General features: G+C 37.7%; 1 protein-coding gene across 2 annotated transcripts; it reads right to left on the reverse strand.

Annotated features, from left to right (window-relative positions):
* Positions 1–3,383: 3,383 nt before the first annotated feature.
* LOC115230505 lies at positions 3,384–46,769 on the reverse strand. 2 transcript variants are annotated; one of them, XM_036499677.1, is made up of 10 exons: positions 46,445–46,769; positions 44,779–44,853; positions 41,536–41,578; positions 39,618–39,808; positions 33,413–33,542; positions 19,368–19,627; positions 11,283–11,448; positions 9,080–9,315; positions 6,709–6,847; positions 3,384–3,755 (listed from the first exon to the last, which is right to left on the reverse strand). In XM_036499677.1, the coding sequence occupies exons 1-10, from the start codon at positions 46,448–46,450 to the stop codon at positions 3,751–3,753; spliced, it is 1,251 nt and encodes a 416-aa protein (XP_036355570.1). In that variant the 5' UTR covers positions 46,451–46,769; the 3' UTR covers positions 3,384–3,750. The 2 variants fall into 2 exon arrangements, with proteins under 2 accessions (XP_036355570.1, XP_029656525.2); XM_029800665.2 differs by having other exon boundaries at positions 39,618–39,811; positions 46,445–46,764.
* Between the last annotated feature and the right edge of the window lie 7,237 nt (positions 46,770–54,006).

The raw sequence follows: 54,006 nt of genomic DNA on the forward strand, positions 1-54,006 counted from the left end.
TGTTAGCTTAAGAGTCAATTAAGTAACGAAGTTTGTTACAGTCTACTGTAAGGTCTCTGTGGGGTTTCCCCTGTCAGTAGTTATTTTCGCACTGTTGGAGATCTAACGCCAAATGCAGTATATATTCACACACACACACACACACACACACACACACACATACACCAGCATATAAACACAGTTTACGCACACACACATATATATATATATGTAGATATTTATCTATGTGTAGATATAGTGTATCTATATGTAATCTTATATATAATGTTTGTATACTTGTGTATAACATATACATACTATTAGAGACATATATATATAACGTATATATATCTATATATATCTGCCTACCAATCTATTCTTCTATTCACCTCTCTCTCTCTCTCTCTATATATATATATATATATATATATGTGTGTGTGCGTGTGTGTGCGTGTGTGTGTATGTGTGTGTGTGTATGTGTGTGCTTGTATGTACGGAAGAACGCTAAACTTACACACACACACACGTGCACATACATACAAGCACATGCACGTAGGCACACACATACACACACATACACACACATACACACACACACACATATATATATATAGAGAGAGAGAGAGTGAAAGAGAGAGAGAGAGAGAGAGAGAGAGAGATTGAAAGAGAGGAGTAAGCGTGAAAGACTGTGTAAGAAATGTGATACGTAACGTTTGAGTGCGTGTATGTGTGTGTGTGTGTGTGTGTGTGTGTATGTGTGTGTATGTGTAACGCATTGTAATCTGTTCTATAGCTCTGTAACCAAAATATATAGCTGTGAACTTTAAGAACTGTTGATGGAAACCAATCGCTGTATTGGTGTTGGCTCCCTTACATATCACACGAGCTCTTTGCTTACTTCTCCAAATCGGTCTCTCTCTGGTTCCTCGCTATGTTCTTTCACTATTTTCTATATAAAGTCTATCAGTATAAACACACACACACACACACCACACACACACACACACGCATACACGCCACATACATAAATACCATACATGTGTGTTAGTGGGTCTGCGTGTAGGTAGAAAAATAAAGACACCATTTAATATTGTGTGCGTGCATTTACACACACACACACACACACATGCATATACATACATACACACATACATACATGCATGCACACACACATACGCACACACCACACAAACACACATATATGTATACAGACACACACACACATCCTCCCATGGTGGTGTGTGAGACGCTTTATTCAAGTGTCGTTGTGTACTTGTTTGTAACTATCTATCTATCTATCTATCTATCTATCTATCTATCTATCTATATATTTATATATATCTATAATATATATATATATATATATATATATATATATATAAATATATATATATATATATATATATATATATAGATAGATATAGATAGATAGATAGATAGATAGATACGCATTCGTGCGTCGTGCACGTTTGTTCCAGAAATTCACATGTTTATGGTGTCTAGTGTTAACTATTTAAAGCTAAGATATTTTCTGGTCGTACAAAAGATGGATGGCTGCCATGTAATATAAAAGATTCTGAAAAGCTATGCTCGTCATTGTTATATTTGTTTAGCCCTGAGTGTATAGACCTCGGATCAAATGCCTCCAGACCATAATAATATTTTTTTGTCTTTTTTTTTTATATCAGGTATTCTTTCATCCAAGGTATCCTTTTTAAGACTTGTAACTTGAAGGCGATTTTAGCAACGTAATAGCGTAGCAAATTCTTCATTCGCTTGGCGTTGTGTTGTTGGGAGATTTTCGATATTTTTCGATCAAATATTAGTGACTTAGTTGTCGAAAACAGGTGATCGAAAAAGATAGTCGAAAAAAGTTCCTCGGAAAGCAAACAAAATAGATAAATATATTAGATATAATAAAACAGTTAATAGAAGTGACAATTCCCCGAATTAACAAATCATCGAATATTTTTTCTATTATAATTTCAAATTTTATTTCAGATTTGGACAAACCAGTAATTTTTAGGGGTGGGATAACTCGATTACTTCGACAACAGTACTCAATTGATATATATTTTATCGGACCCCAAAGGACGAAAGGCAAAGTCAACCTCGGCGGAATTTGAACTCAGTTCGTAAAGACGGGACGAAATATGCTGTTTTGCCCGGCGTGCTAACGATTTTTTTCTACTCTAGGTACAAGGCCTGAAATTTTGAGGGTAGGGGGCCCAGTCGATTAGATCGACTCCACGCAAAAGGTACTTAATTTATCGACCCCGAAAGGATGAAAGGCAATGCCGATCTCGACGGAATTTCAACTCAGAAAATAAAGACAGACGAAATACCGCTAAGCATTTCACCCAGTGTGCTAACGGTTCCGTCAGCTTGCTGCCTTAATTACAAATTCTGTTAACAACATATTTTTACAGGAATAAAAGAAAAACATTAAAGATGAAATTAGCGAGAAAAGGAAAGACAATCATAACTTCTTCACTCAGGAAACAAAAACAAAGGCGGCTCCTCCTCCTCCTTCTTCTTCTTCTTCCAATCAGGACTCACGCCATTAGCCACAAAGTATAATCTCTAATTCGAGCCTACTGTAAGCTACTAAGAATGCGTGTAGCAACTTGAAGATCCACCCACCACATGCAATAGTCTGGTGGTTGCACGGGCGCTAAAAGCTACGTTGTTATCCTCATTCCGTAAACGTTAGCTTTTAACGGGTGGAGAGCTGAACCATCCTGGGGTACAGAGGATTCGCAATCTAGACTAGGGTCTGAAAGTTTACCACACGATAGTGGGTTACACCATGGTACATCTGCTTTTTTGTAGAAGTAGGAAGAAAGTGTGAGAGAAAGTTGTGGTGAAAGAGTTACAGCGGGGTTCACCACCATTCCCCGCCGGAGCCTCGTGGAGCTTTGGGTGTTTTTGCTCAATAAACACACACAATGCCCGGTCTGGGAATCGAAACCTCGTTCTTACGACCGCGAGTCCGCTGCCCTAACCACTGGGCCATTTCGCCTCCACGCGTCTGCTGCTGCAGCGAGTGTCGGTGGCCATTCTCCGCGGCAACGGCTTTGCAATCGTGTCCGCGCCATTTGGGCTGCGGTGTACAACCCGTTACTCCCCACCCCACCACCTTCTGCTCCTTAATTCCCATTACTCTTTCTTTTTTTTCTTTTTTTTCTCGTTGTTTTCTTGATGAGGTAGTTATGTGTTTCGTTTTTTCCTCTCTCGATAATTTAACCTTTTATACTTTAATTTTTTTTTTCCTGTAAAAACACGTTGTTAATTATCGAATTATCAGCAAATATTCAAAATACGGGAAACAGGTTAAAGGTAGAAAAGAAAATAACATTTATCGTTGTGTTTTATTAAAATATTTATTTGATTGAAACGTTATACAACATATCATCTTACGTTATTGCCAACTGCATACACACAGACATACGTGTGTGAGTGTACGTACTTGTGTGTGTGTGATGTTCATGCCTACAAGTCAACAACATTGGTTTTTAGACTGTAAACATATGACAGACAGACACACGCACACATGTAAACTTCAACTGGTTATATATTCCAAAAGAAAGAAATTATTTTAATGAAACGAGAGACAATATAGCTTTATTAAAACATTTTAATATTTTCTATAATTCTGTTAATTGTTGATTCGAGCAACTGTTACTTCCGTCTATTGTTATGCTGGTCAACTGCTTTCGATAAATTGCTTTCGATCAACTGTCTGCTTATCCCTAAGTCTACAAATGAAAGTCATCCTGGAAATAGGAAAAGTGACATAATATTGTGAGGCATATTATCTTCTGCTCAGCACATCCAAATTCTATAGCAGAGGTTCTCAAACTTTTTGCTTCCCCCTCATGGTCACATAATACCCCCAGCGCCCCACTCCTATTTTTATGTATAAATAAATATTTTATATTTTACTAATTTATATATACTATGAATCATTTGATATTTAATATTATATTATATAATTTGTATACAATACTATAATGATATAAATTCATAGCGTCCCCCAATTCACTGCCTTCCTCCCAACGCCTCCTTTTTCTCTAAGGCCCTCCACCATACAACACAGAACTTAGACACCAGTGCCCACCTGGACCTTCTCAACGCCCACCGGGGAGCGGCAGCGCCCACTTTGAGAACCTATGTTCTATTGTAATGGTTTTAGTGCCAAGACATTCAGAAGAGATGGAAGGGTAACTCCTGTGTTAAAGATCGTTGCACTAAGTTACAATATAGGGCTATCCACCTTGACCACCAAATGAATGCTATCGCAAACCACTGAGATCAAACTTCGACCGAACTCTAATCGAAACAGATCAGAATTCGATGGAAGAGAGACCAACTCACGAAACATGTACTCAGGAAGGCATCTGACATCTTCGGTGTTGGACTGGGAAATAAAAAAAAAGGTACGTCTTCTAGCGCATTTTCACCGGTAGTTTGTTTATACCTCCATCGTTGCACATCATCTGCTCCCATCTTCTCCTTAGTCAGTACACTGTTCCCTCTTTCTACCTGCAGGATATTCTGTATACCTATTAGCTATTCGCTTGCAATTCGAAAGATCGTGTATTTCACGTCATCCTCAGGAGTAAATAGGTTCCTACTTGGACATCTTGTTCATTTTTGATAAGGGTTCGCTTTTCTATTCAGGGTTTGCTATTTCCAGTTGCCTCTGCTGTTGTCTTCCGTTATCTTTTTCTCTCTCCTCCCAACCTTTTCTTATTTTATTTTATTCAAGTTTTCCATTCTAAGTTGTTAATTAAACTTTCACTGGTCCGTACTTCTACTCATGGAGGCACTTGGGCCTTCTGCTGTGCACCTCCTATCTGATCGACTTCTACTTTGCTTTCACAGTGGTGATTCACTGATTGTAGTTCCATCCACTTTGCATTTCTTAGATGTTGGTAATTCTGATTCCAAATGTCACTGGATGATTTTTGTTTTCTTTTCGTTCATCAGTATGTCACTGCTCGCTTGTATATTTAATAACCCTAATAAGTTGAGAGGGGCATAACGTATCGCATAACTTTACAGATGTTGTTCATATTACATACCTGACAGTCCACGTTTACTTCACAATAAAGACTCACTGAAACAATTGCTGTGGTACCATATACCTCACGCAGGTATTTTTATCATGCTTTTACGCCACACTTAAGTTTCCATTCATATCTGGATACAATCGGAGTTGCATATTACCATACAACACAGAACTTCCCTTGATCGAGATACTCTGAGCTATGGTAAGGGATTATTTAACTGTCTGATTTGCATCATTCTGTCTAACCATTAATCCTTTAACCCATTAAGTCCCAGAGTACTTAAATTTTTGAATATTACTTTTAAATTTTTACAGATGATTGAAAATAGGTTAAAAAAAAAAAAATAATTATTAAAACTCCTCTACTTCAAGTAGAAATGGAAATACTCGGTGTCCTATAAATAGGACACTGAGACAATGTGATATAGCTTATTTAATGTTCTCATTTAGTGTCCTATTTATAGGACAGTGGGACTTAATGGGTTATGGTCGAGTGTGGTTTATTGGCACAAGATGCTTTTTTCCACAGAGGATGGGTGTAGATTATTGACACGCTGCTAAATATTGAAGAAGACGTGTGCATATAAGCAACATTTGCGGTATAAGCTATTTGATTGATTATCATGTATTTTTTTTGTGTCCCGCACGAAAAGACTTGCTATTTATACCCGGTTAATAAAGGATTAATTGTGGCGTGCTTCACGTTAATATTCCTAGATCTTTAATGGACCCCCTTTAATCACATATATGCATTTAATAGCAACGAAAGCAGTATTATACCAAAGTGCAATCTTTATCGCCAACTTAACTTGGAGGTTGTGCTAGAGCACAGAACACTGCACTATTTGCCGTGAGAGAACTTCTAATATGAACACGTGGTGCATAAAATCACTTGTATTTATATCGCTGACAGACGAGAACCGACTGCAACGACCGCCAGAACTGCCAGGTCATGTGATTTCACCGTTTTAGGCTCCTCAGAAACAGACAACCAGTAGAAACATGACAACCAGCCGAATCTTGTCAACGATCTTCAGAACATCAGAGTCTGTTCAGGTATTGATTTGTCAAATAAACACGAGTGTCTTATATACCATGAGTTCTTGTGAAAAGTCCTCTCAAGATAAATAACTCAGCATTGTGTGTTCTAAGATAACATCAAAGTTAAGTTGGAGATAGACATTGCCTTTTGATATATATATATATTCGACTTGATTCAGCCCTGTATGAGACCGAAAGTTAAAAAGGAGAAAGTAACTATATATTTCTTTAATGGTTATCGATATTGGATGCATAACCAAAAATGTAATACAAAAAAAGACCCAAAAGCAAACAACTAAAGTATGTTATGAAGCCTACAGAGCGGGAAAATGCAAGACACATAGCCATAAAAACTATAGCAATAACAAAAACAACAGCAACTAAAAAAACCAACAACAGCAACAACAATAATGATAATTATTAGTTCACATTTTTGTCACGAGGGCAGCTTGGGGGAGGTGGGGATGAGCTGATTATATCGGCCCCAATGTTCAACTGGTACTTATTTTATCGACCCCCGAAAGGATGAAAGGCAAAGTCGACCTCGGCGGAACATGAACTCAAAACGTAGAACAACAACAATGATAATTATAATAGAAAAAATGTTAACGTACTTTCTATGCTATCATCCGGTGATTTAACCCCATTCAATTCTTCTTCGGATGCGTAGGTACCTCGTGTAAGGTTGAGATACATAAATTCACTGTCCAGTGTTTCATTGCTGCTTTGATCTGTGCAACAGATGGCTTTTACCTGTGTGGTAGATATAACTATATACAAATATGCACACATCCAAATGAACACGCTTACATACGGACAAAGATATATACATATATGATACATGATATACAGATAATGAACCAAATAAACACGCTTGGGCCAGATGTAAATATATATATATATATATATATATATATATATTATATATATATATATATATATATATATTATATATATATATATATATATATAATATATATATATATATGTAAAGAGAGAGAGAGAGAGAGAGAGGAGTGAGGGAAAGAGAAAGAAACAAAAACTGAAAATATTCAGAAGATAAACGTTCATATATGAGCGTATAATATTTATATATTTAGAGAACAGATTTACATGGAGTATAGAGATATTTCAGGTCCGACAGCTGTTTCTGGGGACTCAGGACTATGTAATAGTTGTAACGTTACGAAAAGGTCAAGAAAGTGCAATCAGAAGTGTATTTATATATATATATATATATATATATATATATATATATATATATATATATATTATATAAGAGACAAAAAAGAGTGAAAAAACTACAGAAGGCTTGTGTTATATGGTTAAAGAATATATTTAAATCGTTATGCTTGAAAAATGTTATAGAATTTTGCGTATAGTAACATAGTGGTGGTCGACAAGATGTACCACATGTGCTATATAGTTGCTGTTGCATAGCCCTTTGACCCAAGAATAGTCAAGGAGGAAGGTAAAGAAACTGATAAATACAACCCTCTTAAGTACGAAATAGCCCGGCTATGGAAAATGAAGAATGTAAAGATAGTGCCAATTATTGTTGGGTCTTTGGGAAAAGTATCATCAAGAAGAATATCAATGAAATTGGAATAGAGTGCCCAGTAGAACTGTTACAGTTTGCTTTCTTGGCACGGCCAGAATAACCAGGGAAGTATTAAATAACTGTAAAAAATGGATAGCATGGTACTTTTTGAGCGGGATGGGCCACTCGACCTGAAAAGAATCCTAACTGGGCCCCAACTACAAGGTCATGCGCTGTTTATCTTGATATGGGATCACCATATCGCGCACATATTTTTTTTCTGTAGTTTCAGCTCAGAGCTGCGGCCATGCTGATGCACCGCCGTTATGATTGTGATACATGTGCCTGGTGTACTCTTATCAGACGGGCAGTTATGATGAGTATACTGGGCTTTGTATATTTTACCCCAGTGTCACTTTGATGGCATGCACTGCTCACTCACTCAAAAATAATAATAATAATAATAATGCCCTGATGCTGTACCAGGCAGTGGCTCTCGTCTCTTCTGATCTTAACTGGCTGGAAGTGTTATCATGTACATTGTTTTGTCTTGGTATAAAAGATGGGCTACAGCAAATATTCTGCTCAATACCACAGATTTGCTTGTCAGTTGTTTGATCTTAACCAGTTGAGCATGTCCCTTAATGGCTGACGATATGTGCATCTCTGATCATGAGCAGAAGTATTGGGGGAGCATCATAGCCGTGTATTGAGAGGGATTCTTTGGGGTTTGAATAATTCACCTCTGGAAACATGGGTGTTTCGTTCAACATCCTTAAACAACCCTTATTCTGGGACCTTTTGAGTGGGATGGGTTACTCGGCCAGAAGAAAATTCTAACTGGGCCCCACCTGCAAGGTCATGTGCTGTTTATCTTGATATGAGATCACCATGTCGCGCACATATGGCTGTGATGCATGTACCTGGTGTACCATTATCAGTCTGGTAGTCATGATGGGTATAATGGGCTTCGTATATTTTACCCCAGTGTCACTTTGATGGCATGCACTGCTCTCTCACTCAATAATAATAATAATAATATATAATAATAATAATAATAATAATAATAATAATAATAATGATAATAATAATAGTAGTAATAATAATAATGATAATAATAATAATAGTAATAATAATAATGATAATAATAATAATAGTAATAATAATAATGACAATGATGGTAATAATAATAATAATAATAATAATAATAATAATAACAATAATAATAACAACAATAATAATAATAATAATAATAATAATAATAATAACAATAATAATAACAACAATAATAATAATAATAATAATAATAATATAATAATAATAATAATAATAATAATAATAATAATGATGATGATGATAATAATAATAATAATAATTATAATGATAATAACAACAACAACAAAAACAAAGCTTAATAATAATAGTGGTGTGTCGAAACGACTTACCCGTATTTTATAGACGAGGCCAATATCCAGTTTTAGAACGACATAATTTAGTGAGGTAACAAGTTTGCCTACAACAATCCGATCGATTGTCTCACTCACTTCAGGTCCCTGCCAAGAAACGCTGTATTTCACATTAAGCTTATTAAACGGTGCTACCCAGGAGATGTTCGCCATTACTTTTTCTATGCTAATGTTATAAGTTAGCGAAGCATTGTTCAGAAACCACTGGATCTCACCTGTGTAAGTAGAAAAAAAAAGATAGAAAATAAAATGGCGACATTGAGATTTATACTGACGGGCGAAGAAGAAAATCCAGATGTGGTTCAGAAATCTGGACATCACAGTTCTACAATCAAGTCTATTCGTATATAAAGAGGACTTTGGATTTCGTTGCACGTAAGTATGCACGTTAAACATGGATGTGTTTGTATGATTTACATGAAAATATACCGTATTTTAACGTGTATAAGGAACCCCCTAATTTTGAGGGCTTAAAATTTGGAAAAAAGTTTTTGTAAAGAATCATAATACTATCCATGTATAAGAAACCTAATTTTTGACAAAAAAGGGTTCCTTATATACGTAGAAATACTGTAAATAATGACATATATTTTCTATGTTATATTGAAGGGCAAAGACCTCCTTGGGTTATGAATGACATTAGATTGCGCCTAGAAAGTTACCCTTCAAGGCACAATACCGGGTGAGGCTGTTTATGGAAGACTAGTAGTTGCCCATGCATACCGGCCTCCTTTCTCTACGCCACCGATAATACCCAAGGGAAAAGCAAAGGCCGATACAGATTGGCACCAATGACGTCGCAACTCATTTCTACAGGTGAGTGAACAGAAGCAACGTGAAATAAAGTGTCTTGTTCAAGAACACAACACGCAGCCGGGTTCAGGAATCAAACTCATTACCTCATATATAATCGCTTTGACGTCTACTTTCATGCTGGCATCGATCAGACGGAATTCGCTGATGCAGATTTTCTACGGCCGGACGCTCTTCTTTTTATTGATTATTACAGTCTTCTGGGTGCTTTTAACATTATATATCATATATGTTATATATGTACTATATCAATATATATGTAATTTATATGTATTATATATAAGTAATAATTAAATACTCTACAATGCACTTTGTCTTATTTTGTTATGCACTTGATCCCCTGTTCCGTAGAAAAAGGCGTGGCTGTATGGTAAGTAGCTTGCTTACCAACCACATGGTTCCGGGTTCAGTCCCACCGCATGGCATCTTAGGCAAGCATTTTCTACTATAGCCTCGGGCCGACCAAAGCCTTGTGAGTGGATTTGGTAGACGGAAACTGGAAGAATCCCGTCGTATGTAAGTATATATATATATATATATATGTATATATATATATATATTGTGTGTGTGTATATGTTTGTATTTATTCCCCCACGATCGCTTGACAACCGATGTTGGTGTGTTTACGTCCCCGTAACTTAACGGCTAGGCAAAAATAGACCGATAGAATAAACACTAAGCTTACGAAGAATAAACCCTGGGGGTCGACTTATTCGACTAAAGGTGGTGCTCCAGCATGGCCGCAGTCAAATGACTGAAACAAGTGAAAGAGTAAAAGAGTATACATGTATACTTAAATCAAAAAAGTGGCACCCCGTCGGTTGCGATGGCGAGGATTCCAGTTGATCCGATCAACGGAAAAGCCTGCTCGTGCGATTAACGTGCAAGTAGCTGAGTACTCCACAGACACGTAGGTCTTAGGACAAGATAGACCCTTTGAATTACAACTACTACTCATTTCTAACAGCTGAGTGGGCTGGAGTAACGTGAAATAAAGTGTCTTGCTGAAGGAGACATCGCACCAATGAGTATTGAACCGACGACCCTATGACCGTGAGCTGAATACCGTAACCACTAAGCCATCACATACATTACATGCATACATAGATATATACATACATACTCACACATGTACATATACGTGTGTTTGAGGAGAGATCGCGGGGAGAAAGCAATCCAGAAGATAAGAAAGTACCTCCGTGTCCATTAGATATCATACCTAAACAAAGAAAACGACGAGCACTACACTCGCACGCGCACACACATAGACACAGCAAACGAAACGAGAAGCAAACACCAGTTAAAACATTACGTATACTCAAACACAAACCGGTTAAACATATTACAGCAGATTTACACAGGGACATACCTATTGGTGGCAGTGGCAAGATTCGATGCTCGCAGTACGTAATGGTCTCGTCAGGTGTCAGGCATTTTGGTGTGGTAATGTCAATGTCTCTGGCCGGTTTCGCATTCCACTCAACTCGGATGGTATAATGGGAGTTATACTTGATATTGGTCAAATTAAGTTCCGGCTGTGAAAAAAGTATATTTAATTGAAAGAATAAAATACATAAATTGATAAGTCAGAATTATATTTAATATTGATAGGAGAGTATGGTAGTTCGCTTGAAGCATTGTGTATTGTTTTTAAAATATAATGTGTCTTGAATGACACAACAATGCACTGTTGTAATTTAATTATCCATAATCTGATATAATAATATTTCGGAATACAAAATTTCCTTCTTCAGATATCACTAGGAATTGTTCGAGTCACTGCTACAATCTGCACGTGTACTGTAAAACTTAGAAGAAGCGATGCGGATGTGCCAACACATACGAGCTTGAGACATCGCCATTCATATATATATTTATGTATATATATATATATATATATATATAATATATATATATATATATATATATAATATATATATATATATATATATATATATATATAATATATATATATATATGTATGTATATGTATGTATGTATGTATATATATACGAGGGGTGTATGAAAATTTTGAGCCTAATCTAGAACCGGGGCTGCTAGGGACCTGAAACAATTTTTTCTGGTAAATACAGTCTTTTCAGAGTATTCTTGCTCATTTTCATGATTCTGATATTTTAATTTTTTTTTGTTACAGATTTCTGAATAAACAAATGTCGAGGTTACAAGGAAAATGGAGAAAACTGAGTATCGTGCTGTCATAAAGTACCTTCATTTGAAAGGCATGACTCCATGAGAAATCCATGAAGATATAGTGAGAACCTTAACAGACAATGCTCCTTCATATGCAACAGTCAAACGCTGGGTAAATGAATTCCAGCGTGGCAGGGAGAGTGTGGAAGATGATCCCACACCAGGGAGGTCTCCAACTGCAACCACCGAGGACAGCATTGACCTTGCTTTTGGTATGATAATGCAAGATCGTCGAATATCATGTCACCAGATAGCTGAGAGACGGGGAATCTCAAAGGAAAGAGCAGACAACATTGTGACAAAAGAAATTGGGTTCTCAAAGGTTTCTGCAAGGTAGGTACCTCGCCTTTTGACTCCTGAACAGAAACGCACCAGGTGCACTTTGTCCATGAGCAATCTGGAACTGTTTGAAGCCGATGAAGAGAATTTTCTTGCTCGTTTTATTACTATGGACGAAAGTTGGGTTCATCACTACCAGCCTGAAACCAAAGAACAATCAAAGCAGTGGAAGCACACATCTTCTCCTACACCAAAGAAGGCCAGGTCATTCCTTCAGCTGGCAAGGTCATGGCATCAGTTTTTTTGGGATTCTCAAGGTGTCTTGCTGATAGATTACCTTGAAAGGGGTCACATCGTGACAGGGATGTATTATTCTCAGCTACTGTAATGCCTCCAGGAAGCAATCAAAGAAAAAAGGCCAGGAATGCTCACAAGAGGTGTTCTTTTTCATCACGACAATGCTCCAACCCACACCTCAGTGGTTGCCATGGCAACAATTCGTGATTGTGGATACGAGCTTGTTCCCCATCTGCCTTATTTGCCAGACTTAGCCTACTCTGACTTTCATCAATTCCCCAAAATGAAAAAAGCCCTGGCTGATTGCTATTTTGCCACTGACAATGACGTCATAGACACTGTAGGAAGTTTCTTAGAGTCTCAAACAAAAGAGTTCCTCTACGCCGGGATAATGGCACTTCAACACCGCTGGAGAAAGTGTTCAGCCATCAAAGGGGACTATGTTGGAAAATAAATCATCAGAAGTCTTGTACTGCGTTTTGCTTTTTTGAGGTTCAAGACTTTTCAGACACCCCTCGTATATATATATAAGTACATGCGTATGCACATACATATTTAGTCGCGTGACCTGAGTATGTACTCTGGGTAGGCAGTAGGTATTAGCAATACAATGCATTGTCAAGGCCTTATCTCGATGGGACATGAAAAATCTGTTTTGATAACAGAAAATATTTACTTAAAGTAGATATATATATTTCAGAGTTGTACATGTGGCGCATCAAATTTGATCTGGGACGGTGTGTTGAAGCAGAAGCAATTAGCTCGGGGAGCGGGTGAGTTATCTAAGTTGTATAAAATATACAAAAAATTATTAAATTATTTATTTCTTGAGGTGCCAAGATTTTCGCCATTCAACATACACAGAGTATCGTGAAAGTGATACGCATAACATACACACATACACACACACACAGACATAGCACACCACACACACACACACACGCACACATATGCCACAACATAGCCGCAGTCCAATCATTAAAACATGTAAAAGATGTAACAGACAGACAGACAGACACACACACACACACACGCACAAACACGTGTGGGTGTGGCGTGTGTGTGTGTCTGTGGTGTGTGTGGTGTGTGTGGTCTGTGTGTGATGTGTGTGTGTGTGGTGTGTGTGTGGTGTATGTGTGTGTGCGGTGTGCGTATGTATGGTGTGTGCGTGTGTGTAGTGTGTATGTGGGTGTGTGTGCGTGGTGTGTGTACGTGTGTGGCGTGGTGTGTGTGTGCTGTATGTGTGTGTGGTATGTGTGTGCAGTGTGTGCGCGGTGTGTGTGCTGTGTGTGCTGTGTGTGTATGTGTGGTGTGTGTGGTATGTGTTGTGTGTGTGTGGTGTGTGTATGTATGTGGTGTGTGTGCGTGTGCATAACTTTCATCTTCTACTTGTTTTAGCTATTGAAAGAATTTTGTCGAATGCATCGACCTCAGTATCTACTTTTTAAGCCCAGTACTTACTCTAGCGCAGAGGCGCGTGGTGTAGTGATCGTAAGATTGCGGTTTCGATTCGTGCACCGGTCAACGCGTTGTTTTCTTGAGCAAAACACTTCATTTCACGCTGCTCCCGTCCACTCAGCTAGCAAAAATGAGTAAGCCTGAGACTGACCGGGGTGCCGTCCAGGTGGGGAATTTATACGCCATGTAGCCCCTATTTGTTCCACGTACTTCTCGAGGGTTCACTGTTCCCAAGGCTACGACAAATATTGGTACTACTGCTACCTTTTTCACCGACCACAACTGCTTAACTTACCAAGCTAACCTCTCATATCTCTCGACTCTTCTTCTTCTTATTATTATTATTCTCCTTCTTATTATTCAGGTCACTACCTGGAATTGAACTCGGAATCTTGGGGTTAGTAGCCCGCGCTCTTAACCATTACGCCATATGCTCGTGGGCACATGGTTTATGTTTTGTTCTCTTTTAAAATTTTGGTGACCCAAGTAGACTGAAGCAGTACCCATGGCTAGTGAAACTGATTTTTGTCAGTGAAGAAATCGCGGTCTTAAAGCGACGAAAATATTTTGACAAATTAAACTTAAATGTTGAAGTAAATCGAACGGCTTTTGTGTGTTTCTTAAATGGGTTACAAACACCTTCCACGCTGCAATTGTTAAATTAATATATATATATATATGTACATACAGAGAGAGAGGGAGAGAGAGAGAGAGAGGGGGGAAGAGAGAGAGAAAGAGAGTGAGAGAGAGAGAGAGAGAGAGAAAGAGAGAGAGATGAATCAGTGCAGTCTATGAGCTGTAGCGTGTTTGTGAGTAACTATTTTAATTAGTCTACTGATCTTACCCATGATGTGGTCTAAGGGTTGATAGAAAAAAAAAAACTGCGTCAAGTTATGTCGTTTTTATGCTTGCTTTACAAGATGTGAACTGGTGTGTTGAAACAGATTTTGTTGTATCTTGAGAGGGTCGTTTAAAAAGTAAAAGGTAAAGACCCTCACCCCCCCCCCCCCTTCGATCATGAATGACCATCGGATTGCACTTAGAAAATTCCCCCTCCCAGGCACAAATCCGAGCAAGATTGTTTATAGAAGACCAGTAGCCACATATGCATGCCAATTTCCCCCTTCCACGCCGCCGATGTTATCCAAGGGAAAAGCAAAGGTTGATACAGCTTGGCACCAGTAACATCGCAACTCATTTCTACAGCTGAATGAACAGGAACAGCGTGAAATAAAGAAGGCAACACACAGTCCGGTCTGGGAGGGTCATTATGCTAATAATAAACACACACTGATTCATTTTCACTTCTTTATTATTAGTTAATTGGTTATGTATTTAACTAAGTTGCATTATATCAAAATATGACAAAGATGCCAGTAAGTTAAAATAGGACAGGAACACTAGTGGATTAAGAGATAACGTAACAGCAGCTGGGTTAGAGGGGCTTATAAACGGTTTCAAATTTTGACACTGGGCCAGCAATTTTAAAGGAGTAGCTAACTCTATGACATCGATCTACGTAGTGTACAACTAGTTCTTGCTTTATCGACCCCGGAAGCATGAAAGGCAAATTCGACTTCTGCATCATTTGAATACAGAATTAAAGAGCCGGAGGAAATGCCGCCAGCAAACGTCTCTGCTAGCTCAACGCCTTAGAGATTTCTTAAAATTTCGTTCTAATTTTGGTGCAACGCCTGCAATTTTCAAGGTAGAAAGCAAGTCGATTACTTCGATCTCAGTATTCAAGCAGTACTTTTTTTATTGACCTTAAAAGGGTGAAAAGCAAAGTCGACCTCGGCGCGTTTTGAACACAGAACGTGAACAGCAAAAAGAAATGCCACTAAGCACTCAATCTGACTCGCTAACGACTCTGCCAGCTCACCGCTTTACAGAGTCTCGTAAGTAAGATCTATTTTGTTTTATATTAAAAGCATCAACCAGTTTGCAGTAGGATTCAATACTAAAAACATAGAGCTACAGCACGATGTTTGTGAGATACAAGTAGATATACAAAATGAAGCAAGAACAACTTATTAATGCCATCGAATACCATCACAATACAGTGTACACATATTGCTGAAACAAGTAGCACTCAGCTACAATGGCCGCCATATTACTACATAATGCAAATAGCATATGTTTACAACCAGAATGACAGAAATGACCTAAAAAAAGAAAATGATACATGCAAGCCAGAAACTTAGCATGTTACAACATGTTTCAACTCGGCAACCGGTTTGATGAGCTTCATATCATGTGGATTTATCAAATATTCTTTGTTTATATGTATGTGTATGTGTGTGTGTGTGTATCTATACATATATGTGTGTGTGCGTGTGTGTATGTGTATATAAACATGTATGTATGTATATATGTTTATAAATATATATGCACATATATATATGTATATATATGTAGTGTGTATATATATATGCATGATATATATATATACATATGCATATATATATATATATATATATATATATATATATATATATATACATACATATGCATATATATATATACATAAATATGCATATATATATATACATAATATGCATATATATATATATATATATATATATATATATATATATATATACATACATAAATATGCAATATAATATAACATAAAGAACATATTTATATATATATGTTTGTATGTATATGTATGCATGTAGTATGTATTATATGTATGCATGTATGTATGTATATGTATGCATGCATGTATGTATGTATATGTATGCATGTATGTATGTATTATATGTATGCATGTATGTATGTATATGTATGCATGCATGTATGTATGTATATGTATGCATGCATGTATGTATGTATGTATGTATGTATATGTATGCATGCATGCATGTATGTATGTATGTATGTATGTATGTATGTATGTATGTATGTATGTATGTATGTAAAGTTATATATGTGTGTATATATACGTTGCTAATGGACCTGGATGTCTGCTATTTTTCAGTTATTTTTATAACCGGAGCAGCAGTAAAAATAATAGGACCTTTTGTAGTAAAACATTTATCTACCTCATTGATCATTATTATTATTATCATTATCATCATCATAATCATCATCATCATCATCATCATCATTATTATTATTATTATTATTATTCACTAGACTTTCTTGTCTATCCAGTCGCATTTAAAACGATCTCCCGCCCCAGAAATAACAACAACAGTAGCAGCAGCAACAGCAGCAGCAGCAGCAACAACAACAACAACAACAATCATACAAGAATCAATAACCCGTAGTATGTACATCTAGAACATGGAATACTCTATGCATTTTGTCTTTATGACGCTTCATCGCATATAATATATATATGCATGCATGAATGTATGTATATATATATACATTATATATATATATACGTATCTATATGTATATATATATATATATATATATATCTATATATATATATATATATATATATATGGTGTGTGTGTGTGTGTGTATGTATGTATGTATGTATGGATAGATGTCTATATATCTATATGCATACATACATACGTGCACATATATGTGTGTATATATATAAAGACACACACACATATATATCTATATCCTTGCAGGCATAAACCATGGTTACACATGTGCGCATATACACTCACAGACACGTATAGACATAAATGACCACTATGTGGAACATTTGCTAAACAGCTTCTTCGTATATACACTAATTTTCAATGCATAGTTCAATGCATAATACTATTTCTGCCTAGCATATGATTAGCAACAATTATTCTTTAAAACTAATACGCAACTAGTGTATAGCAACATTTGCTCAGTAACAATTGCTTAGCATCAATTGTTTGCCAGCTGTTGCTTAGCAACATATGCTTAGCAACATGTGCTTAGCAGCACTAGTGTTGTTTTAAAAGGGACATAAGAACGGTTGCTAAAATCTAGTGGACGGTTAGCGCTGACAAAGTATTTAGTCGAACAAACAGACCCCTGTACTTGTTTTTCTAAGGGATACATATTCTAACTGCTAATCTACTGGGACGTACACAAACCAACACCGGATGTCAAACGGTGGTGGAGGACAAACACAAGCATACACATGTGTATGTATACGTATATGTATGCATACACACACATATATATATGTACATACATACATACATACATGCATATATATATTATATAAAATAAATAAATGCGCCCTTTTACAGCCTGGCCAGGCTCATGGGCCCGGTTTCCCGGTTTCTATGGCGTATGTGTTCCCAGCTGCACAGGGCACCAGTCCATCGCAGCGTTACTCATTTTTGCCAGCTGAGTGGACTGTAGCAACGTGAAATGAAGTGTTTTGCTCAAGAACACAACGCGTCGCCCGGTCCAGGAATCGAAACCACAATCTTACGACCATGCTGCTGACACCCTAACCACTTAGTGATTAGGGTGATTAGGGATTATTATTATTATTATTATTATTATTAATAATAATATAATAATAATAATAATAATAATAATAATAATAATAATAATAATAATTATGATAATGATAATGATAATAATAATAATAATAATAATAATAATAATAATAATAATAATAATAATAATAATAATAATAATAACAACAACAACAACATCGAAAAATACGTTAGGAATGAGAACCCAGGTTCGAAATTTCCCCAAGACACCTAATGAAGCTGGAGGGTATATCAGCCGAAACGTTGTGTTAACAACAAACAAGATGAGGACAAATATCCGTCAAATGTAAATAATGTAAATAATGTAGGTAATTCCTCATTTCTTAAATACATAGAACTGTATCAAAGTTGCAGTTGAATGAGTGGTTATGACGTGAAGATGTTTGAACGAAAAGTCAACAATTTGCGTTCTGTCACCAATACTATGTTTTATTCTTCTAAAAAGAAAAATAACACTTGACCCTAAGAGGGCTCAGATCACTTAGATGTAAATAGGACGTACGAAAAGAAAGAAAATTGAAATGAAAGGGAAGAAAGGGAGGGTGATAGAAGATAAGTAAAGAGGTGGGGACGGGTGAGAAAGGTGGAAGAAAAGAGACAACGAGAGAGCGAGAAAGAAGACAAAATACGATGATAAAACAAAATAGAAAAGGAAAAAAAAAAGAATCAGATAAAAAGAAAGGCGCAGAAATATATAAAAGTAGAAGGAGTATGAAGGAATGAATGATAGACAAAATACAGAAATTACATACCGTTTTCGCATTGGTCAGGAACGGTTTTGGTCCATAGTGATCCGGTGGAATATCACATAACTCAAGGTCTGGATAGGCATCACAGCTATTAAGGAACCAGTGGACACAGTATTCGGACGCTTTGCTGGTCGATGTGTTTGAAATATAAAGTTGCAGCTGAATGGTTAAAACTTGGTCGTGTTGTATGATTTTGTGTTTCACTTGTATGTTTGCAAAATCAGGGGAATATCCCTGTTGGACTGGTCCCATCACCAATTCACCTGTCAAAGACAAATTGAAAGCTTTACGTTTCTTCATCTTACATACCAACATACAAACGTACTCTCTCTTTCTCTCTTTTACTTGTTTCAGTCATTTGACTGCGGCCATACTGGAGCACCGCTTTTAGTCGAGCAGATCGACCCCGGGACTTATTCTTTGTAAGCCCAGTACTTATTCTATCGGTCTCCTTTGTCGAACCGCTAAGTGACGGGGACATAAACACACCGGCATCGGTTGTCAAGCAATGCTAGGGGGACAAACACAGACACACAAACATATACACACGCATACATATATATATATATATACATATATACGTCAGGCTTCTTTCAGTTTCCGTCTACCAAATCCACTCACAAGGCATTGGTCGGCCCGGGGCTATAGCAGAAGACACTTGCCCAAGATGCCACGCAGTGGGACTGAACCCGGAACCATGTGGTTGGTAAGCAAGCTACTTACCACACAGCCACTCCTGCGCCTGGAGATTTATTATTTTTTTTACTCGTGGCCGTGTGGTAAGTAACTTGTTTACGAACCACATGGTTCCGGGTTCAGTCCCACTGTGTGGCATCTTGGGCAAGTGTCTTCTACTATAGCCTCGGGCCAACCAAAGCCTTGTGGGTGGATTTGGCAGACGGAAACTGAAAGAAGCCCGTCGTATATATTTATTTTTTTATTTTATTTTATCTAGTTTCAGCTCACGAGCTGTGGCCATGCTGGGGCATCGCCATTATATGTGTATATATATATATATATATATATATATATATATATATATGTATGAGTGTGTATATACTTCTGTGTCTGTGTTTGCCCCCCCCCCCAACATCGCTTGACAGTCGTAACTTAGCGGCTCGGCAAAACGACCGATAGAATAAGTACTAGGCTTACAAAGAATAAACCCTGGTGTCGATTTGCTCGACTAAAGGCGGTGCTCCAGCATGGCCACAGTCAAATGACTGAAAAATTAAAGGACAAAAGAGAAAAAGAGAGAAATCAATGTATGCCAGTGCACCCCATCTTGCGTGTCTGCTCTTCTCTATTACTCTAATGATCTGACTGTTTCAAAACTAATATTTTTCATTTCATTAACATTCGACGGATATTTGTCCTCATCTTGTTTGTTTTAACACAATGTTTCGGCTGATACACCCTCCAGCCTTCTTCAGGTGTCTTGGGGAAATTTCGAACCTGGGTTCTCATTCCTAAGGTATTTTTCGATGTTATTATTATTATTATTATTATTATTATTATTATTATTATTATTATTATTATTATTATTTAAACCCAAGATTTCGATTTCGATTTCAAGCAGTAACCTGAATAATAATAATAATAATAATAATAATAATAATAATAATAATAATAATAATAATAATAATAATAATAATAATAATAATAAAACAACAACATCGAAAAATACATTAGGAATGAGAACCCAGGTTCGAAATTTTCCCAAGACACCTGAAGAAGGCTGGAGGGTATAACAGCCGAAACGTTCCGTTAATAACAAACAAGATGGGGACAAATATCTGTCGAATGTAAATAATGTAAATATTGTATACAGTTTCTGTGTTTGCAAAGTTCACATCGTTTATTTATATATGTATTTTCTTCGTGAATTTAGGAAGAAGGGGAAGTGTTGCTGATCCTTGCAGGCCTTCGAAGATTGGTGAGATTGATGCCTGAGATGATGCCTGAGATGCGTTTACGACATACCCCTTTAAGCCTCGTAAGTCTACTGTTCAGCAAACAGTGATCGATAAAACGAATAACCAGACATAAATATGTACAGGGGTCGATACGATCGACTAAAATGTACAGCCTTGAAAGCTATGCCCTCGTTTGGCTGTAGTGCAATGACAAAAAACCCATAAAAGGTAACAGAAGAATATGGTCTAAAGACGAAGTAAATAGTCCGGAAAAACATAATATTGATAACAACACAACGTCTTATATATTTAGATATTTAATCAATAATTCTATTTGTTGAGAGAAATATAGCCTGTAGAATCGATACTTTGACGGTCAACAAGCCCAATTATCGATCGTTAGTATACCGTCATCTACGTTGTTTCTATAGTCTATACAGGTTTTGCTGGATCATCTAATAGAATTGAAAATACGTATGATGTTGAAGTGCGTCTCATCATTGTTTAAGACGAAGAAAGATATGGCTATAATTTTAGGTCGGAATTATATTACTGGGGCATCAAATTCGTATGTTCTTTTTACACAGCTTGCAACCAGCTTGCAACCGTTGAAATACATCATCTCATTCATCATTTTTAAAACGAAGAAAGATATGACTATAGTATTAAGTCGAAATTATATTACTGTTCTTTGAATTATGATTTATGCGGCTCACGAGCATATCACACCAAAAGCACCGTTTCTCTTTCGATCACCGAAGGTAAGCAACGTCGAACCTATTTAGTACGTAGATGGGTGACCACTTGGAGACCAAGCTCCTGTGAGCACCTCTCCCTCTCTATTATCGGCGCAGGCATAGTTGCCTGGTTAAGAAGCTCGCTTTGCAACCATGTGGTGTTTTTTAAGTTCAATCCCACAGTGCAGCAGTGTCTGCTACTATATCTGTAGGCCAACCAATGCCATGCTAGTGAATTTGGTAGACGGAAACTCTGTGGAAGCGCATTGTGTGTATGTGTGCATACAGACGTACATACCTACATACATATATATCTACGTGTGAGTTTGTCCCTTACCACCACCTGACATACGGTGTTGGTTAATTTATATCCCCATAACTTAGCAGTTCGGCAAAAGTTAGTATCTTCCTCAAACTGAAGCCGATAACATAAGTGTAGCACGTTTTACTCACCACACTATTGTTAACAGATTTCTAGAGACGTGTTATTTTGATGCCTATTTTATAGGCGTAGGAGTGGCTGTGTGGTAAGTAGCTTGCTTACCAACCACATAGTTCCGGGTTCAGTCGCACTGCGTGGCATCTTGGGCAAGTGTCTTCTACTATAGCCTCGGGCCGATCAAAGCCTTGTGAATGGATTTGGTAGACGGAAACTGAAAGAAGCCTGTCGTATATATATATATATATATATTATATATATATATGCATGTGTGTGTGTGTATATGTTTGGGTGTCTGTGCTTGACAACCGATGCTGGTGTGTTTACTTCCTCGTAACTTAGCGTTTCGGCAAAAGAGACCGATAGAATAAGTAATAGGCTTACAAAGAATAAGTCCTGGCGTCGATTTGCTCGACTAAAGACGGTGCTCCAGCATAGCCACAATAAAATGACTGAAACAAGTTAAAGAGTAAAAATGTAAAGGAAACAGCAGTTGCATTGCTTTTTTTTGTTTTTTTTTTTCAGTAAAGCAATGTTCCGGATGCTTCAACAGTAAGGTGATCAATGCTGTAGTGTCATGCGAGAAAAACGAAAGCGTGACAGAGGTAGGGCTACAGGCCTGTGCTTCAGTGTCATTAATGGCCGTGACCTGCTTGGCACTCCACCAGTTACGAGGACAAGTGTTCCAATTGATGCGATCAACAGATTGCCTGCTCGTGAAATTAATGAGAAAGTGGCTGAGCACACCACAGACACGCTTATCCTTACTGTAGTTCTCAGGGAGATTCAGCGTGACACGGAATGTGACAAGACTGGCCCCTTTTGAATTACAGGTACAACTCATTTTTGCTAGCTGAGTGGATTGGAGCAACAGGAAAAAAATGTCTTGCTCAAGAACACAACACGCCGCAGGAAATCGAACTCACAAACTCACTATCTTGAGCCACGCACACCGCCACAAAGCGACGCTGTTATTGACAATAAATCATTATCCAGCATTATTCAACTTGGTTTTGTCATCCTGCAGAATAAAGTTCTTATTGTGGAAGTAGGCTGCAGTCAGAAGTAGAACAGTGGGGACAGACGCACGTTAAAGTGGAACGCCATTTTGCTTTGTCATAGATGAAAATGGATGGCCCAATATTTCTTACTGTGACAAGGGCACTGGAATTCGTCGCTCTGAGAGCCACTGGTCTAGACAACATGGTATCCACTACACACATACATTCATGCATACATGCATACACACACACACACATATATGTATATACTAGCAGTATCGCCCGGCGTTGCTCGGGTTTGTAAGGGAAATAACTATAAAGCATTTTTAGAGAGTTATAGCCAAAAAATAGCAAAATAATGGAAAAAAATGATGGTAAATTTTTTTTTGAGATTTAAAAAAGTTGGAGTTGCGTCACCTAGACAGTTTGTGGTTTGTGCTTCTGATTGTCGACCCCATGTCGAATTTATCGATTTTTTTCAGAACTGGGGGAACTTTTCAAAATTTTCGCTGCGTTAGTTTTGAATTATGACATTGGGCTATGTGTGTGTCAAGTTTTATCAGAATCGGTTGAAAGCCGTGGTCAGGGTGAGGGTACAAGCAAACATACACACAGAAACACGCACAGACAAACTGCCGTTTATATATATATATATATGTCTAGTCAACATCTACACAAAATGTCGAGCTTGTTTTCGTTTATAGTCTGGGACTAATCAGTCAACATCTGTACATCATGACTATCAATCAAAAGGCAAGCCTTGAGTCAATCCAGGTAACATATCTTTTATCTGCTACTTGTTTCAGTCATTTGGACTACGGCCAAACTGGAGCATCACCTTGAAGAGTTTAGCCGAATAAATCAATCCCAGTAATTATTTTTAAAACTCCTCTACTTATTTAGTTTGTTTACTTTAGCCTAACCGCTAAGTTACAGGGACGTAAGCAAACTAACAGCGGTTGTCAAACAGTGGTAGGGGCGACAAACAGCTCAAATACAAAAACACGCTCTCTCTCTCTCTCTCTCTCTCTCTCTCTTTCTCTCTCTCTCTTACACACTCACACACACATGCACGCATGTATGGCGGGCTTCTTTCAGTTTCTGTCTACCAAACCCTCTCACAAGGCTTTATTCGACCCGGGGCTACAGTAGGAAACACTTGCCTAAGGTTCCACGCAGTGGGACTGAACCCAAGACCACATGGTTTGGAAGCAAGTTACGCATGTGCCTATCTTAAATGTTCAATCAACGTCAACTTGCTATGTCGTTTAATTTATTATTTACACACTCTGACAAACATGTCAATGTTTACTCTTAGTATGTATATATATATATTTATGTATATATATATATTTATGTGTGTGTATATGTTTGAGTATATGTGTTTGTCCCCCCAACATCGCTTGACAACCGATGCTGGTGTGTTTACGTCACCGAAACTTAGCGGTTCGGCAAAAGAAACCGATAGAATAAGTACTAGGCTTACAACGAATAAGTCATGGGGTCGATTTGCTCGACTAAAAGGCGATGCTCCAGCATGGCCACAATCAAATGACTGAAACAAGGAAAAGAGTAAAAGAGTATCCAGTCAACATCTAAAATGCTCTATCCATTGTGATTAACCAGTCAATATTTATAGCTATATGCCATCAAGTCAACAGCTATATTGTCTAAAATCTTGGGTATGACTTTAAATCGGTAGTGGGACCCTGGTTCGGAAGTTCGATGGTTTTAAGAAGTTTAGAACAACTCTTGGCCACTATAATTCCAGATCTACTTTGAACCGGAGTGGCAGAGCCTGTTAGGGCTTCAGTTATGGCTTAATTAGCATATTAGGGATTGCCCACATATACTTATCATGACTGGATCCGCCGTAATCTGTAGAAGAAACTTTCATTGTTTAACGGAGAGAAAAGCGGTTGCAGCAACCAATGCAGAGAGCAAGAGAAGGCAAGTAAAACATCTTGGTCATCCAACGCACCCGTCTCCATCCGCAGTCGTCTTGATCTGGTTTTGATACCACTAGATTAAAGGTGGTCAAGAATGTGAGAGTGAAGTTGAAGGGTATGTAACATTTCCACAATTTACACCAAGTCAGCGCGCAGGTCATGTGTCCTCCTTAAAGATAACTAAATGGTTCTCGTCACTCTAACGGACGGACATGATAAACTCTGGCACTCTGAGAGTTCCAGTTGATTTGATGAATGGAACAGCCTGCTCGTGAAACTGACGTGCAAGTGGCTGAGCACTCCTCATACACACGCACCCTTATCGTTGTTCTCAGGGAGATTTAGAGTAACACAGAATATGACAAGAGTGGCCCTGTCAATTACAGGTGCAACTCATTTTCGCCAGCTGAGTGGACTGAAGCAACGTGAAATAAAGTGTCTTGCTCAAGGACACAATGTGCTGCCGGGAATCGAACTCATGACCTTACGATCTTGAACTGAATACCATAACCGCTAAGGCAAGCGCCTTCACGAACATGATATAGCCTATCTAGTTAACGTTGTCTGTATTTTGTCCAATAAGCATTTAGATAGTGCTTTTTTTTTTATACTGCCATCGTTTATACACTCAGCGCTGTTCAGTCAACATTGTAATACAGTCATAGTGCTGTCAGCATTAGACATTCATAAGCTTCGCTTACAAATCAAGACAGTTCACCACAAATCAAGACAATGGTGTCTGCCATAGAACTCAAGAGACATTCTTTTCATTGTGATTTCATATATATATATATACATACATACATACATATTATATATATATATATTATATATATATATATATTATATATATATATATATATATATATATATATATATATATATATATATATATATATAAATATAAGAGAGCGACCACTATGTGGTCTACTCTAGCACTAAAAATAGATCCATTGGGCTTCAGCCACATAAAAATAGTATACAACTTTATCACTCTCATTAGTTTATATATATATATATATATATATATATATATATATATATATATATATATATATAATATATATATATACAGAAATAACTTATTGTCAAACGCATGATAATGATAATACAATAGCATGAACAAGATAAACTATCTATAATATTGCAGAAAAATTCGTTACTGGCCGGTAACGAATTTTTCTGCAATATTGTAGATAGTTTATCCTGTTCATGCAATTGTATTAGCATTATCATGCTTTTGACAATAAAATATTTCTGTATCTTTCAATACACTTCAACGCTTATAAAGTAAACTTTGTTTGCTTTCATCATAAGTTGAATTTATACATACATACATACATACATATATATATATATATATATATAATATATATATAATATATATATATATATATATATATATATATATATATATATATATATACACAAAGAGAGAGAGAGAGAGAAAGAGAAATAGATAGATATACATTAGAGGAAAAGGACATCAAAACCAAGGCAGGACGAGTATCTCAAGTCATTTATAATAATTTAATTAGGGTAGTATGTTTGCTAACACAGAAGCCTGGTACGGATCCCTGGCTCCAGCCTCAGCTGTGAACTTGGAATCTGATGGATGACCAACTATAGCTATTACTCACCGTATCTATTCATTTAGATCACCAGTGAACGAAACCCTTCATATCCTATGTATGTAGTCACATTCTGTTATATTGTGATAAAATTCCTTTCTAATATAGGCACAAGACCTGTAACTTTATGGGAGGAAGTAGTCGATTACATTGATTCCAGTAATTGACGGGTAGCTATTTTATCAACTCTGAAAAGGATTAAAAGCGAAGTCGACATCGGTAGAATTTTTAATTCAGAACGTAGATCCGAAAGAAATGCCGTTAAGCATTTTGTCCGACGCAGTAACGATTCTGCTTACTCACTGAATTCTGATACTAAAAATAAAATATATTTCTAAAAAATACTCTATAAAGATTTTTCTTTCATTTTTGTGAAAATTAATCCGCCGTCCAATTGTCGTTTTGACTGTTGGCGCTATTGCTAACAAAGCAACCATTCAGGTCGGTTGTTTCCTTGAAAGAATTCAGTCTTTAACTTAAGGTTTGGTCTCTCTTTTCGTTTGGGCAATTTCAAAAACGTTTAAGTAAGCAATAAATAACAACGCCTATTGTCATTGTTGAGTTGTTTAAATTCCAGATTAACCCTTTAGCCACGAGGCCTAAGATCAAAGGCATTCCAGCTGTCACCATCCCATCTTTTTAAAGCTTGCATAGAATTATATTAACATGTCCTTTCTATATTTAAGACAGCTCGGTGCGATTTGAGTGAGATTTTCGCTGCTGTTTCCAGCAGATCAGGTGATTAAGTACGAACTTTTTTTGCTTCGTCAATGTTATTTATAAATGCTGTTGCTAGTGGACTTGCGAAATCAATTGCCTAGATTTATAGCTCTTTGCGTTTTGGGTTCAAATCCGGCCAAAGTAAATTTTACCTTTCATTCTTCCGGGAGCGAAAAGAAGCTGAAGTACCAATCAAAAGTACTGCAGTCGATATAATCAGGTTTCTAAGGTAGCGAGCTGGAAGATTCATTACCCACACCGGAAAAAAAAATGCTTAGCGGCATTTTATACGTCTTTACGTTCTGAGTTCAAATTTCGCCGAGGTTGACTTTGATTTTCGTTCCTTTCGGTGTCGATAAAACAACTACCAGTTGAACGCTGGAGTCGATGTAATCGACTTACTCCTGAAAATACTGTCCTTGTGCCAGAATTTGAAATCGATATAACCAAGTCTATCCCTTCTCTAAATTTAAGCTCTTCTGTCTACATTAAAAGAAAAATATTATTATGAAACAGATAAGGAAGGATGGCTGGAATCGTTCTAAGTATAAGTATGTTTACATAGGGTGTTCAAAAAGTCTCTCCGCAGCGAACTTTTTCATCCTGCGCATGCGCAACTTGGCTATCACTGCGTCGGCAGCCGAGTGTCAGCCATTGTCCCCAGTCATTGCGTACTCTTCAGCGTGTCGACATGCTAACCATTGAAGAACGCACGCTTTTAGTTGAACGGGTGTTTCAAACTGGAAACAAATACACAGACACTGTTCAGGATTTGATAAGAAAATTTAGAAACACAGGCTCAGTGGAAGACGCAGTAAGAAGCGGTAGGCCTACTGTTCTTTTAGGCGAAACACTCTCCAATATTTCTGATTAACTGTTGGCAAGCCCGTCAAAGTCCTTACGCAAATTGTCACAGGCAACGGAAATCAGCCTAGGAAGTGCTCACACGGCAATAAAAAAGAAATTAAATTTTATGTATTGAAAATGAAGGACAACACTTTCAACACTTCTTATAAAGATTTTTTAAAGTCTTGTAAAGTCTAATATATTCTTTTGTAGTCTTATACCATCTTATAAATATTTATTTTGCAATAAAATACTACGGAGAGACTTTTTGAACACCCTGTAGTTTGAAGAACGACAGTAGAACAGCCGGCATTTGCCCTTTGTTTTCAAGGTGATCTAGATTCTGTGGTATTCCTCGACGGTGCTCCTCTTGTTCCCTGAGGAATGCATCCTGAACGTTTATTATTTGTATATCATATATACCTGTATCTCATACCATTGTTTTTTTTTTCTTGTTCGACTTTCTTAGCAAAGCCACACGCTTTTTGTCTATGAACGATTTTAGCTGACCCCTCAAACGTTGTCCTGGTGGCATAGAAAAGAAATCGTTATTTTCGAAGGCAATGGATTAGTATAATAAAATACAATGGTAAATAGATTCCTTGTGGTGCTTAGTTATGTGTATTTGCTTTCTAAGTTCAATTCCTACCAATATCGTCATTAACGTTTACATTCTTGCAGACTCCAGTCAAGAACTGGGGTCAATTAATTCTGTATCGAACACACCTTTCTCCCTAAATTTAACGCATTTGACTTATTCTAGAAATCATTTGTTGTTGCTGTTCTTGCTGCTGTTGCTGCTGCTACTGCTACTGTGCTGCTGTTCTTGAAATTCACGAAATCAGCAATATATCCTAGATAGGCACATACGAACCAAAACGAATTTTAAACAAATGCAACCTTGACACACGAATGAGATAGACAGACAGACAAATAGATAGATAGATAGATAGATAGATAGATAGATAGATAGATAGATAGATAGATAGATAGATAGATAGATAGATAGATTTAGATATAGATAGATATAAAGAAAGAAGAGGGGGAAAAAAGAGTTAGCGGTAGCAGAAATAGAGGTAGAAAGAGAGGGACAAGGAGAAAGAGAGTTAGAGATAAGAGAAATGGCGATAGAGAGAGGGAAAGAAAGATTATTTATTTTGTAAATTCCTTAGGATTGTGAAATGGTGTTTTCTTAACGCAAAAGAGGTGTTGACACCAATATCTCTCTGAATAAAACTCCCTAGATGCCAACCATTATAACCGAATTAAACATATCTAATAATAACCTAATAATGCTGGCTTATCATTCCTATTTATTTTGTTTCCAAGAACAATGTCTTATTTCATTCGTTCTTTCTTTCTTTCTCCCCGTCTTTGTTTTTGTTTTATATTTGTTTTCATTGTCTTCTATCACGGGAGACAGGATTTCAAAATGTTTTTCTTAAGTTTGTTTATGAAAAAAATACATACTAGCTGGGTTGAGATTAGATCAAATGCTTGTATTGTGATCCCAACTGGATACATTTTTCTCCCCGTCACTACCACCACCACCATTACCATCACTACCGTCATTACCATTACCATCACCAGCATCAGCACCACCTCCACCACGTCTACCATCACAACTGATGTTCAACTAGTTTGTAATTGTGCTCAGAAAACATTTTGTTGTGGATTAAATAATAATAGTAATAATAATAATAATAATAATAATAATAATTATTATAATAATAATCCTTTCTGCTATAGGCATAAGGCCTGAAATTTTGCCCGCCACTAATCCCCTATAGAACTCCAAAGCTGAACTTCTACCGACCGCGTTGTCTGACTGGCAGAAAGCTGTGGTAATAATAATAATAATAATAATAATAATAATAATAACAACAACAACAATATTTCAAATTTTGGCGCAAGATCAGCAGGTTTGGATGAGGGGATAAGCTGATTATATCGACCCCCAGCGTTCAGCTGGTACTTATTTTATCGACCCCGAAAGGATAAAAGGCAAATTCGATCTCGGCGGCATTTGAACTCAGAACGTAAATAAATGCTGCTAAGCATTTTGTCCGGCGCGCTAACGATTCTGCCAGCTCGCCGCCTCTGATAATAATAATACGAATAATCCTTTCTACTGTTGGCACAAAGGCCTGAATATTTGTGGGGAGGGGGTCAATCGATCAACTCGACCCCAGTGTTTGACTGGTACTTCATTTATCGACCCCGAAATAATGAACCTCAGTGGTATTTGAACTCAGAACGTTGCATCAGACGAAATACTGCTAAGCATTTCGCCCGGCATGCTAACGATTCGGCCAGCTTGCCGCCTTTTTGATAATAATAATAATAATAATATAATAATAACACTTTCTACTAGAAGCACAAGGCCTCAAATTTTGGGAGTGGAGGACTAGTCGATTACATCGACCCCAGTGTGTAACTGGTACTTATTTAATCGACCCCGAAACGATGAAAGGCAAAGTCGACCTCGGCGGAATTTGAACAGCGAATGTAGAAGTAGACGAAATACTGCTAAACATTTAGCCTGGCATGCTAACGATTCTACCAGCTCGCTGCCCTTTTGATAAAAATAATAATAAGTTATTTCTTTATTGCCCATAGGGGTGCTAAGCATAGAGAGGAAAGACAAGGACAGAGAGGGATTAGATCGATTACATCGACCCCAGCGTTTCATTGGTACTTAATTTATCGACCCCAAAAGGATGAAAGGCAAAGTCGACCTCGGCGGAATTTGAACTCAGAACGTAACTGCAGACGAAATACCTATTTCTTTACTACCCACAAGGGGCTAAACACAGAGAGGACAAACAAGGACAGACAAACGGATTATGTCGATTATATCGACCCCAGTGCGTAACTGGTACTTAATTTATCGACCCCGAAAGGATGAAAAGCAAAGTCGACCTCGGCGGAATTTGAACTCAGAACGTAGCGGCAGACGAAATACCGCTAAGCAATTTCGCCCGGCGTGCTAACGATTCTGCCAGCTCGTCGCCAACAACCAGCAACAGAACAATGCTTCTACAATTAAATAATATAAACTCCATCAGATAGACACGCACACACTTGCATAAATGTCTGTGTAAAGATGTGTGATGCAGCGTATTGGGTTGCGTCCCCCACCTCTCTCTCTCTCTCTCTCTTAAAAAACAATGTAGATAGGTGTAACTAAGCTATTCGATTACTTACGTTCAATAGAATAAATACCGACGAGAAATAAGTACAGGATTTCACATGACTCATTACAAAGAAAAACCGTTAAAAATCATGTCTTAATATGGCCGCAATCAGATAGATTCGTTGTCAGTATTTATACTAAACACGTTCATTTTGAAGACGTATTACAATATTACGATGGTAGCTGGTTCCGGTTGACAGTACCCAGTATGAGCCCCTATCCAGGGTTACGGAAAGGAGACAACCTTCAAAGAAATCTGGAGTGGAGCCCCGTAGGTGGTCTAGTGTTCGACTCAATACTCTTCCGGCAGCTCCTGCAACCAAGCTGGTGCCAAACGTAATGTTCTGCACTCCTTTGGACTACGTCAGCAAAGTCGAGAGAGGAATCCTGACGATTGGGCTACCCAGGATTTTCTTACATCTAGCTCAGGCCTGCGCAAAACTGGAGAGGACATGAAATGTAAAAATGAGACTGGATTTGTTTATGCGCAACTCCATTATCTTCCGAGACAAAAGGATGCCAACAGCTCGAAAGCTAAGTTACTCATATATAACGTTTGAGTGTCCTATCATCGTAAGGTGTGTGCCTTCATATAGCGTATTTTAGGACAAAAGAATTTGGTGGAGCAATGCTTTCTCCAAGCTATATATGGGGCGTCTTTTACAGCTTTGTTATATACAACAGCTGTGAGCTCTTTTTAATCTTCTGGAACTGTAGTTTAAATGGAGCGCAACCTTCATCGACCCCTTCCGCTAGAAATTAATCTGCTGCGTATTTCCTCGTCCTCGATAGATAAAACAGGCAATATAGTTGTATTTCAATAGAGGTATAGTTATTTATTTATTTATCTATCTATTTATTTAATGTACTTGCATAGCAAGTGATCTGATCTAAGATCGTGTGCTGAAACAAAAACAATTGCAGCGTGGAAGGTGCTTATAAACCATTTAAAAACACACAGAAACCGTTAGATTCACTTCAACATATAAATTTAATTTGTCAAAATATTTTCGTCGCTTTGATACCGCGACCTGTTCACTGACAAAATTCTGTGCAGCACCGAATCTTGTCAGTGGACAGGTCGCGGTCTCAAAGCGACGAAAATATTTTGACAAATTAAATTTATATGTTGAAGTGAATCTAACGGTTTCTGTATGTTTCTTAAATGGCTTATAAACACCTTCCACTCCACAATTGCATTTATTTATTCTTTTATTCTTTAACTGGTTTCAGTCATTTGACTGCGGCCATGCTGGAGTGTTCCAATTTGCACCCTGTTTTAGTATTTCTTTTTCTCTTATGGCGGACAAAAGGCTTAACAGCATTTCGTACGTCTGTATGTTCTGAACTGAAATGCTGCCATGGTTGACTTTACCTTTATCCTTTCGAGATTGATAAAATAAGTCCCAAGTGAGGGCTAGTGTCAATGTAATCGAATGGCCCACTTCCCCAGACTTGCTCGCCTTGTGTCAAAATGTAAAACCTCTCTCTTTCTGTAAGGAGGTAAGGAGTGTACGAAGGAAAGGAAGAAGGAATGAAGACAGGAAGTAAGTAAGATACGAAAGCAGGAAAGGAGGAAGAAAGACAGGGTAATAAATGAAAGTACGACTTACCGACCCGTGGCTGGTACTTGGATGGGAACCTCACCTCGGCAACAACACCATCCGCGTTGACAGCAAGTAGTCCATATATGGGAACGGAGGGGAGTCTTTCAGAATCAATCGAAGTTGTTAAACTTGCAGTCTGAAAATGTATACAATGTATATATATATATTCATACATACATACATTATTATTATGTTATGGCTGCCCCCTCGTTATCGAGTATGGCCATTGTACGAAGCTTAACTGTTACTGGTGCTGTGATCGAATGTGACTTTTTATCCCAGCCAAAGATCTACAATGTCTTGTACAGAATTGGCAACTAAAACCTTTACCGGTAATAGCCGGCTGTAGTTGTAACTGGGCTTCATGCACCTTTGCATGTCATTTAAGTCCTCCTGCCGAAGTACACTCTCTTCCACATGCCCGACAGACATGATTACTATGGTGTGTTACACCACCACCAATGGCCAGGTTGTCACTCATCTGTCTCGCTTTATGACTACGAAGATGACTCTTGAGTCCAGCTTTACTGAGGCAGGGTCTTGCACAAACACTGCATGTCAGCATCATAGGAAGACCCTTCCCATCTGTGCAACTCGAGATTTCTCAAGATACATACATACATACATACACACACACACACACACACCACACACACACACATATATATAAACGATAAACGTCTCCCTTTTCAAGCCTAGCCAGGCTCATGGGCCCGGTTTTCCGGTTTCTGTGGCGTATGTGTTCCCTCCAGCTGGACGGAACGCCAGTCCATCGCAGCGTTACTCATGAAACAGAAAGAGAGAATGAGAGAAATTCGTGGTGAAAGAGTGCAACAGGGGTCACCACCTTGAGGAGTTTTTAGTCGAATGAATCGACCCCGTTACTTACAATTTTCTTTAAGCCTGCTATTTAGCCTATTGGTTTCTTTGACTAACCGCTAAGTTACGATGACCGAAACGCACCAATATCGGTTGTCAAGTGGTGGTGGTGGGGAGGGTAAACGCGGACACAAAGACACACACAAATCGATATATATATATATATATATATATATACGACGGGCTTCGTTCAGTTTCCGTCTTGCCGTTTTTCCAAATCATTTCACAAGGTTTTAGTCGACCTAAGGTTATAGCAGAAGACACTTGCTGAACATGCTATGCAGTGGGACTGAACCCGGTTCCATGTGGTTGGGAAGCAAACTTTTAACCACACAGCCACGCCCGCACAAAAAATAAAAATGAAAATAAAGGATACAAATTCATCCCGAGATATATAGACTCCTCAGATCGATTTCCCGGTGTCAGTATTGTATATATTCTTCTTGGATGGGACGCCAGTCTGTCGAAGGAATACTCATTTTTGCCAACGGATTGGAGTAATGTGAATATGAAGTGTTTTGCTCAAGAACACAACACATTGCCTGATCCAGGAAGCGAAACTACAATCTTATGACCGTGAGTCCAACACCCCTAAGCACTAAGGAACACACCACCACTGTTTACGCTTGAAAATATTTCGCGTTCTTATATTTTTTGATCACATTAGAAAAACAAACAAAAATTTTAAAATTATTTTCTCGTCCAGACAAAACAACAACAACAAAAATAAGCCAGGTGATTCATCTAATGGGGAAAGTAATGATTATTATCGTGTTATCTTAGATCTTTGCCTCCTCCGACTACCGAACTAAACTAAAGCATTTTCAAGCAACCCCTTGATAATATATATCCTGCCCCCCAACCCCGCAGAAATTAATTTCATTAAAGTAATTTAATTTACTTATTTTACATGAAACCATTAACATATGGATTTCAACGCGTGTGTATGTGAGAGAGAAACAGAAACAGAGAGGGTGACAGTGTGTGTGAGAGAGAGACAGAGAGGAGGAGGGGATCGCACGAAATGGCCCAAACTTTGGAATTCATGCACTTAATTTTCCGAGGTAACGTCTTTGAGGGCAATTTAGAACATGGTATCACGTTATATGTCACCTTATTCTAGAGAACCATAAAAAGTCTGCTATGAAAAGCTATAATACTTCATGCCAAAATGCTAGGTTGTATGGCAGCATGGACGAAAACAGCAGCAAAAATCACTTGAGTTTCCATAATATTTTCACTACAAGTTTGAAATTAAAACTGAAAAAGTGCCGTGTGTTTATTTCTTTATTGCCCACAGGATTGGGTGTGTGGGGGCTAAACATATAGGGGACAAACAAGGACAGACAAAGGGATTAAGACGATTACATCGACCCCAGTGCGCAACTGGTACTTATTGAATCGACCCCGAAAGGATGACAAGCCAAAGTTGACCTCGGCGGAATTTGAACTCAGAACGTAACGGCAGACGAAAAAGTGCCGTGTATTCTTTTCTACTCTAGGTATAAGCACCGAAATTTTGGGGGAGGGGGCCAGTCGATTAGATCGACCCCAGTACGCAACTGGTACTCAATTTATCCGCCCCGAAAGGATGAAAGGCAATGCCAACCTTGGCAGAATTTGAACTCAGAACGTAACGGCAGACGAAAAAGTGCCGTGTATTCTTTTCTACTCTAGGTATAAGCCCCGAAATTTTTGGGGAGGGGGCCAGTCGATTAGATCGACCCCAGTACGCAACTGGTACTCAATTTATCGACCCCGAAAGGATGAAAGGCAATGCCAACCTTGGCGGAATTTGAACTCAGAACGTAACGGCAGACGAAAAAGTGTCATGTATTGAACTAATCAAAAACTAAAAAATGCTGTACATTTGTTATATATTCATTAGGAGTTCAATACACGGCATATACAGTACAACAATTCCAGTTTTAAGTCAACAGTACAAGGGGCATGTGATTAAGATGTCGCAGCCAAAAAATCGCAAAATGGATTCTCCAAGCCAGTTCAACCGACAGGTAACCTAGAGGTAGACCAAGAGTGATATGTTTGGATAATATCCGTAGTTTCAGTTGGTTACGCTTAGGAATCCAACCGTAACGTGTAATGACTGTTGCTTCTGATTGGAATTGATGAAGGAGGTGCCCGAGGATTCTACCCCACCCAACGATCTTTCCTGGAATAATGGGCGACGAAGACAGGTGGATGGATTTGAGCTTCTTTTATCTTTTGCTTCCTTCGGTCACTAGGCTATGAGTCTAATCGAACAGATCGATCCCAATACAATTTTTCCATTAAACCTGGTACTTTGTTGCTCTTTTTGCCGGACTGCTATCTACCGGGGACATAAACAAAACAACAGCGGTTGTCAAGCTGTGGTGGGATACAAATATACACTACACACATATATAAATACGATGGGTTATTTTTCAGTTTCCGTTTATCAAATCCATTCACAAGGCTTTAGTCGGCATAGGGCTATAGTAGAAGACACTTGCCCAAAGTGCCACGCAGTGGGACTGAACCCAGAACCATGTGGTTAGTAAGCAGACGTCTCACCACCCTTCCATGCTATACATGGTATACTTTACGATTAAAATCCTTTATTCGATTTCATTGTTGTTCATTACTTTTCAGTTCTATTGAATTTTTCCTATCATTTATTCAAAGAGGGAAGGGCGATGGCCTTTTATTTTCTCTGGAGCTAGCTTTCTGAAACCCGGATAGAAAGAGGGAAGGAAGCTATCCTCTAAGCAGACACGAATCCCGAATATTAGCAACAGAGTGAACTCGTTTAAGGGCAGCTGAGAGCCACGTGGTTACCCGGGTGACGGATGATGTTTACTGCACAAGAATCAAAAACTGGAACAAACAACAGCAAATTTATCTTGCCCCACTACAGACATACATACACACACATATAAAGAGAGAGAGAGAGAGAGGGAGGGAGAGAGAGGGAGAGAGGGGGAGGGAGAGGGAGAGAGAGAATGGAAATATCCAGTGTAATCCGAAATGACAATCCAGTGGTGTAAAAGAATCAGAATAGAATATACAGAATGAAAAGGCGGCGACCTGGCAGAAATGTTAGCACGCCGGGTGAAATGCTTAGAGATATTTCGCCTGTCTTTATGTTCTGAGTTCAAATTCCGCGCAAGTCGACTTTGCCTTTCATCCTTTTGGGGTCGATAAATTAAGTACCATTTGCGTATTGGGGTCGATCTAATAGACTGTACCCCTCCCCCAAAATTTCAGGCCTTGTGCCTAGAAAAGAAAAGAATATCTTGGGTGAATTAGTGAATGTCTGCGTGAGCATGTGATATATTTAAATGATGAAATTAAAATAATGCACGAAAGACAAGATAAAAGATATTGTAATTAGAGTAACGATCAAAGAAAGATAAAAGAAAAAAGTCTACAACCTTTCGGATATCGATACTTCATTGGAAAAGAAAAAAAAAAAACGGGTGGAAAGAATATACAAAAAAAAAGACCCAAAAACATAAAATGAAACAAAGATGTTATTAAAGTGTTCTAGCTTGTCTTTCTGCATAGGTGTAACTAGCAATGAGTGGAGGCGCAATGGCCCAGTGGTTAGGGCAGCGGACTCGCGGTCATAGGATTGCGGTTTCGATTCCCAGACCGGGCGTTTTGAGTGTTTATTGAGCGAATACATCTAAAGCTCCACGAGGCTCCGGCAAGGGATGGTGGTGATCCCTGCTGTACTCTTTCACCACAACTTTCTCTCACTCTTACTTCCTGTTTCTGTTGTACCTGTATTTCAAAGGGCCGGCTTTGTCACTCTCTGTGTCACGTTGAATATCCCCGAGAACTATGTTAAGGGTACACGTGTCTGTGGAGTGCTCAACCACTTACACGTTAATTTCACGAGCAGGCTGTTCCGTTGATTCGGATCAACCGGAACCCTCGTCGTCGTAACCGACGGAGTGCTTCCACCTAGCAATGAATGTTCGTGTGGCCGAATGGTTAAGAATTTTATTTCGCAATCATGAACGCTCTAGAGGTCCAAGTGTAAGATGACAACAGAGAAAGGAGTTGAGAATTACGTCGCATCGTTAACAGGCAACGTTGAATTCGACAATAACGGTGACGACAAAGATGACGACCATGATGATAAAGGGGGTTTTATATGACGATGATTATAATGATACATTTCTTTATTCATCTTTTATCTGTTTCAGTCAGGGTGGGGGGCATACTGAGGCACCACCAAGATGAATTTTTAGTTGAATGAAACTACTCCAGAACATTTTTTAAAACCTGGTACAAATTCTATCGGTCTCTTTTGAGGAACTGCTGAATTTTCGGGGACGTAAACGCACCAACACTGTAGTAGGAGTGGAAAAACACGAATACATGAATACATACATACATACATACATACATACATATTCTCTCTGTTTATTTTCTCTTATTTCTTTCTGTTGAAGAGCGTAGGCTCGAAACGTAAAATTTTTTCCGAGCGTCACACTAATACACTTGCTTGTTGTTCATACACCTGTCTTTGTCTTTTGTCTTCCTATAAATTCCAACTATACTATATATATATATATATATATATATATATATATATATATATATATATATATATATTATATATATATATATTACATACATGTATGTATATATACGACGGGCTTCTTTCAGTTTCCGTCAACCAAATAAAGTCACTACGTTTTTGTCGGCTCAAGGCTGTAGTAGAATACACTTGCCCTAGGTGTCATGAAGTGTGGCTGGACCCAGAACCATGTGGTTGAGAAGCAAGCTTCTTATCACACAACTACATCTGCGTCTGTTCATATTAATTTTGGAGATCAAGACAAAATTTTATAAACTTTTATAAACAAAATTTTATAAAATTTTATAAACAAAAGAAATTATTGTTGAAATGAAGTATAGGAATGAATCGAAATCGAATATGCTACATTTTTATAATTATATTTTAAATTTTAGAAATATTGCATTTCTAAATCTCGCAGAGAGAGAGAGTTATACAGTAGCACGATAAAGTGGTGGTTTGTTGCCCAATTAATGTTGCAATCCCAGGAAAGGGAAGAATGTTACTGTTATTTACCCCCAAGAAACACCGTTTCTAGTTGGCTACATGACACAAGCGTTCTGTGTCCTTACGTTTTCAAACAGGGGAGATAAGCACCGCCACACAACAAAGCCAGCATCCAGAGACTAGTTTCAGGTTTGTTGCTCTTCATCAGTCTGGAGAAGCTTGGCCTTGCTAGCTGTCGGTGCTAAATCGCTGTTGAAAACTTATAGAAATAATCAAAAGAAAGCTTATTATTAATATTAAAAGAATCCTTACCTGCTGAAATGTTTTCCATCCACTCTGTTGATGTCGTTTCCGACTAAGTAAAATATAAACTAAGTGACCAAAAGTATCCGGTGCTTGTCCACTAATTTTCTTTGGTTTTTTCCATTTGATGAGTACATTTCTACCGTAATCCTTCACGTTAGGTAGGTCCAAGAATCGCCCCGTTCGCTTTCGATTACTTTCTTCTATTCAAAATAAGTAAATAAAAATAAATAAAATTCTAATAAAGACTGATGTCATAAAAATTTATAAACTTCGAGAAAACGTGAAATAATTCTTTTTTGGAACAGCGGATCTTGAAGCGGATAGAACTATAAATAACAGTGTGCAAATATTGGGTTAAAAAAACCCACTTTGGATAGGAAAAGTCGAAGTTTACCGTGGGACATGTTTACAGACGATAAGAAGATATGGGTTCGTATCCCACTCACAACCTTCAATTTTTTACTCTCAAAAAAGATTTTTGATCTAATATTTACACAATAATTTTTATATAGCTTTATCTGCTTCGAGATTCACCGTTCTAAAAACCAATGAAGATTTTTGACATTGGTACAAAGTTATAAACGTATAGGAGAGGGGAGCATACCTGATTGAACCAATGTTCAATATGTTGGTAATACTTCTTTTTATTTTACTCCAGTAGAATAAACAAACGACAATTCGGCCCTAAAAAGGTTTGTAACTAAAAGGGTTTGCAATAAAGAAATAAGAAACGCCGGGCGAAATGCTTAACAGTATTTCGTCTGTCTTTACGTTCTGGGTGACAATTCCGCCGAGGTCGACTTTGCCTTTCATCCTTTCTGGGTCAATAAATTAAGTACCAGTTGCGTACTGGGGTCGATCTAATCGACTGGCCCCCTCCCCCAAAATTTTGGGCCTTGTGCCTTCAGTAGAAAATAATATTGCAGAGAGATGGCATTTATTACAGAGAGACATTTAGTTGAATGTTCTACCGTTCTTGCCCCTCTCCTGGCTGCATTTCAAATAAACTAGTAATAGTGATGTTTGAAGCAAATAGGCTCAAGGCCATATCTTTCTTTTCGTAGCGGAGAAGTATGTCGAAGGAAAATGACCGCCTTATAGTATTGATTGCAGCGAGCTGACAGAGTCGTTAGCACTCTGGACAAAATGCATAGCGGCATTTCTTCCGGCTTTACGCTTTAATTTCAATTTCCGCCGTGGTCAACTTAACCTTTCATCGGGGTTGATAAATGACATTGATCACCCCTTTCTCCCAAATTTCAGACTTTGTGCCTATATTAGAAATAATTATATTACTGTTTCTTTCTTCTTCTTAATGTTCATGCGGACAAGAATGGTTAAGACATCATTGATTTTCATTTCTGCCAAATCTTACTCCAAGACAATAGATTTTACTTGTGGAAGCACTCCGTCGGTTACGACGACGAGGGTTCCGGTTGATCCGAATCAACGGAACAGCCTGCACGTGAAATTAACATTTAAGTGGCTGAGCACTCCACAGACACGTGTACCCTTAACGTAGTTCTCGGGGATATTCAGCGTGACACAGAGAGTGACAAGGCCGGCCCTTTGAAGTACAGGTACAACAGAAACAGGAAGTAAGAGTGAGAAAGTTGTGGTGAAAGAGTACAGCAGGGATCACCACCATCCCCTGCCGGAGCCTCGTGGAGCTTTTTAGGTGTTTTGGCTCAATAAACACTCACAACGCCCGGTCTGGGAATCGAAACCGCGATCCTATGACCGCGAGTCCGCTGCCCTAACCACTGGGCCATTGCGCCTCCACAGATTTTACTTAACAGGACTCGAATCTGAAATCCTTTTTGGACAATTTTTGTTTTCTCATCCACCGATATCTTTCCAGGTACATGGTGGTGGTTTCTAAGATTACAGTTAGCTAGTCAAACGAATAAAAAATCAGACTTACTGGAATCAAGTTTGAAATTGCAGACCATCTTACATCCGAGTTCCTGCAAATACAACAATTGTAGTTGAATACAAAGCAGAGGAAGGTCTGTGATATGGAACATATAACAATAGTGGTCAATGAGGTCAATAACATGGTAGACAATGGTTTGTGATGTGAAGGGTATCTACAGTACAGTTCTATATCTAAGAGATGAGGAATTATCTGCATTATTTACATTCGTCGGATATTTGTCCTCGTCTTGTTTGTTGTTAACACAACATTTCGGCTGACATACCCTCCAGCCTTCATCAGGTGTCTTGGCGAAAATTCGAACCTAGGTTCTCATCCCTAAGGTATTTTTCGATGTTGTTGTTATTATTATTATTATTATTATTATTATTATTATACTATTACTATTATTATTATTATTATTATTATTATTATTATTATTATTATTATTATTATTCCGGTCACTGCCTGGAATTGAATTTGGAATCTAGGGGTTAGTAGCCCGCGCTTTAAAACACTACACCATATGCCCGTGGGCATATGGCGTAGTTTTTAAAAGATACCGAGTCAGTTCGATTCCAGGCAGTGACCTGAATAATAATAATAATAATAATAATAATAATAATAATAATAATAATAATAATAACATCGAAAAATACCTTAGGAATGAGAACCCAGGTTCGAAATTTCCCCAAGACACCTGATGAAGGCTGGAGGGTATATCAGCCGAAACGTTGTGTGAACAGCAAACAAGATGAGGACATTTATAATGTAAATAAGTTGTCTACAGTACTTAGATATAAAAGGTAGAGATCGCAGAATGAAATGATTTGGAGTAACTGTTTGGAAGCTGAGAATTTGTCACAGCTGACGGCATTCAGCCTATTTTGGCGACTGTATCTTTTATGCGTTGGAGGCAAAACACGCGCGCGCGTGAAGATGGAGGGGGATAAAGGTGAGAGAAACATTGCAGTTATTAATTGAACACGGCTGACCTAAACACTTTCCTTCTCATACACATAAAGAGATATATACTGACATACATAAACAGAGAGAGAAAGAGAGGGAGGAGAAAGAAAAGGTAGAGAGAAAGAGAGCTAGGGAGAAAGAGAGCGAGGAGAAAGAGAGACAGATAGTTAGGCAGACACAAAGAGAAAAAACACTAAAACGTTTGATGTCAAGTAAGTCAGCGTCGAATCAGCGATGCCAAATAAGCGGCGCCAAAACATCTCATACACTAAAGAAAGGTCTGTGATGTAGAAAATAGGTGAAGAGGCCAAGTACGTGACCTGTAAAAAGAATATATTATAGCAGTGGTCAGATACATGCTACAATGTGGTATGAAAAGTACCAGATAAATGCAATAGTCAATCACGTGGTACAGAGTGAGCTATTATGCAAGGGTATATATAATGGCTAAATGAATGTTAGAGAGTGGTGTGTCATGTTACAGATGACTAAAATGATCAAATAAGTGAATGTGGGTAATAGATAGTGATCTGCGGGGATAGGAGATGTTTGGATGTCGATGACTTCTTTCACACAATAAAGTCATCAAATAAGTCATCCAATGCTGACTCATTTCACATGAGATGTTTTAATGCTTCTGTCATTCTAAAGCTTATTGGTGTTCTCCTATTCTCTCTCTCTCTCACACACACACACTAACAGTGTATCTGAGGATTCAGTTACCCTTGTAGGTATAAGTAATGTCTCTCTCCTCCTCCCCATCTTTCTGTCTGTCTATCTATCTATCTATCTATCTATCTATCTATCTATCTATCTATCTATCTATCTATCTATCTATCTATCACTATCTGTATATGTATATTTCCGCGCGTGCGTTTGCCTCCAGTTTCAAAACGTATTGTCACCAAAACAGGTTGATTGCTCGGTCAACCATGCCAAATCGTCAGCGCTTAAACAGCAACACGCAATAGTTTTCTCGAACGGTTTGTAGTTTAGAATATAAATGAAGTAATCAGACAAATTGTAAAAGGTATTCTGATGCGTAAGTTATCAGAGTAGCTGTCGTGAATGGTCAGTAATGGTCAAACACGTGACGGGCAGTTATCTTCAATGTAGACGGTAAATATAGTGGACAAATGTAGTGTAGACACTGGTATATTTATGTAAGAGATAAATTTAGTTGTGAAATACCTACGTGAACGTTTAAAGTCATCTCTGTAGATTTTCTATAGAGATTAGAGCTAACACTGAAAGTTACGACGTTTCGTATACGAATACGTCATTGTAAACAATGCGATCGAAGATAGAAAAATAAGTAATGGGTGTATATACATATTTTAGGAACTCTTGCTCTTTCTTCAGTGTCATATTCAACCCATTAACTATCCATGAACACATTGCTTAAATCTATATACTACGAAAACTCTGTGATTTCTTGCTTGCTTGCGTGCGTGCTTGTCTTTTATTTAACACAGCCAAATCGGTGCATAATGGGAAAATACTCTCAAAGTAAGGTACTCCTGAAATGTGAATACAAACAGACCACGGATTCCCGAGATACACGTTTTTGGAGGGTTTGTTTCCACAAATTTAAGCAGTGAAACTTATAGTTATTGTCCTTTACTGCGAACACCTTTATAAATAATCAAACCGGCACATAATGGGAAAATAATCTGAAAGTAAGGAACCATTAAAATGTGAATACAAACGGAATAAAATAAGTTTCGTGTAAATCGGACCATGGGTTCCTGAAATATGCGGTTTTTTCGGGTATCTTAGACTATTTGTGAGTCAACTGGGTCACAGGTAGTCTAGTAACTACTAAATTTAGCGGTGCAACACAACTGGATATACCAAAGTTACACATTAAACACGTTCTTGGCAAGTGATATGTACACATGAATTACTGGTATGGATACTGTATTTCGTTATGCAACCATAATATATTACCACATATATTAAATGTGTTATAAGTCAGGTCTGAATGAAAGTTACAAAGATCAGAACGAAATAGTAACAATAATTATTTCCATTTAGGAATGAGAAATTTCCCCAAGACACCTGATGAAGGCTGGAGGGTATATCAGTCGAAACGTTGTGTTAACAACAAACAAGATGAGAACAAATATGTGTCAAACGTAAATAATGCAGAAAATTCCTCATCTTTTAGATATAGAACTGGAATAATTATTTCATTTACAGTTTTAACGATAAACACCCACAATAATAACAGTATGAGCTGGAAACAAATTAAATTTTAAAAAGGGGGTGTTTGATACTTACACAATCGATGTCGGAGTCACAAATGTAACCCCAAAGGTTCCTGTTGTAATTGAGATTCAAACACATATCCCAACACTGAAAAAAAGAACAAAAAAGAGAGAAATATATATAAAAAAGCTTTGAGAAAATGACTTAACTCTTTGCATAGGACATATTTCCCTGGCGTCCATGGATCATTTAAGATACACATTCTCATTTTTTTCCAACTACTGGAGTCACTTGTGACTTATGAAAGGAAAGCTTTACGTTACTTCAGGACGTATGAAACAGGGAAAAACTAAAAGTCTGGAAAAAGCATGAATGTTTAGGAGAAATTTATGGAAATGCTTTGGACAGGCAAAGGGTTAAAACTTTGTGGACCCAAGTTGATGGGGTTTGATTGAATGTGAGTAATTAAAGGTACCAGAATATGGGAAGCGTAGATGAGGAGGAATTATTTTGAAAGAGATTCAGATCTTGGGAGATGAAAGAGAACTTACAATAACATAACTTAAGAGATTTTTGTACACATGCAGATGTGACACAAAAGTTATTTAAATCTGACAAGCAAAAGTTCTGGCGAAATCCTGGAGCATAAAATTAATCCATAAATGCCTAACATAAAGCACAAAGTGCATAAACTAAAGAGGCAATCATAGCTTCCAGAATCCAATTGAACAACTCTGTCTCACAAGAACAACTTTAACTGAGTGTACAATTATCTCTGCTTATAAAGGTTTACTAAGGTCTAGTCAATTTGTTAGAGTTTCACAGTTTGGATATTAACACCTATCTTCCCCATTTTGACAATGGACCTCATCCTGACCTTACAATGCAGCATGCAAAACTGTCTATTTACTTGTTTATACGATAAGACGTTTTTATCATTTTATAATTTCCTAACAAAAAATACAGAAGTGATTTATTCTCAAACGCATGATAATGCTAATACAATAGCATGAACAGGATAAACTATCCACATATTGCTGAAAAAAATCGTTACCGGCCAGCCAAGAGACTCGAACTCACATCCCTGTGATTACACGTCAAGTGCTTTACCTGTTCATGTTATTGTATAAGCATTATCATGCGTTTGAGAATAAATTATTTCTGTATCTTTCAATACTTCTCAACGCTTCTAAAGCAAACTTTGCTTACTCTCTTCATAAGTTGAATTCAATATATGTATGCGTGTATGTATGTGTGTATGTATGTATGTATGTATGTATGATGTATGTATGTATGTATGTATGTATGTATGTACGTACGTACGTATGTATGTATGTATGTATGTATGTATGTATGTATGTATGTATGTATGTATGTATGTATGTAGTTAGATAGACAGACACACACACATATGTGTATGTACATACATTTATGTTACTGTGTCTTGGGAGGGTTAACACGCCAATGATAAAGAGACACACTTTATATTGTTGACGTAATAATCCTCCGAAGATACAAAACTTCTTTCAACACAGGAGTTCACATCAAGAAACTTGCAAACCGAATGCAAAAATTATACATACATACATACATACATACATACATACATACATACATACACACACACACACATACACACACACACACACACATACATACACACACACACACACACACACATATATATATATATAATGAAACTAAATGAATGACAGGTGAGCAGAGGTTACGTAATCACCTCCATTTATTTACATGTTTCTGCTATGAGAAGCAGTGCACTCAGATATGGGGGCTTGTGCAACGTCATATAGCTTCTTCGGAGTCATTAAGACGAAGGGTGTGTTTGTTTCCGAAATGAAAATCCCAGTTCGCTCCTGCAACCTTCACTTTCGCTCCGTTCTCTTTCAAGTGGTACCCTACAAAACACCCTTTATAAACACACGCCGAGTACGTTCATTCTTCTATTAATGTTACTGCTTTTCGATTCAACTTTGTTACCATTTTTCTTTTGGTGCAATAATTCATCGCATCATCTGCTTTCAATCACTTCATCGTCGTCGTCGTCGCCGTCGTCGTCGTCGCCGTCGTCTTCTTCTTCTTCTTCTTCTCTTCTTCTTCTTCTTCTTCTTCTTCTTCTTCTTCTTCTTCTTCTTCTTCTTCTTCCACGTCTCCTGCTGCTTCGACTGTTGTTTTTGCTGCTGCAATTGTTGTTATTGTTGGTTGTTGTTGTTGTTGTTGTTGCTGTTGTTGTTCTTCTTCATTTTATCTTTCTTCGTCTTCTTCTTCTTCCACTCCTTCTTCTTCCTCTTCTCCTTCTTCTTCTTCTCCTTCTTCTTCTTCTTCTTCTTCTCCTCCCTTTCTTCCTCCTCTTTTCTTCTTCTTCTTCTTCTTTTTCTTCTTCTTTTTCTTCTTCTTTTTCTTCTTCTTCTTCTTCTTCTTCTTCTTCTTCTTCTTCTTCTTCTTCTTCTTCGTTTACTTCAGTTTTGTCTCTCTGCATCTCCTCAACTATAATAAAGTGTCGAGGGGAAGAAGAAAAAAAACAAGTTATGGAGATACGTAGATGAAAGAGAGAGAGAGAGAAAAAAAGCGCAGAAGGTAAAAAGGATGTAAAGGAGGGTGAGGAGGATGAGGAGGAGATCGGAGGAAAGGGACGAGAAAAAACAAGTGAAAGTGTGAAGAGGGACAGCGGTAGCGGTAGTGGTGGGGGAGGCTAAAGGAAAAACGCAGAGGTAAAGGAAAAGGTCGAGGACGAAGCAATATGTTGACAGGTAGATGGAACAGCTTTGACTAACTGAAGTTATTCTGCTAATGGCGAACATTTTACAGATGTTAGGACATTCCTTCTTACTTAACCTCCTCCCCATCGTCTCTCTATATCACTTCGCCCAATCTCTCTCCTCCCCCTCTCTCGTTCTTAAATTAAACACATACATACATAATACTTATATAATTTATATAAACACACATTCATATTCTCAACGAATACTCAACACACATGTATGTATTTTTTTCTAAGTAATCACACGTGCGCATGCTCAGAGTTGAACTATTTCGAGAAAGTTGGTTCAAACTTTGTTGCAGCGAGATGATGCAGTTAACGTTGAACGGTATTTCGTCTGCCGCTACATTCTGAGTTCAAATTCCGCCGAGGTCGACTTTGCCCTTCATCCTTTCGGGGTCGGTTAAATAAGTAACAGTTACGCACTGGGGTCGATATAATCGACTTAATCCGTTTGTCTGTCCTTGTTTCTTCTCTCTGTGTTTAACCCCTTGTGGGTAGTAAAGAAATAGGTATTTTTGAGCCACGTTGATGTTGATGCCCCAGATCAGCTCCGTTCCAACCGTAACCATCATGTCTTTATGTATATCAAGAACACTTACGTATAACAAGAACACTCTGTCAAGCCTGTCTTTCTTTTATAAGATGGTAAGTGCTGGTCTAAAGGTGATTTGACAACTATTTCCTGTAGGTCATGCAACAAGGTAGATTCGCCACTGTTGTTTTTGTTGTTGTTTTTTATATTTAACGTTTCGTTCAACCTTGATCGATCAGACCAATTCACTCCCTATTCCTTTCCACTATAGGAACAAGGCTTGAAATCTGTGGAGAAGTGGGGCCAGTCGATTATAACCCGAAAGAATGAAAGGCAAAGTCGACTCAAATGATATTTGAGCGCAGAAGGTGAACGCATTTTGCCCGGAACGGTAACGACTCTTCCAGCTCGCTGCCTTCTTTGCGTACTAATATTTGAAACTGTAGACAGTTACCTCCCTTGAAACGAGTTGTCTCATCCATTGGCCACTGGATGGCGCACGTCGTGCTGTTGCTTTTGGACGGCATATTTTCTTACTGCTACGATTCCAAGTGATGTAACGGTCAAACATAAATAGCCACCTCTTATGTCTATGAAATCGAACGCTAAGAAACTGCCTTTATCTCTCTACACAAATTCTGTAATTTGCATGCGGTATAAAGATTAAAACGGCATATTTTATGGTGTATTTGCAAATTCTTATTGTCTTTTTATTTTTGCATATGGACAATGTCTGCCTTCTAGGTTTCAGCTTTCTTTTTTAAGAGCAAAAGTTCCTAAAAAACAATATTAAGGCGGCGAGCTAGCAAAATCGTAAGCACGCGAAACAAAATATTTAATAGCATTTCGTCCGTCTTTATGCTCAGAGTTCAAATGCCACCGTGGTTCACTTTGCCTTTCATCATTTTGGGGTCAATAAAATAAGTACCAGCTGAGTACTAGGGTCGATATACTCCCCAAAATTTGAAACCAATATTAGAAATACGTTATTTATTGCATAAGCCAGTAAAATCGTACTTTTTTTATTCTTTTGGTCATGAACGAAAGTAGAACCCATAACTCCTCACTGGACCTCCGTGAATGGTGGGAAGACGGAAGGAAGGAAGGTACCCTCAAACCGGATAACAGGGGCTAGATTGCTTCCAAGAGCGTGGACAATCTCTGCCAAGTTACCGAGTGGTTAAATCGGGCGATGGATTACGTCAACGACCCATATAGGCTATAACAAAGATCCGGACCAAATACTACGAAGCATCACATCTGACGTTGTGCAGTTACACCAATCCATCGCATTGGATCGGCATTTTGTATCGATTCCGAAGGGATGAAAGAAAAAGTTGGCCGTGGCAAGATTTGAATTCAGAACGCATTTTTTACCGAAATGGTGAAAGGTAGAGCTGACCTCAGCGAGATTTGGTTGTCGAACCAAATGCCGCCAGGCATTCTACTCAACGTTTAAACGACTCTTCCAAATTACTGCATCGGAAAATCTGTCTTGTGCTATTTCCTCTGCAGTTTTATGCTTTGAGTTCAAATCCCGCAGAGGCCAACTTTAACTTTCACCCCTTCTTGTTCGATAAAACAATGTACCATTCAAGTACTGTGGTCGATGGGATTGACAAGCCTTTTCCCGTCAAAACTGCTGGTTTTGAGCCTAAATTAATTAAAAAAGAAAACATTGCAAAGAAAAAGGAAAGAAACAATTATTTGTGCAGCGATGAAGAAAAGGTCTCGCTATTTAGTAATGCATTTTTATGTCCTGGTATCAAATTCTGCTGACGTTTCGTCTTCTTGAGATCCATAAATTAAATAGTAATCAAGTATTGGGTTCGATGTAATTGGCTGTTACCACTCCCACAGCCCCAGATATATGCCCTTGGGTCTTTGTCAGAAATTATTATTATTGGTATGGAGTGAGGTGGTGAGTTGGCAGAATCGCTAGCAAGCCGGCGAGCTGGCAGAAACGTTAGCACGCCGGGCGAAATGCTTAGCGGTATTTCGTCTGCCGTTACGTTCTGAGTTCAAATTCCGCCCAGGTCGACTTTGCCTTTCATCCATTCGGGGTCGATAAATTAAGTACCAGTTATTCACTGGGGTCGATGTAATCGATTTAATCCGTTTGTCTGTCCTTGTTTGTCCCCTCTGTGTTTAGCCCCTTGTGAGTAGTAAAGAAATAGATATTTCGTCAGCCGCTACGTTCTGAGTTCAAATTCCACCGAGGTCGATTTTGCCTTTCATTCTTTCGGGGTCGATTAAATAAGTACCAGTTACGCACTGGGGTCGATGTAATCGACTTAATCCGTTTGCCTGTCCTTGTTTGTCCCCTCTATGTTTAGCCCCTTGTGGACAATAAAGAAATAAGAATCGCTAGCAAGTAGCATTTCGTCCGCCTTTGCCCATGGTGTCCAGCAGTGGGACCGAAAGCCGAAATCACGTGGTTACAAAGGGAGCTCCTTGATCATGGAGCACCTATGCCTGCACCATGGTTAAACGGAGAAAAGCAAAACAAAATCACGCCCATATCGACTTAGGCTTTCATCTTTCCCAGTTCAATAAAATTAGTAGCATTCAGGTAGAAGGTTCCAGATCAATGTAATCAATCGTCTAAAGCTCTTGAAGGCGGTGCCATGGGCATAGCCACAGGCCAATGCCTGAAACGAGTAAAAGAATTACAGAATAATAGAATACATCTATACACAAACTACCCAGATACTACAAATTACCATTGTAGGAAAACAGGTCGTAAGTGGTTTGTAAAGTTACCGTGGCAACATAAGCTGGAGTCAGAGCCACGTGATTCCAGAGCATCATCATAGACGTGGAAAATGAAATAAAAAAAAACAAAAACATAACAAAATAAAATACCCAAAAACAAAAAAAAAACACAAAAAAACAAAAACAAAACTAAACTAATTGCTGGATGTATTTGTAAACCAGCTTTGTCTGTATTGTGCTTTGTTTTGTTTCCTTCTGCAGTGTTCGTGTGTGTGTGTGTGTGTGTGTGTGTGCATGTGTTGCATGTGTTGCATGTGTGTGTGTGTGTGTGATGTTTTTGTCTTGTCTTGTTTTTTTTTTTTGTTCCTTTTTGCGGTCTTTTTTTGTTCAGCGTTATGTAACTTTTGCTATCACGTAGAATAAAAGTTGTCAAACAGGTAGCACCAGGTATAACCCATAGGACATTCACACATGTGTGGCTCTATATTATTTTCTATATACGTACACACACAATTACATATATGTATGTGCGCGCGTGCGTGCACATATATATTCATACTATATATATACATATATGTATAAATATATATATATATATATATATATATAATATATATATATATATATTATATATATATATGCATATATAATATATATATATATGTATATACATATATTATATATATATATATATATATATATATATTATATATATCTACAGATATATGTATCAATGCATACATACATATATATATCGCATATATATATATATATATATAATATATATATATATATATATATACATATATATATATAGACATATATATATGTTATATATATAGATATATATATATATATATACTATATATATGTATATATATATACATATTATGTTATATATATATATATCTATGTGTATATATATATATATCTATATATATATCTATATATATATGAGAAGAGAAGAGAGAGAGATTATTGATATGTATATATTATGCATGAATATCACTGTCTGTGTGTGTGTTCGTCCTAGTATCTGGCCTTAGTTTCACGAAGGTTTTCGCCAAGTTACTTCATCTGACGTACTTCAGAGATGGGAATCCGTTAGATTTATAGTGTAGTTACTAAATATAAAATATATACAGCTATCAAGCGCTATATTAATATATATATATAATATATATATATATATATATATATTATATATATATATATATATATATGTATATATATATATATATATATATATATAATATATATAATATATATATATATAGATATATATATATATATATATATATAATATATATATATATATCTATATATATATGAAGAGATACACAAATACTTACATATACACATACGCGCGCACACACATACGCCGCCATGCACATACAAACATACACAGCTACACACCACACACACACACGCACACATACACACACACATATATATATATATATACAAACGCTAGTGCGAACCGCCCTAGACAGCGTATAGATTATTTCAGTATTTCTCCACGGAAAACCATAAATGTACTTATAAGCACGCGCATGCGCACAAACACACACCACATCACATACGCTTACATGCAATTATATACACATACATGCACCTATATATTTATTCTTTTATTCTTTTATTCTTTTATTTGTTTCAGTCATTTGACTGCGGGCATGCTGGAGCACCGCATTTAGTCGACAAATCGACCCCCATGACTTATAAACCTTAGTACTTATTCTATTGGTCACTTTTGCCCACTGTTAGTTACAGGGACGTAAACACACCACCAGCATCGGTTGTCAAGCCATGGTTGGGGAGACAAACACACACCATGCACAGCACACACACACACAACACACACACACACACACACACACACACACAACATATATACACACATATATATATATATCTATATATATATAAAAATATACGGCGTGCTTCTTTCAGTTTCTGTCTACCAAGTTCACTCACAAGGCTTTGGTCGGCTCGAAGCTATAACAGAAGACACTTGCCCAAGGTGCCACACAGTGGGATTGAACCCGGAACCATATGGTTGGCAAGCAGGCTACTTACCACACAGCCACTCCTCTGTGTGTGTGCTTGTGTGTGTCTGTGTGTTTTTGCGTCCTGGGGTCGATTTCTTCGACTAAAGTCGGTGCTCAGCATGGCTGCAATCAAATGATTAAAACATTGACGACCATGTTGAACTCTTGAGAAATTTATTCCGCCCGGATTATAAGTTCAGATTTATACCTGTAATGATAGGGATTCTAGGATATGTTTCAAACAGCACATCACCAATCTCGAGAAATTAGGTTTTTCAAACCAGAACGGAGACAGCTAAGCAAGCCGTCACTGGAACTATGGAAATATGAACCTATTTCTTAAAGGTTAGCATATACGTACTGATGCACGTGTCTGGACATGCCTGAGTATATATACTATGCCTGAGTATATATACATAAAACAGATCTGCACATGCACTGACTGGAAATATTTGCACATATACGTATGCACAAGTCCGTCGTTATTGTTGGAATTTCAGTTGAGACTTGGATGCAGGTGAGAAATCTCGAAATAAAATCAAATAGCATACCTACATACATACATACATACATACATACATACATACATACATATACATACATGCATACATACATACATAAATACATATATACATACATACATATATACATACATACAAACATACATACATACATACATACATACATACATACATACATAATACATCCCTGCATGCATGCATACGTACAAGCATACATACATACATACGTACATACCTGTATGCATACATGCATACACACGCATACACACATATACATCTATACATACCTGCATGCATACATACATATACACACAAATGTACATACATACATACTACATGCATGCATAACACATACATACAAACACATACACACACATACACATATGCATACATACCTGCATACATACATACACACATATATACACACACATACATACCTGTATGCATACATACACACATATACATATATACATGCATACCTGCATACATACATATTTGCATGCATATCTTCATACATACATACACACATACACACACATCATATATATACATACATACTTCCATGCATGCATACATACGTACATACACACACATATATACATACATATATACCTGCATGCATACATACCTGCATACATACATATATGCATGCATACACACATACACATACACATACACACACACACACACACATATATA

The sequence above is a fragment of the Octopus sinensis genome, unplaced genomic scaffold (genome assembly GCF_006345805.1).
Source record: "Octopus sinensis unplaced genomic scaffold, ASM634580v1 Contig15667, whole genome shotgun sequence".
In the NCBI taxonomy this organism is placed as follows: Eukaryota; Metazoa; Mollusca; class Cephalopoda; order Octopoda; family Octopodidae; genus Octopus; species Octopus sinensis.

What these genes read in the sequence shown, in the direction of transcription:
- LOC115230505 (XM_029800665.2), bottom strand. An exon ending in GTGACTCCGACATCGATTGT is followed by an intron (nt 41,579 to 44,778) that starts GTAAGTATCAAA and finishes TTGTATTTGCAG; the next exon opens with GAACTCGGATGTAAGATGGT. An exon ending in TCCTGACCAATGCGAAAACG is followed by an intron (nt 11,449 to 19,367) that starts GTATGTAATTTC and finishes CTTTTTTCACAG; the next exon opens with CCGGAACTTAATTTGACCAA.